General features: G+C 34.7%; 1 long non-coding RNA gene and 1 pseudogene across 1 annotated transcript; one reads left to right on the top strand and one right to left on the bottom strand.

Annotated features, from left to right (window-relative positions):
* The first annotated feature begins 16,777 nt into the window (after positions 1–16,777).
* On the top strand, positions 16,778–34,397 carry LOC149557573 (uncharacterized). Its single transcript, XR_016352404.1, has 3 exons — positions 16,778–16,880; positions 17,823–17,928; positions 34,294–34,397. It is a non-coding gene; the product is annotated as an uncharacterized LOC149557573 (long non-coding RNA).
* LOC149557574 (putative galacturonosyltransferase 10) lies at positions 29,973–31,895 on the bottom strand (annotated as a pseudogene).
* Positions 34,398–72,089: the final 37,692 nt, after the last annotated feature.

Raw genomic sequence — 72,089 nt, 5'->3', positions numbered from 1 at the left:
GGAATTATGTATTTTTCTATCTCTTCCTTTCTTCTTGTTATCGTAGTTGGCTATGCATATTTCTATGTATTGCATTGTAGGTCAGAATAGATTGCATGTTGTGTATTAGTCCCCCTTTCAATTGCCTAAGTTGTTTAAAGTGTTGAGAAACTTGGTTTTTTCCTCTTCTTCTCTCTGGTTAAGAGCATACCCCCAAAAATTGAAAGAAAAAATTAATTTCATATCTTGTATTCATATAGGGGAGTTGTACATTTCAATTCATAGGTCCTTGATAGATTACTACATTGACCCATTCTATTTTTAACTTATTTGTCCTCCATAAGGCATTGGGAAAGTTGATAGCCAAGGTATAAACCAAAAAGATAAGGAGACAAACTATTAACCAACAAATTTATTGGTAGATTTAAGAATTTACATGCTCAAATTTCCTATCATGTTCTTGATATTTATATTCAATGTATGTTTATTTCAAATTTACAAATGGATATTAGAGATAAGATTATGCTCATTGAATTTACTTCTTTTCAACAACTTTGTGCAGTGCTTCATCATTATCAATTACAAGTGAGTCAATTTGAGAGAAACACTCCAATGGCTCGTGTTTCTATTGATAAAAGTGATGCTGCTCCCAATCCCAACAATTTTCAAAAATTTCACAACTATGTAAAGATAAACAAACAAGAAAATGCAATTGCTAATCAAGTTGTTGTTGCATCTTGCAATGCCACTTCTGCATCTACTGCTTTTTGATTAAATCGTACATTTACTCCTCTTTCTGAATATTTACATTCTATTATGAATAGGTTGTTAACTATTAATATGATTACTTTACCTCTTATTCGACCTCTTTTACCTGCTCTGATTGCATCTAAATCCTTTGATCCTAAGGCTTTTTATCAATATCATCATTAGAATGGTCATGATACTAAGATATGTTATTCTTTAAAACATAAGTTTCAAGACTTAATTGACTCTATTACCTTATCTATTGATAATTTTGAGGGTAGCGGGAAAAAATCTATTTCTCCTCCTAATCAAAATCTTCAAATCTATATGAATCCTTTACCTCAACATGATACTAATACCATTTCCCAGCCATCTTCTATGGATATTGTGTATGATTCAAAGATGGATGATCTTAATTACATTGTTAATAAAGTGGAGCATGTTGTTCAATCTGTATCTCCACCTCAATCTTAACCTCAGCTTCAATCTCAAGTTTCATCCCAACCTCAACCAAAACCTAAGCCTAAATTGAAGACTCAACCTAAATCTTTATAACAATCTATGAATAAAAGACCTCAGGAAATTTTGATTACCTTTGATGATTATGAGATTATTAAAGCTCTTGATGGTCCCCTTTATATTTATGCTAGGATTTCTCACATACCTACTCGTGGTTGTCTTATTGATCCTACATCTTAGTTAATGTTATTACTAAAGAAAATCTTTTATGAAAAGATTGCAACATGATTATTATGATATATCTGATTTAGGGATTCAAACTTGTAATGGTTTTCTTTATCCATCATTTGGTTCTATTAACTTACCTGTTGAACTTTGTGGAAAAATTGTGAACACTACTTTTGTGATTATTCCTACTTCTAATCAGTTTCAAGATAAGTTTGGTTTGCCATGGTTAAATTCCATGCATGTTATTGCTTCACCTATCCATAAATGTCTTAAATTTATTCATGATGAAGAAGTGAAGATGATTGATCATAGTTTATATCACCCTTCTAGGCCTAGAGATTGTGCTCCCCTTAACTTCTTGTGGCCTTCATTACCTAATTCATGTCCTTCTCGACATGATCATCTTTTCTACTCATATCAAGCCTATAAGCATCATAAGATTCTTGAGTTAAGCTTACCTCCTATGGATCTTAACCATGGTCTTTTGCCTACACCTTCTATACCTCCTTTATCTATGGCTTCTACATCTATTGATCAAGCTCCTCCTATTGCTTGTTCATCTATTGATAATCGTATTAATCCTCCTATAGAACTTGTGAAGGATTTGGTAATTGTTTCTCCTAGTTCTCAACACATTTCAAACAAGACAAAACATAATTGATTTGCTAATACATGTTGTAAGAAGCATTGTGCTCAAGCTAAAGCTCATAATTTATTGTTCAAAAATCTTTACCTTCTTTGGATACAGCTATGCATGATGTGTTAGAAGAACTTATTGCTAATAATGATGTTAAGATGTCTGATTATGATGATTCCATTCATATCTTAGATCCTATTGATTAATCTAGATGAAAAAGATACTCTTGATGATACTAATGATGTTAATGATGAATATGAAACTATTGACATTCACATTGATGTACCTACTACTCTTTCATCACAATTGACACTTACACCTAGTATCGAACATTGTGATTCTCAAGAGGATCCTTGTTTGGAATCAACTATTATTCCTACTATGTTGGATATAGTCTCTCTTGTGAGTTACCCACCTTCCCTAAATGATATAGAATGAGATAGGGAGAGTAGGTGGCATGCTTGATTGGCTTGTCCTTTATGGTATCTTTTGTGTGTGTTTGTCTGTTGTATTGTACTTTTCCCATGTTGTATTTACTAAATGTTGTTAGATTCCTTTATACAATCCTTGTTTCTCTATTGGTACAAGGTGATAAAAGAATCGAAATGGTTGTATTATTCCTCTATATGTATCTCTATTCTTCCATATGTTGTTTTATGTTATGTTGTACTTGTGCTATTGTTTGTAAATGTTTCCTTGTGTAATCTACTTCAATCTATGACTTGGTAGCACTGATTATTTTTGGTCTTCAAGTTATGGTCTGAAAAGATTCTTCTTTGTATCTCTTATGTGATCTTTCCTCCTTTGTGATTGTAGTTGTACTTTCTCTAGGGAATGATGTCAATTCATTTACAATAATATTATATATATTATCTTCTGATCATACTAGCCCAATGGTAGGTAGATTTCTTTTGTGCTCTTGATATGTTTGTGTGGTATTTCCCTTGATTTTTCTTCATTTGGGGGCATTTCATAGTGGAAACATAATCAATGGAGTTGTTTATGTTTTCATTAAAGCCATTACTCCTATTAAAGTGTTAGCAATGACTTTAACATGGGGGCATATGATTTGCTCACCTATTGCACACACACACACTTTTTGATATACACATATTATTTTTCAAGATGCCTTTTCTCCCTTTTTAGATTAGTGACTAATCCTAAAAGCATGGATCTATATTTTAGGATCTCTTGATCCCTCTAGTTTCAAAATTTTTAATCCCTTAAGGTTGAAGGTGTCCTTAAGATTGGATCTCTTTTGTTTTTGGTTTTACTCTTATGTAATAGAATATTCTTGAGGGTGAATCCTTGATGGGTTGAATAGTGAGTAGCCACATTCACTAGGTGATTCAATTCCATCTTTCTAGTTGTGCTATTTCCTTATGTGGTTCACAATAGGACATAAGTTCTCATTGAGTGAGATAACCAAACTCTTTCTCTCTTTTTATTTTTCTAGAGATGTCTCTCTTATTGTGATCTTGAAGTTGATGAAGACTTGAGTCCATAGGGGCTTTAGGATCTCTTTTTCCCTTTGATTTTAATAAGAATATCTTTTCATTATGATATCCTTTATAAAGAGTTTGCATCAAGTCCATACTCTTGCTAAAGTGGGGGCTTAATGTGTCCTCTTAAAATGGAAGTACTTCCATTAAGAGCATTTATCCCTTTGAGTAAGTGGATGGGATCATGTCAAGTGCCTTGTATAGGTCTTTGCATGGATCTGGTTGTTTCCCTCCTATTTTGGTTCTCTCCTCTTGTTTCCAACTGACAACTTTCTCTAAGAAACTGAAGACTTCGACTTTCTGCGTCAATGATGACCTGAAGGGTCAAGGTAAACCTCAAAACTAACCTAGGTCAACGATGAACTCAACCTTGGCCTAGGGGAGATTCAACCTTCACCTTAACCCCAAGTCCAAATTTCAAGTTCTGGAGGTTTTAGGATATCGGGCTTCAAAAAGTTTCATTTTCCCACTTCTGGGTCAGTTGTTTCGAGTTTTAGAATGTTAAACTCTTAAATTGCATTTAATCTAGGACCATTTGTAGGGGTTAAGGTTAATTGGGATTTAATTCTCTAATGTCGACCTCCCTAGAAGTTTGTGCCCTAGATCACTATATAAGGAAGCCTTCTTCTCTCATTTTGACATCTATCTATTATCTACTTTTCATGAGGAGACATTATGCTAGATGATCTATTATGAAGCATTCAATCATTCAAACATTCAAGATCCAATTCATCGAGGAGATCTATTATTAGCCATTGAAGGATTCAATCTTTATGGAGTCCTCTTGTTGAAGACTTCTCCTTCCACTTTCATTCAAGCCCCTACCTATGCTAAGATCCATTCAAGATTGGTGTTGAAGATCTATGCCATTGATTTGAGACATCCTACACACATTTCTACTTTCATTTGGAGAATCCATACCTGTGGATTTTTATCGATAAATTTTGGTGACAACTTTGAATTGGCTGTCATTAGGCTCTTTTTATGGATGCCTTTACATCTTTCTAAAATTAGCTTACAATCTTTGACTATACCAAAGAATGATAGAATTAAAACTAATCTTAACAACCTTGACTTATGTGGATGGCAGATCTGCTCTAAGTGTGACAAATAATCTAATTGTATGCAATTTTATAGGAAATGTGAGTGAGATGTGGAGTTAAGTGTAGTCAAACTACACATGTAGAATGAGTACTTCCAACATTCCCCCTTAATTTCTACCACTAAAGACTTTGTATGTAGGAGAAATTACAATTAGAAATTCTAAATCCTCCACAAGGATTTCAACATAAGCAAGGTGAATAGTTCCATCCACTTTGTTTATGCATATTCCAATTTCAATCACATTTCAAGGTTAATTCAAACTAGGGTTTGACCAAGGAAAACCCCCCATCCAAACAAAAAAAGCATTTTTCTTGTAGGTACAAGTACATGATGGTGAATTGAAGTTCAAATTTAGATACCCTTTTCGACGAACTTCAAAGATCTGTGAACATAATTTTCATTGGAGCAGTACAAGTCAAGATTGTCTTTTTGGGGTAAGATTGTGCCTCAAGGTAAGATTGTGCCTTGTTATTTGGGTCAAGGTCAACCTACCCTCATAAAGACAAAAGTTTTTTGGGTTTTTTTTGTCTCGACATTTCCAGTCTGGGGCAAGTTGTAGAATTCCCCAAAACTATGCACATACATCATAAATCAACATTTTCTAGATTTTCCCTACTCTGAGGTTAGTATTTGTCTTTTATTTGTTCAAGATTTCAAGTACATACTTTCTATAGCAGATTATAAGATTTCCTCCTTTCTCTATATTCTCTATTGTTTGATTCATTTGTGCATTGATCACTTCTTTGTGATTAATCAATTTGGATCATTCCTTTTGGAAATTTGGGTTAAGGATAGGTCCTATATTCCCCCTCTTATATCATACTCACATATATCACATATCATACTTCATCATCCATTTTCCTTCTATTCAGAAATATACCACCTCTTCCTCTTTGTCTCTAATCATGTTTCTTCTCCAACCAATCTTCAACCTTCAAGACATATTGATATGCTTCTTCCACCCTATCCATCTTAACATAGACAATCTCATCTTGAATTTATGTCCTCAAGCCATATAAGTATCTAGCCACCTTCTCAACTTTTTCATCTACATGTCTAGATTTTATGTCCAACTTATAGAATTCTTTTGTGTATTCTTTTATAGTCATGTTCTTTTGTCTTAAACTATGCATTTTTCTTAACATATTAACATGGTAATCTGCAGGAAGGAATTTCTTCTTCATCTTGCCAATCATCTTTTCCCAAGTCTTTATCTTTTCTTTTTCTCTTTTCTGCGTTTTAATCTGTAAATGATCCCACCAAAGTGAAGCATGACCCTTCAACTTGGTGATCCTCTCTATTGAAATTTATGATTACAAAGTGCTTGCAAACTATAGCATGTACATGCTATAATGCATGTGCTATGTAAACCTGAATTCAAAAAATGCTTTAAATAGCATGTGCGCGCTACGCGCTATGGCACACACACGCTATCTAAAGCTTTGGATTCTACCAAGCCTAAGGCTTAGATTTTCCTTGGGGATCCAACCCAAAGGTTTGGAGTCTCTAAATTGGCCTGAGATGTGTTTTGCAACAAGCATACAAAAAATGATTGATTTTTCTTGTGTTCTCTCCTTCAAGTTTCCTCATGGTTGAACATTGCTAAAATCAGGTTACATGATATTGTAGATCTCTATGTTAGCTATATAACCATATAATTTATTTTGAATTTGAACTATTTCAAGCCTTTCACCTATAATTTCTTTTGAATGTATGTCCATTTTCTCTCAAAAACCATCATTTACTAATTGGGGTGTAGATTTTAGCTCATTAATAATACAACAACTTAGTTTTTTAGAAACTAGACTCCATTCTACACACTTTGAAAAAAGGAAAATTTCATTTTAGATTAGTTTTCAATCACTTCTATGGGGAGCACACAAATATTTCACATTTTTGGGATGCGCCCAATTAAAAAATTCATAAAAAATACACATTATAAAATTACCCAAAAATCTGGGATAAACTACACAGTGTTCAGTAACTTTTGACTAGAACAATTAAAGAATTTCAAAAAAAAATTTAAAATTTTAGGGGGGCCACACTTTGCACTATGTTATGTTTTTTCTAAAAAAATAGTACCACTTTCTATGGTCCTTTTTTTTGAGGACCTATTAAAACTAAACCATTTTGGAAAAAAAATAGTTGTTTAGAAACTAGATTCAAAGGACTACTACTTTTTTTTTTTGTCATATCTTAAAATTTTGAGCGTAACTATCTTCAAATTCTTGTCAAAGTTAAAAAATTGTTGATTTTAGAAAAAAAGTGGCCACTTATACCCCACTTTTACTTGGTGCACTTACCCCAACATGAAACCCCTTTAAGGCACTTTATAATGTAGTGTAAGTACAACAAAATACAAAGATGTGCAAGATCCCAAAATGCAATAGAGTGACACTTTATCTCAGTGTGTTTGCAAAAATACTACAAAAGGAAGTTAACAAAGATCAAAAGAGACATAAGGTTGATACAATAGATAGCAAAACCCATGAAAAATTATCTAAAACAACAAAATCGATCCCTGGACCTGAAACAACAAAGATATCTACCATAATGCAAAAAAACAAAAAAATGAATGGGATGTACCTAGAGCAGAATTTGAAAAATAAAACCTTTGACTTTGACTACATAAATTGGAAACCAAACAACATCAAAAGTCCAAATAAACTGCACCATCACAATGGGCTTGGAATCAACTTTTTGACAATATCTCATTTGCAGAAAATGGTGTCTAGATGAGCAAGTTATGAGCAAAAAATTATAGGTAGGTCAAAAAATGCCAGAAGGGCAAAATAAAAAACCTTCACCTTGGGAAGTGTTCATGCCAAAACTTGGGAAGTGTGCTAGTTTGAACAAGAAATTGTCTTGGAAAGTGTTTTGATTTTTTTGTACCAAAATTACCTCAGGAAGTGTGTCAATTATGTACCAAAAACATCTTGATTTTCATGCCAAAAATTCTTTGTTCCAGTGCCAAAAATTCTTTATTTTTGTACAAAAAATCTCAATTTCCATTCCAAAAAATATTGATTTTTGATGTGAAAAATGTTGATTTCCATGCCAAAAATTCATAAAATTGCTGCATCAGGAAATGTACCGAATTAGGGAGCAATATTTTTTTGCCTTAGATTCCAAAATAGGGGTTTTTGGGAGCTTTGAGCTCAACGGTGAGGTCTATTTGGGCTTAAAGTGCACCAAAAAAGGTGACCCCCCATATCGAATACAAAAAAATTCTAGAAAATGAAACCCTCTGAAAGAAAAACACATAGATCTGATTCAAGCCAAGCCAAACTTCTCATAAGTAGAACAAGGACATGAAGATTTGGAACTCTAATACCATGTTGATGTTGATGAAAGATCAACCCCACAGCTCCCAAGAATCACCTACATGAAAACACCTATTACATAAGAGATAAGAAAAACATTATAATTGCTAGAATTCACAGATCTATAGATGAGACATTCTTGATGAATAGAAAGAAAATTATCTTTAATCAAAAGTGAATGAATGAATGAATTACAAAGAGATCAATCCTTATAAAAGGAGATCAAAACCCTAATAGGTAAAACCTAGGTCACATGATAATAATTAATTATTAGATGCCTAAAGTTCAACTTAAGTAAACTAGAGATAATAAGTGACTTAATAATTTAAATCAATATGATTTAATTAATAAGTAAATACTTTATTACTCTAACAGGAAGTACTAGTAAGACTTCTCCCTATATCGATCACTTGGTGATTGTTGTGCATTTCTTTATATTTTTTATGCAATGTAGTTATGATTATGCACTTATTCCATTTGATGATATATTTAATGAAAAAAAATTTATTGCACATTTGACCTCTCATTTTGAGGGTTTTTTTGGTAGGAAATTACATTAAACTTGAACATGTCTCCTTGATTAAAAACACCATTAATATTAACCAAAATCTTGGGGAAATAGAAAAGCATGAAACCCTAAATAATTTCTCCACTAGATAGAGATCATTGAAAACTTTGTCAAATACCATACCACAAGATATGCAAGGATTGTGCCTTAATTATATTTATGCCTCCTATTGTTCCAAGCATATAACATTATGATTAGTACACCAGACAATTGCTATGAATTTTTGAACTTGAAAATCTTCATTAGAACATATTAGTGGTTAAAATTTTACTTTTGGATTTCAATGCACTCTTAATGCCTTGTAGAATCTATCTAATTTGGTCATTGTGATTAGCTGGTTCAAACATGATGAAATTCTTCATTGATGTGCCACTCTTATATACCAATGGTATTATCTTACACTCAAAAGTACAAGATTTATTATTAATGGATTGAAGTAAACAGAGAAAACATAAAAGACTATAGGGTTTAGGGTTTTTTTTTTTTAAAGGATCTCCTCTCTTCCATTCCAACAAGCTTCTTTCAACTTCCTACAATAATTTCAAGGTCATGTTACATGGAAAAATATTGATTTCTGCACAAGTGCATTAGGGTGATTTAAAGGAAAACATTAGATGCTTTTATGTATTTGTATTCCTTTTTCAAAATTCTAATGTCATATCTTATTTTTAACAAAATATTGGTCATGGGATCATTGATTCATTAAATTTACTATAGAATCATTAAATAGTTTTTACTAAACCAAAGTACCTAAATGGTCATGCAAGAAAGATGCAATGTTTACAATGTTACTGAAAGATGCTCATTGAGCACTTTTGATTGATCAAAAGAAGAGGACGAAAGATACAATGAAAAAATTATTATTATTATTTAGCCACATAAATACTTAAAAATAGAAATACATTCTTCAACTAGAATGTCAATTTGAAATGAATAGTATTTTTTAATTTTTTTATAAAAAAGTGTCTACTATTCTTTGAAACATGACTGATGATGCAGACATGGCACACCTTACAAATTTAGATGAAATGCTTTTGACGTGTAGCCATAAACCAATTAGGTAAAAAATAAGGGGCTCAAATATGTAAGCATATTAGATCAACAAAGTCACAAACCTGTGGTCATAATGACCTAGCAAATGTTTGAAGTTGTATGGGGACAATACCAACACCACACCACTTAAACAACATATTGAGTGGTGAACCCGAGATGAATAGTAAATTCATTAAAGGGTAAGAGGTATTTTTTCTTTCTCAATAAATCTTTCTTAACTTGATGATAAATGTAATTTTTTAATAATATGTAAACTTCATAAATTAAATGTAGAGCTTGAACCTCATTTTTTTGGAAATAGAGTATAACTTACATCAATAGCATTGATTAATTATTCCAACAGTAAAAAAGTTATAGGAGTAAATGTTAATGATGTATCATAGCCATACTTAGAGAAGCCACAAACTTCTACTAAAATACTTTGCATCATAAGAAAATGTACACTGGAATGATACGAAACTTAACAATAATCCACATTTCAAAGTTGAAAATAGATGCTCCTTTTAAGAGAAACAAATCTCAATAGTGAAATCTGTTGAGATAATGGGTGTTGCACACATTGCATAATATTGTTATTTTATTATGTAATGTTGTACCTAGATGGACGTGCAACATGTAAAGATTCTCATGGAATATTTTTAATGAGTTGTATTGTAACATTGTGATAATATTTCATATAATTATTTAATATTGGGGGAAAAGAATTAAATGCCCAATATTAAATGTGGGGTTAGCGGGTTAGGTAGCACATGGTTTTAGCACATGGTTTATGTAATACCACTTGGTGGTTTTGTGGGACTTGCTACTATATAAGCAGCCACAAGGGTAGTTGTTGTGAGAGAGAGAGAGAGTGACAAGGAGAAGACATAAGGCAAGAGTCGAGCGGGACAAGGCTTGACAGGTTAGCCAAGGGAGCATTTGTGAAGGTTGAAAGCATGGCATGGGATGTGCGGATTCATGTTTGTTCACATAGTTTGCTCGGTTGTGGCTATGGCCATGAAGGCTTCCATGGTTGTATGGCAATGGTAATTTTTGCTGAATAATACATGATGATGGATTCTTTTGGAGGCTGGGTTTTTCCCTCAATGAGGGTTTCCCAGGGTATATCTTGTGTCACAATTTTGTGGGTACGTTGTCTATTCTCTTGCATGTGGATTTTAATTTCGTGTTTATTTCAGATCTATTATGGGTTATGTGGAAACGGTTATATTCTTTATTGCCAAGTTTCCTTACAAGTGGTATCAGAGCTATGGTTTTATTATTGTAACCCTAGATTGAATCCATGAGAATGCATGCGAGGATAAAAGAAAGGGCAAGATATATGAATGTTTTATTACAGATCTGAGGGTTTTGGATTTGCTGTTATGATGAGATGTTAAAATATTTGGGCATGGGAAATTGTTGGACAAAATATTTTTTCGGATGTTTCATTTAAATGAGGGTTTTGGGGGGTAGCTTACAGAAATGACCGCCTGGGTAAAAACAGACCTCACCATTGGATCCGGGTCGACATTTCCATAAATTTTGATATATAATGTGCCCTAGCTTGGCCATGTTCAGAGGAAATGAAAGAGTTTTTTGGTTTCAGCCCATGATGGCTGTCAAATTTAATCCCGTCGGAATTTTCGTCACTCAAAAAAATTTAAAATGAAAAATCGTACTGAAAATGGTAAAAAGACTGTCTTAGTAAAACGGTCATAATTTTCTCTCAGAATATCAGATTTCAGAGTTCTTACAGGCGTTGGAAAGCTAATTCAGAGCACTACAACATGGAATAGGTTTGGTTCTGTGATTTTAAAATTTTGTCAGGTTTTCAGAGCCCTAAAGTCAGATTTTTTTATTTTGAGCACGGATTAGGGCATAACTTGGGCATACAGAGTCGGATTTTGGACTTTGAGTAGTCAACGGAAAGCTCTTGGAGAGCTCTACACATTGATTCAGATTTGGTGCAGGTTTGGCATGATCTATTTGGTGATATATTGATCTGAACAATTTATAAGTATATTTTGACTATGGTAACATTGTGAGTTTATGGCATTGGAGATTTAAGTTTTGATGTCATTGTATACTCAGTTCATATTTCAGATTGGTCTCATGATGATATGGTTATCAGTGTTTGGATTTGGATATGCATGATGACTTGTTGGGTCTACAAGTTGTGTAGTGTTGTAAGCGGTCTATACTTACAGGTTGCATTTATAGCTTGGTTATGGGTTGTCTTTGCCCATTGATCTTTCATTATTGATGCATATTCAGATTGGTGGCTTGGATTTGGGTTGTCTATGCCCTAAGTCACATGATTTGCTGATTTTTATTCTTCATGTAGAAGGGATGAGATGTTGTTACCAGGTACAGTCATGGTGGAGGATTCTGGTTAACTATTTTATGCTAACAGGTTGGACACTTTGAGAGCCAGATGCTCGGTTCATGGATGTGATCATGGTGTCATGGATTTTGGCATGCCATGATTGGATATACAGGTACATCCTTGATGTTCATTAGCTTGGATTTCTGATTTAGTTATGGTGGTATATCTTCTTGGTTGAGGATCATGGTTATTTGGTTTCTTTTGAGGAGCTCATGATGTGCACTTTGAGTTCTTTGATGGTTTGATGCCTTGGTTGATTCTCATGGTTAGAAGATGATTTTTTTTTTCATCATTATGTCATGGATAGCTTGGATACACAGTTTAGTGGGAGCTTGTGACAGTGATGGGGTGACAGTGCAGGATTAGTTCCTGGTTTGGTTTGAATCTTCAAGTAGGAGATGGATTTTATGATGTCATAGGTGACTTGGTACCACGGTTGAGTGGGAGTTGTTGGCATTGATATACTTATTGAGTGTTTGCAGATGTTGGAAGTTTGTCTTAGATCCTGTTGCTGCAGAAGCGTCTTTGACATTTGCATGGTGCACTTGTTATCTTCATGGTGTTTGAAGATGGTTAGATCTTGAGGACTCATGGAGTTCTTGGTTATCTTCATGGTGTATGGAGATGGTTCTTCCTGGTATGTGGAGATGGTTTTCTTCATGGTGTGTGGAGATGGTTGCATCTTGAGGACTCAGGGTTCTTGGCAAAGGTGTGGTTTATGCTTTTATTTGGCATGTTATCCTTGGTATGAGGATGGTTTCATTATTATGTCATGGTATACTCTTGATACGCGTTTAGAGTTGTGACATGTTATGGTATGTTCATATGGAGCATGTTATCTCTTTAGTTGAGATGGTAAGATCATGTTGTCATGTTTATGTTCCTAAGGCCATGGTTGGAACTTTGACATTGATCTTGGTTTAGTTTCTTGGTATTGAGTACACTGATCATAAGCTGGATACTTCATGATATTGCTATATTGCATTTGGAGTTGGCATGGATTGATTGGTTACAGGTGCTCATGGATACTTAGAGACGGTGGTGACACTGATTTCTCTTGGATTAGAGAAGTATTTTTTGGGACGGTTGATGGTTTCAGCAGGAAGTCCGAGGGGCAGTCACCTGATATGGACTTGAGAGGAGATTGTTCTTAGATGAGTCTTGGTTGGAGACTTGGGTATCTTGATGAGCATTCTCATTCCCCACTCTTGGTCTACTCGGCAGTTTGCTACTTGAGAGGTATAGCCCATTGTTTCTCTCAGTTGCATTATATTTATGCTTGTCTTTCATGGATATGGATCTTGAGCTATGGTACATGAGTTAGTTCTGGAGGGTTCATTTGAGAGATGGTTTAGCATTGGTTATCTCCATTTGCATATGTTGTTATGCTGGTTGAGTTTGGGAGATGGTTTTATATTGGGCATATTCCTTGGATTAGGAATGGTTATTCCTTGGTTTAGGAATGGTTTTATTGAGTTTGATCTTCTTGTGAGAGGCTTACATCCATGATTAGTTATATGGTATTGTTTGGGTGTTGTTGAGGCTTCTTGTTGGAGTTTTATGGAGGAGACCATACTTGCACAGTATACATCTAGAGGTGTGTGTAGAAGGACATGATACAGGTAATGATTTGCATGGTTTCTCTGATCTTGGTTATCTTCCTAGATGTTCAGTTTTGCCTACATTGGATTTGAGATTGGCTAGAGATTGTGATCACTGGTTTGTGTTCATGTGAGAGATGACATGGTTATTCCTTTATCTCTTTCCTCTATTGGTTGTGGAGAATTTGGGAGACTATTGGAGACTTGTTATGAGAGTTGTTCTTGTAGGATATTAGTTTATGTATTGTGGATGTCCTTGATGCTACATGGATTCACTTCTTTGAGATGTTGTGAGTGGATTGGTTATAGATTTGACATTATCTTTTGCAGTGGGAGCTTCTTGGTATATATTTGGCAGGTATTGCTCTTGAGGCTTGTGATTGCAAGTTACAGATTGGATATGTCAGTGATATGAGATTCACTTGTTATACCTTTGAGGTATGGATAGTTGGATGGGTTTGGCACTTGCTGTGGGTGCTATTTCAGCTATGGATATTTTGACAACTATGGATACATGTGATTACCTTTGGATCAGGTTTTTGTGCTTGTAATTACAGTTGGTACAGGATTTTATGATCTTCTAATGTGACAGGTTGGGTGGTTTTCTCTTTGGATGGCTTCTATGTATGTCCAGTGGGAGTGGCATAATAGGAGGTGAGATCATTCATGTTCGAGATGCTGGATACTTTGATTTTGTCGCGGGTACCAGGATGGAGCACTTGGTGTATTTTGATCCATGATGGTGGATGTGCTGGGAGAGATTGTTCCCTTGTTCATTTATGTGGCTACAGATTGACCCTATGTAATGTATACAAAAAGTGGGAGATTGTTGAGATAATGGGTGTTGCACACATTGCATAATATTGTTATTTTATTATTTTATTTTATTATGTAATGTTGTACCTAGATGGACGTGCAACATGTAAAGATTCTCATGAAATATTTTTAATGAGTTGTATTGTAACATTGTGATAATATTTCATGTAATTATTTTATATTGGGGGAAAAGAATTAAATGCCCAATATTAAATGTGGGGTCAGCGGGTTAGGTAGCACATGGTTTTAGCACATGGTTTATGTAATACCACTTGGTGGTTTTGTGGGACTTGCTACTATATAAGTAGCCACAAGGGTAGTTGTTGTGAGAGAGAGAGAGAGTGACAAGGAGAAGACATAAGGCAAGAGTCGAGCGGGACAAGGCTTGACAGGTTAGCTAAGGGAGCATTTGTGAAGGTTGAAAGCATGGCATGGGATGTGTGGATTCATGCTTGTTCACATAGTTTGCTCGGTTGTGGCTATGGCCATGAAGGCTTCCATGGTTGTATGGCAATGGTAATTTTTGTTGAATAATACATGATGATGGATTCTTTTGGAGGCTGGGTTTTTCCCTCAATGAGGGTTTCCAAGGGTATATCTTGTGTCACAATTTTGTGGGTACGTTGTCTATTCTCTTGCATGTGGATTTTAATTTCGTGTTTATTTCAGATCTATTATGAGTTATGTGGAAACAGTTATATTCTTTATTGCCAAGTTTCCTTACAAAATCAAAGCAATAACTTATATTTTTTAGGCAATACATTTTAAATGATAATGGCGAGATGAGAATTTTCATCAAATAGTTAGATTAGAAACTAATATATTTTTCAAAACTCATATGACGGTTCAAAAATGACATTTAAATCCAACCAAATAGAAGCATATCCTCTGAAAACTGCATTCATGAATGCATTATCAAATCCACGCAATTCACCAACCAAATCTTTTTCCATGATGCATTAGTCAACCAGGATGAGTACTCTAAATATAATTGACTATTCAAGACACACTATGATCACCACTTGTACCTATCCAAGTTAGCATTCAATGATCTCGTAAGTGATTTTAAATTTCTTGAGAATTCTTTAAAGTTGCACAAATTGCCACATACAAAAGGTGCAAAAGAACTCATATGCATTGTACATGTTTCTTGATTTGTATGTGTCTATCAAGGAAGTAATAGCTAAAACACTTAACAAAATCCTTCTTTCTTTTATGCAGCGATGTCATCTTGAACCTACTTTATCTTTAAAATTTATAACTATGCATAAAAGCTACTCATGTAAGAGAAATATTTGAAAGCATGTATGAAGAAGTAGGAATGCCACACTCCTTATTTACAATTTCATTTTTGGGGTTGTTTGTCCAAGTATGTGAATCCAATGCTACTATACTTCAAGATGTGAGAAAAGAGTAACCATAACATTGAAAAAGTTGATAAGTAGCTTAACAAATTTTGAAGTGTGACAAGAACTTCACAAGATCTCAAAAGAAACAACTATGTCAAATCTACTTAAGAGTGCACATAGAAGTTGTTTATTAGAATAGAACAAATGAGTAAGGAGTGAATTTTGAAACATGACAATAGATTTATAAAACATTTGGATGCAATTTTTCTTTCCTTGTATAATTGACAAACCCTATAAAAAGTAATTGTTACGGAAGTATAAGCTATTTGAATATAGTCACAAAAAGAAGCCTAAATGACATATGATCATTACTTTTATCTCATTTGAATTTAACCCTAACTAAACTCTTCTATGTAATAGCCACTCATATTGAACAAGTGAATATCAATTAAAAATCTATAATTCCTTTTAATGAAATTCAAGCGAACTTACTATATGGTTTGAATAAATAATTGTTTAAAAGTTATGAAAAGATTAACAAAATATATTACTTTCTTTCTTCATATATTACAAGCAAACTAATATATCAAAAAGTACACGAGTGTAATATATTTAAAATGTGCTTTTCATCATTTTAAAAAGTTTAGAAGAAAATTTAAAAGACGATTTCATGAGATTCTGTACCATTCATTTAAAACATCTCTTTCATTTGTTTTAAAAAAAAAAAGTTGGGTACTTAATGTTTTTCAGGAACACAACGGCACGGAGCTTACAAGCGCGTGATAAGATGACCGTTAGTTTTGCCGTTTTCAAATAAAAGCATGGTTGATCTCATAGTTATATATGTGAATGGTGCCTCTGATCTTTTGATCAGTCTTGATTTCACTCTCTATATTTGTATATTTTCTTGTAGTTTTTCTCCTTGTTATGACGATTTCTTGTGCATGTATTTGTAATCTGTGTTTAATGTGTATCGTATGTCTGTTCTTTGTTTGTATTATGTGTATTGCGTGTTTGTTCTGTGTTTTATGTGTATTGCATGTTTGTTCTATGTTTTATGTGCATTGTTTTTTCTGCCCGATTGGAAAGGTTGTGGCGAGCAGGGGAAGGACAATTGATTAGAGGATATCATCAATCTTGCTTTTGGTTAGTACCTTGAACCCTTTTTCTATGCAAATTTGATTCATAGAATTCAAATGTGTATGTAAAACATTTCTCCAGAGTGTGGGTTTTTTCCTATGATATTAGGGAAGCTTTCTATTCACATTTCCCTTCGTGGTTACTGTTGAGGATTTTCTTGGTCTCTTCATCTTCTTCTTTGTGATCTTCATGAGCGCAGCTGTTTATTTTTATAATGTAAAACAAATTTGCCCATACATTGTTAGGAAAGAGGTAATTTAGTCTTTTCCAAAACTTGGTACTGTGATTTCAAATGAATATACTATCATTTCAATTAAATTTGATTTAGGTTGGAGAAGGAACCAGTTGCTAACAATGCCATGAACGATGTTTAATTTTTGTTTGAGATTCCCAATCATACGCAGATTTTAGTTTTTCTCGAGATTGCCCACTAAAAGGTAAAAGTAATTAAGAGATTTACATATGCTGTTGCATCTAATTTCAAAGATTTCTAATTTTTTCTTGGGTAAAGACCGAAGAATCATTTACTTGCCATAAGAATGTGTCCTCCACCTGAAAAGCATAGAGGACCACTAATTCTTTCAAAAACAGAGGATACGAGATCATGAGTTATTCATCGTGAAGCTAATAACTGATTATATGAATGCAAGAATGTTTTCGGTCTAATTTATCTCACGGTGTTTACATGTGTATCCAATACATTTCTATATATTGTAGTGCTTTTCTGTTAGAGGAATTCTATAGGCCTTGTCCTGTCTGTGATGATATTCTAAAGATTTTCAATGGTTGCCAGCTAGATTAACCACTGGGAGAGTATTAGCTTAAAAAATACTTCAATTAAACAGTTTTTATGCTTTCTTTGAAATTTGATCACGTATAGTTCTTGTAGGGTTTTTCTTTTTCACATTTTTACATCACCTCACTTTTGTTGGTTATTTTGGTTTACAGTTTCAGCTCAAGATGCAAACTTTTTTTCAGAGTTTAGCTATTGTATATGGCCTGTTATTAGAGGAGTGGTTAAGGGCGTGGCAGTGAGCTAGCTTTAATCAATCAGGTATGCCTCATGAGCCTAAACTACTTTCAGAATTTAGTTCTTGCTTATAGCCAATTATTATTAAGTTGAAATTGTTTTTTCTGGTTATATTCTTACTGCTCAGTTAAATAAGCCTCCCAAAATAGGGTCATATTCTACTAAATGTCCTACTATGATATGAAATCTTATTATATTATACAAACGATGTAAAGAATTTGAGATTTTACATAGTTAAATTGCTATTACATTTTTGTTTTATCTGGGTTGTCTCTTATCTTTTTAGCCTTGTAATTAGTTTCTCCTTTTCTACCATATCAATGATTCCAATTGTACTTGGTGATGGTGATTATCTACGCTATTGTCTTTCTATTTTAGACTTTGTTTAAAGAAAAAAAGCTATGATTTCAACATAATCTACAATAATGAAGATCTAGGTGAGTCTCTTAGACTAGTGCTCATTATCTTTTATTTGACATCCATCTCTTTTCTTAAATGAGTTCTTTTAAGTATGGGTTTTTTAACAAGATTTGAGAAAGATTGTGTATAATAGCATTGCTTGTGAAGACAAATGAATTCATCTTTCAAAACAAGAGCCGCTGTTATACTATTTGAAAACATACATATTTAAATGGACAGGTTACAACAATGATTGTGGGTTGAAGTCTTCTATTATGTTATCTAGTTCGTCCCTCCTTTTCTTGTAATCTTTGTATGATTTCTTATTATAGTTGTAATAGTCTATTTAAGATCATTTTTTTAGTCATAAACATGTGTCTGCAGTGCTTGGCATAGTGTTGCTTCAGTTCTGGCAACATAGTTGTGGTTGCTCTTGCAGCCAAGTCAAACTGATTTCTTCTAAACATTTTGTGGAATAACCTTTAAATTGTAGTTCTTGTTGCAGTTTCGGAAACTTCATTAACTCTATGCTGTTATTTTTCTTAGTAAATGTTTAGGTATAACTACAACTATTATTTGTAAATGTTATCCAGCATATGCTACTTGAACAGAATCATAAGGATCAACGCCTAGGTTTTCTTTTTCATCCTCCAACTTATCACCTATCACACCATCCTTTGCTTCTTTGAGATGCCTATAATCCATTACTTTTTAAAAAATTGCCATACTCTGAGGAATTTCACGTTTCAAGAGATAAATAAGCCTCCTCAACTTTCAAATATCGGAAGGGATAATCTCTGCAAACAAACTCTCACTGCGATTAAACAAAATAACTCGAATTTGCCCTCAAATACCACCAAAAGACAAGTTAAACAAAGTAACTCGAGCCTACTCAACTCTCCAATGTCAAAACCTCATGATAATCATCCAATGTTGCCATTAAACTAGCAATCTTGTCATTATCTAAGCTGTCCACCATTCCTTAATTCCCATCTACTCTTTATTCTATAATTCTTGCATTTCTTCTTTTGAAACAAAAGCTTCAACTTTTCCTCTGTTGGGAGCAGCCATTCCTCATCTCTCAAACTTTTATCTACTTTAAAAAATCCATAGGTGAAAAGTTACAATTCTTGACTAGCAGATTATGCTTTTATTTTTTTGGACATTGAAATTAGATATTTCATGACAAATAGTATAAGTAGGCACGACTTGAAACAAACTCTCAGCAATGAACAAGACCAAACATTGTCATATAGGATTGATTGATCTTCCACCGGTAAGAAGCATTTTTCTATATCATATAATTTTGGAAAGCATGCACATTGTGCATTATGTAAGAATTTTTGGCCTTATCCAAAACATGAAAACTTACTCATAGGCATGTGATGCACGTTTTCTTTTGCTTCCGCTAGAAACTTTGTGATGGTTTATATGGAATTTCTATTAGTAAGGAAGCTTCTAAATTCTTGAAATCCCTGCCTTCATGGACAAGACATAACTGTTGTCATAGCTGGATGTGAATAATTTACACACTTATTCTTCTTGATAGGTTTGTACTCTTCATTTCCAATTTCAATCATGGTTTCATATTCCCATTGTAATGCAGAATTCTACCATCTATCAGCTGCATATTAATGTCTGAAAAATAGGCTAATCTTAGTAGATGTTGCTGTGGATCAAGTGGTTTGGTTAGACCATAGAATGTAAGCTAGTGCTTAGGAAAATTGTCTAATCTCCAAAGAATTCGATCAACTTTCTGCTGCTTTCAATAATACAATAAACTTTCTTCCATATCCCAAAGGCCCACCAAAAACATTTGGCTTGAAGCAAGAATAATTTTGGTGCCAAGGAAATTGAGATGTTTAAATTTTATGGTACCAATGAAATGTCTCATGGCAAGTTTCAACTGCACCATTTCCACTTCCATGCGAGTCAAAAAAAAGGCATGTGCTGTCTTTTTGACTCATGAGATCATCATGTAAGAAGACTACTTTTACAAGAGCAGGTTATACTTGAGGAATATAGAAACTTAAATGGTTCAACATTGAAACATACTTTGGGTTGTAAAACTTAACATCACTCTTCATATAATGAGAACCTTTAAATAATAACTGTGTTTGCACATCTTGCAATTGGTTAAGCATAGGAGAGCATATGATGCATTGAGCTAGGTAAATTCATCTACATTCTACACTTTTGTTGTTTCTCCCTTGTAGCTGTTCATAGTACACCAAGCCTTCATGGCACCATAATTGACTTCATAGGTAACTGTATGGAAGACAAGCTACTGCTGATATTCAACATTCTCAATTGTTGAATTCATTGCCATATATATTTCGGGCACATTATCTAATAACACATAGAAATGATATAAAATATTACCCATTAGTTTAGGATTGTTTTTTTGCCTCTACATGCACTTCTGGTGTTTATAATATTTGGACCAGTGTAACATGACTCGCTATGAGTCGGGTGAGTCTCCCGAGTCGGCGAGTCACCAATGGCCTGCCGGGTCAAAATGACCTATGACCTAGGCTTGGTGGGTCAGGTGATGTAACTCGCCTGACTCATGGGTCACAAGCCACTTGACCCGGCTGTGGCAACAGGCTTCCGATTGAGTTAAAATAACATAAAAACAATGTTTTTTTCATTTTTTTTTTGTTCTTTGTTATTCTTGTAACCCTAAAAGGGCTTTCATAACACTCTATTGTGAGAAGAAGGAGAGAAGAAGGAGAGAGAGAGAGAGAGAGAGAGAGAGAGAGAGAAGAGAAATAGAGTGTCATTGTTTTGCAACCAGCTGAAAGGAAGAGGAGAAAAGCTTGCATTTGTGACATTGGAGTTTGCATTTAGATCATCAAGGAGTTTATAGGAGCTCTTCTCAACACTTCCCAAAGCATTTCAAAGAGGTAAGAGTTGATTTTTTAGATTTCGATGATTTTTTTCTCTATGCTTATGGATTTTTTTGATGAATTTTTTTGGTATGTTTATGAGTTTTTTTTACTTTAGATTTTCATAAAATACAATGCTTAAATGGTAATATTTGGTCTAAAATGTCTTATTGCAGAAAAATTTACATTTTTCCTTACTCATAATGGCTTTTGGAGGTAAAAAAACCCAAGCTCTCTAAAGGGAATAAAAAAGATGAGTGTTGGAAGTACATCATAGACTTTCTAGGTAGAGGTAGAACTAACACGAAATGCCTATTTTGTAAGGTTGTTAATAGTGGGGGGATAAATTAATTGAAATACCATATTGTTGGCATACGTGGTCATGATGCTGAGCCTTGTAAAGCTGCAACTGTTGAGGCTCAACGTTTTTGTTATATGGCCTTAGAAAAATATGAATAAGAAAATTAATTAAAACAAAAACAATTAGCAGAGTTAGCTCAGATTGGTTCCAATTCTCTTCCACGCTAATCTGGAAATGTTTTTGTGTCTAGTTTTACACCTGAGCTAGGTTCAATAGGTTGTGTTGGAGAATGTTCTTCTCTTCCCCCCTATCGTCTTAGTGCTTCTACTAGTTGTACTTCTTCTACATCTATTCCTTGCACTACTAGTGGTGTTGCGGCTGTTGCCCCTTCTAGTAGTACTGGCTTTACCTTTCGTTCTAGAGTTAGAAACTCTAGGTTGGACAATTTTTTTGTACCGCATTCCACTCCTAGTTCACAACCTTCACTTGAGAGCTTGAGCTAGAATAGGGAGATCCATGCAACTAGAATAAGAGCAATTTGCAAGTTTTGGTTTTTTTGCAACATTCCATTCATAGCAACTAGGTACTTCAACTTCATTTATATTTGATTGTTTTATGTTTTTAACTTTTAAGTTTTAAAATTTAAATTCAATTTTATAATTTTAACTTAATGTTGAAAATTTGAAATATGCTAATTAAAATATTTTTATAAATGTAACAGGACTCCTTATTGGCAGGGGATGATTGATGCAATTTTCATCTGTTTTGCGGGGTTTAAAGCCCCCACTGAAGATGAGTTGAGTGCCCTCCTCTTACTAGAAATGGTTGAGGAGATGAAACTTGAGTTGGAGGACCATAAAAAGATTTGGAGCCAAAAGGGGTGTACCATTATGACGGATAGATCGACAGATAGGAGAAACAAGACCCTCCTAAATTTCTTGTTTCTAGCGAAGGTAATTCATCATCCTCTACTTCTCAAAGTCTATAATTTAATGTATTATTGAATAACTAAAATTTTGTTTTACTGACTATTGATTCTTGAATGATAATTATTTTGTTTAATTTTCACTTTCAGGATCCACCATGTTTTTGAAGTCTATAGATGCTTTCTCACATGTCAAAAATGCAAAATTCTTATGTGAGGCTATTGAGGAGGTGATAAGGGAGGTGGGGGAAGAGAATGTTGTCCAAATGGTGACTGATAATGCAACTAATAATGTTGTTGCAGGTAAAATTTTAACTTCTAAGTTCTAAAAAAATTATTTTAGTTTTTCATTAAATTTTGAAAATTAAAAGTTTTTTAATACATCAAAATTTTTCATTGTTTACTAGCTAATTTAAAATTATTGTAAGAAAACTTTTGATGGAGAGACACCCAAGAATCTTTTAGACTCCATGTGCGGCCCATTGCCTCGACCTCATGTTAGAGGATATTGGCAAGCTTGAATGGGTGAAATCATGTGTTGCTAAAGCCAAAAATCTTTGTAAGTTCATCTATAACCATGCCTTGGTCCTCAACATTATGAAAGAATACACGAAGAGAAAGGAGTTGGCTCATCCTGGTATCACAAGATTTGCCTCTAATTTTATCACACTAAGATCCTTGCTGAGCTCAAGGTTAGCTTTGAGGTGCATGTTTGTTGGTCCATAATGGAGTTCCTCCTCCTTTGCCACCACCCCTGCAGGGATAGGTGCAACAAAATGCATTTATGATGAAGAAAGTTTTTGGGAGCCATGTTCGAAGATTGTGGAGGTAATTTAAATTTTAAAATCTTAAGTCTTAAAATTTTAAAAATTAATTTATCTCATACATATTTTTGTTTTATTTTCATCGTGCAACTTTGCAAAGTTTCATCATTCACTAATTTTTTTTTTTGTTTAATTGTTTTGTACATCACTGAGCCCCTTGTAGCCCTCTATGGGCTATATATATGAGGGCATAGATTATACTGAGCCTGAGGTTGAGGTTGGAGATGAGGATGACGATGACGATGAGGACTAGGAGCCATAGCTATAGTCTTGTTTTAACTTTTTGTTTAACTTAATATATGATCGGAATTCAGAACATTTAACAATGACTATTGATGTGTTGGATTTCATATACATCTTGATGGGTTGCATAGACTTATTATTTTACATATCTATGTTTTACTTTTATAATATTTCCTTCAGCTACTGTTTAGTATTTAGCAATTTACCTTTGTAGTATTGTACTTATGTAATCGATGTATGTTTAAGTATGTGCATTATGATCAAATTATCTTCTATTTAATGATGTTATTGTGTCTTTAAGCTTTATTCAATAATGGGTGCATGGAATGTTCTTTAAATCCTAAAAAATCTCAAAATTTTGAGATTTTTTCACTTCGCCGAGTCATTGCCGGGTCACAAGTCAAGTTACCCTTGCCAAGTCCAAGTCGGGTCTGAGTCATGTTACTTTGATTTGGACCATTCCTTTCTCAATCTTGTCCCAAAATGGTAAAAGATCCCTAGGCATTGCCTTCACTACCAGTTTTTCTTGTATCTATACCAAAGTAATGTGACTCGAACCCGGCTCAGACTCAACAAGGGTAACTTGACTCGTGACCCGACTCGGACTCAGCAAAGTGAAAAAATCTCAAAATTTTGAGATTTTTTAGGATTTAAAGAACATTCCATGCACCCATTATTGAATAAAGCTTAAAGACACAATAACATTATTAAATAGAAGATAATTTGATCATAATTTACATACATAAAATTTTTTAACCATACATCGATTACATAAGTACAATACTACAAAGGTAAATTGCTAAATACTAAATAGTAGCTAAAGCAAATATTATAAAAGTAAAACATAGATATATAAAATGATAAATCCATGTAACCCATCAAAATGTATATGAAATCCAACACATCAATAGTCATCATCAAATGTTCCAAATTTTAATCATATGTTAAGTTAAACAAAAAGTTAAAACAAGACTATAGCTCTGGCTCTTAGTCTTCATTGTCATCCTCATCCTCATCCCCAACCTCAACCTCAGGCTGAGTGTAATATATAAAATGCCTCTTAGTAAGGTGTCTAAGGTAGGTCCTGGATTAGTCATAGCATCAGCCTGTGAGGTGCCTCTAGGATCAACTATAGTCTCTGGCTCTGCCAGTGCATGCGAGGTGCCACTAGGAACAACTGGAGCTCTCTGGTCCTCTACTGCCATAGCCACGGTCTCAGCCTCTAGGTCTGCCTCGTCAACCCACTCTAGGTCCTCATCATCAAAGACAGGATTAGTAGCCTAAGTGATCCACTTAGACTCTGGATCAACCTTCTCTAGAGTAATCAGAGAGGTATCACTATCCAAAATCTCCCTGGTCCTAATGCGCAGGTTGTAATGCACAAAGACTAGCCTATTCATTTTCTCCATAGACAATCTATTACACCTCTTTGAGTGGATGTGCTCGAACATGCTCTAGTTGCGCTCACATCCAGAAGCGTTACTTGGCTGACTCATTATGCGGATGGCAATTTGTTGAAGGTTTTTGGTTGAAGGCCCAAACATTTGCCACCATATATCTGAATTTTGAAAAAAGGAAAAGAAAAAAATATTAGTCTCATTTCAAAATTTGAACTTCAAAGCTAGAAATTTACAAACTAGATTGTATAAGGCTTAAGCTGCAATTTTTACCTGGCTGCAATTTTGTACGACCTTCTTTGCAAATTTGACTTGAAAAAATGGGCCCTGATACATTATTATAGGCATCCATCTCAAGCAATATATCTGTGGCATTAGTGGCCATCTTCGATATCATAGTGTATAGGCTATTAAGAACCTTTTCATCTGCCTTGAAATCTCCACGGAAACAGTATGCAGGATTGAGGTAATAGGCTGCTGTGTGGATGGGCTTATGAAGCTGATTTTGCCATCTCCTATCAATTATGTCCCAAATAGGACCATACTTTTCCTCAACTCCTACATAATTGGCCTTAACAACCTCCTTGGCCCTATCCATGCCCTCATATATGTAGCCCATAGAGGGCTTCTCCCCATCAGCAACTCGTAAGAGAGCTACAAGGGGTTCAATGATCTACAAAACAATTAAACAAAAAAACAATTTAGTAAATGATGAAACTATGCAACGTTGCATAATGAAAATAAAATAAAAATATGTTTGGATAAATTAATTTATAAAATTTTAAGACTTATGCTTTTAAAATTTAAATTACCTCCACAATCTTCAAACATGGCTCCCAAAAACCTTCTTCATCATAAATACATTTTGTTGCATCTATCCCTGCAAGGGTGGTGGCAAAGGAGGAGGAACTCCATAGTGGACCAACAAACCTGCACTTTAAAGCTAACCTTGAACTCAACAAGGATCTTAGTGTGATAAAATTAGAGGCAAATCTTGTGATAGTGGGATGAGCCAACTCCTTTCCCTTCATGTATTCTCTCATAATGTTGAGGACTGAGGCACGATTATAGATGAACTTACAAAGATTTTTGGCCTTAGCAACACATGATTTCACCCATTCAAGCTTGCCAATATCCTCTAACATGAGGTTGAGTCAATGTGCCGCACATGGAGTCCAAAAGATTCTTGGGTGTCTCTCCATCAAAAGTTTTCTTGCAGCAATTTTAAATTAGTTAGTAAACAATGAAATTTTTTGATGTATTAAAAAACTTTTAATTTTCAAAATTTAATGAAAAGTTAGAATAAATTTTTTAGAACTTAGAAGTTAAAATTTTACCTACAGCAACATAATTAGCTGCATTATCAGTCACCACTTGGACAACATTCTCTTCCCCCACCTCCCTTATGACCTCCTCAATAGCCTCACATAAGAATTTTTCATTTTTGATATGTGAGGAAGCATCTATAGACTTCAAAAATATGGTGGATCCTGAAAGTGAAAATTAAACAAAATAATTATCATTCAAGAATCAATAGTGAATAAAACAAAATTTTAGTAATTCAATAATACATTAAATTATAGACTCCGAGAAACAGAGGATGATAAATTACCTCTGCTCGAAACAAGAAAATTTAGAAGGGTCCTATTCCTCCTATCTGTCCATCCATCTGTTATAATGGTACACCCCTTTTGGCTCCAAATCCTTCTATTGTCCTCCAACTCAAGTTTCATCTCCTCAACTATTTCTAGTAAGAGGGGACCACTCAACTCATCTTCAGTGGGGGCTTTAAACCCACCATAGATGGAAATCACATCAATCATCCCCTGCCAATAAGGAGTCCTATTACATTTATAAAAACATTTTAATTAACATATTTCAAATTTTCAACATCAAGTTAAAATTATAAAATTGAATTTAAATTTTAAAACTTAAAACTTAAAAATGTAAAACAATCAAATATAAATGAAGTTGAAGTACCTGGCTGCTATAAATGGAATGTTGCAGAAAAATCAAAACTTGCAAATCGCTCATATTCCGGCTACATAGATCTCCCTATTCCAACCCAAGCTCTCAAGTGAGGGTTGTGCACCAGGAGTGTAACGTGGTACAAAACAATTGTCCAACCTAGATTTTCTGACTCTAGGACGAAAGGTAAAGCCAGTACTACTAAAAGGGGCAGTAGCCGCAACACCATTAACAGTGCAAAGAATAGATGTAGAAGAAGTACAACTAGCAGAAGCACTAGGACGATAGAGGGGAAGGGAAGAACCTTCTCCAACACAACCTATTGAACCTAGCCTGGGTGTTAAACTAGACACAAAAACATTTCTAGATGAGCGCGGATGTGAATTGGAACCAATCTGGACTAACTCTGCTAATTGTTTTTGATTTAATTCCTTTTCTTGTTCATATTTTTCTAAGGCAATATAACAAAAATGTTGAGCCTCAACAGTTGCAGCTTTACAAGGCTCAACATCATGACCATGTATGCCAGCAATATGGTATTTCAATCTATTTATCCCCTCACTATTAATGACCTTACAAAATAGGCATTTTGTTTGAGTTCTACCTCTACCCGGAAAGTCTATGGTGTACTTCCAACACTTTTTTTTTTTATTGCCTTAGAGAGCTTGGGTTTTTTAACCTCCAGAAGCCATTATGAGTAAGGAAAAATGTAAAGATTGCTGGAATAAGACATTTTAGACCAAATATTAACATTTAAGCATTGTATTTTATGAACATCTAAAGTTAAAAAAAAACCCATAAACATACAAAAAAAATTCATCTAGAAAACCCATAAGCATAGAGAAAAAAATCATGAAAATCTAAAAAATCAACTCTTTACCTCTTTGAAATCTAAAAAATCAACTCTTACCTCTTTGAAATGCTCCTACAAACTCCTTGATGAGCTTTCCTCCTCTTCCTTTCAGCTGGTTGCAAAACAATGACACTCTATTTCTCTTCTTCTTCTCTCTCTCTCTTTCTTCTTCTCACAATAGAGTGTTACGAAAGCCCTTTTAGGGTTATAAGAATAACAAAGAACAAAAAAAAATATTAAAAAGACATTGTTTTTATGTTATTTTAACTCAACCGAAAGCATGCTACTGTGGCCGAGTCAAGTGGCTCATGATCTGCGAGTCAGGCGAGTCACGCCACCTGACCCGCTGAGCCCGGGCCATGAGTCATTTTGACCTGGCAAGTCATTGGTGACTCGCTGACTCGGGAGACTCGCCCAACTCACGACGAGTCACGTTACACTAATCTATACATAACAAAGCCATAAATGCATCCCGTCAGTGTCCATCTATAGTAACTAACTACTGTTTCAAGGGGCATCATTCCTGTTGCCTCAATTAGCAGTGGCATATTAATCAATTTGGTCCATTTCTTTTCTGGGTGTGCTTTATGAACCAACCATACCACAAATGGAGCAACTGCATCACCTGAGAAAAAACATCTAATGGACCCATGTTTACCAAGGTACTAGCAATCCCCATTTTATAGAGGCATCAAAGAAAACTCGGTCCAATCCCAAGCACAAATATAGTAGTACTCCCATGAATGCCAATCCCACATCCCACCCAGCTGAAAGCATATAATTATGCCTTTGCTACCAATCTTTGTTGCATGTATATGTAACAAAGCTAAGATGAATCCCGTTAGTATCCCATTGGTGCAATTAATTGCTTTTGTAGGGCGAATCATTTCTGTTTACCAGTATGTAGCATATTAATCAGTCTGATCCACTTTTTGTTCAGGCATGCTTTATTACCCAGCCATACCGCAGTGAAGCAAATTCACCACCTAGAAAAATTAGATAATGGACTCATATTTATGGAGGCTTTCAAAAATGTTCCTAGGTGTTATCAATTCCCAAATCACAGAGGCTTCTGAAAATCTGTTTGAGCCCTTTTGAAATAGATGACGGAACCTGAGAGTTGTGAAATTTCTGCCACATTTTTCATAGAAATTATTTGAATAAGTGGATTGATAACAATCAGGATACCTGATCAGGATTGATAACAGCCATTATTTGCAAATGTTATCCAGCTTATATCCATATGCTACTTGAACAGAATCATAAGGATCAATGACTACTTTTTCTTTTTCATCTTCCAACTTTTTGAAAAATTTGCCAAAGTTTGAGGAATTTCAATGACCATGCTTTGTTTCTTTCAGATGCCTATATAATCATTCACTTTTTGAAAAATTTGCCAAAGTTTGAGGAATTTCACTTTTCGAGTTATGTTCAGATAAATAAGCCTCCTCAACTTTCAGATATTGGGAGGGATATAATCTCAGCAAACAAACCTCCACTGTGATTAAACAAACTAACTAGAATTTGATCTCAAAAACCACCAAAAGACAAGTTATAAAAAGCAAGTTGAGCCTACTCAACTCTTCAATATCTTAGTCCCATGATAATCTCAGCAAACAAACCTCCACTGTGATTAAACAAAGTAACTAGAATTTGATCTCAAAAACCACCAAAAGACAAGTTATAAAAAGTAAGTTGAGCCTACTCAACTCTCCAATATCTTAGTCCCATGATAATCATTCAATGTTACCGCTAAACTAACAATCTTGTCATAATCTAAGCTGTCCTCCATTCCTTGATTCACATCTATTTTTTATTTTACAATTCTTGCATTTCTTCTCTTGAAACACAAGCTTCAACTTTTCCTCTGTTGGGAGCAGCCATTCCTCATCTCTCAGACACTTTTCCACTTTAAATACCGCTTATGTGAAAAATTACAAGTCTTGACTAATAGATTATGTTTTTATTTATTTGGACATTGAAATTAGATCTTTCATGACAAAGAGTATAATTAGGTATGCCTGGAAACAAACTCCTAGCAATGAATGAGACCAAACATTGTCATGTAGGATTGATTAGTCTTCCACCACCAAGAAGCATTTTGCTATATTATATAATTTTGGAAAGCACACATAATGAATTATGTAAGAATTTTTGGCTTTCATAAGAATATGATGCATGCTTGCTTCTGCTTCCACTAGAAACTTTGTAATGATTTATATGAAATTTCTATTAGCGAGGAAGCTTTTGAGTTTTTGAAATCCCTGCCTTCACGGATAAGACAGAACTGTTGTCATAGCTGGATGTGAATAATTTACATACTTCTTCTCCTAGACAGGTTTGTACTGTTTATTTCTAATTTCAACTGTGGTTTCATATTCCTATTCTAATGTACAATTCTACCATCTATCAGCTACATATCAGTGTTTCAATAATAGGCTAATCTTAGTAGGTGTTGCTGTGGATCAAGTGGTTCAGTTAGACTGTAGAATGTAAGCTAGTGCGAAGGAAAACTGCCTAATCTCCAAAGAATTCGATCAACTTTCTGCTGCTTTCAATAATCATATTATATTGTAACATAAACTCTCTTCCATATCCCAGAGGCCCACCCAGAAACATCTGGATTGAAGTGAGAATAATTTTGGTGCCAAGGAAATTGAGATATCTATGGGAACCAGTGATGTTGTCTCATTGCAAGTTTCAACTGCATCATTGCCACTTCCCACTTCCCACTTCCATGCAAGTCAAAAAAGTCATCTGGTGTCTTTTTGACTCATGTCATGTAAGAAGACTACTTTTCCAAGAATATAGTTCAGGAATATAGAAACTTAGATGGTTCAACATTGAAACGTACTTTGGGTTCTAAAACTCTTCATATAATGAGAACTTTTAAAGTCGCAGCTATGTGTTTGTACATTTTGTAGTTGCTTAAGCATATAATGTATTGGGCCAAGTAAATTCATCTACATTCTACACTTTTGTTGTTTCTCCCATTTTGTTTATAGCAAACCAAGTCTTCATGGCCCCATGATTGACTTCATAGGTAACTATATAGAAGGTAAGCTGCTGCTGATATTCAGCATTCTCAATTGTTGAATTCACTGCCATAGATATCGGGCACAAATCTGATGACACATAGAAATGGTTTAATCTATTATCCATGAGTTTAGGATTGTTATTTTTCCTATCCATGTACTTCTGGAGTTTATCATATTTGGACCATTTCAAACAGTAATGACCCTTAGGCATTGCCTTTGCAGCTAACTATCCAAATGCTGTACTCTATAAAGCGGCTACTTTTATGTGTTCTACCAAAGATTTGATGCCTCTGGTAGCTGCTACAATTTCCATTACCTGCTATATCACAACCACTTAAATCTCGAATATGTTGCAGGACTAAATGCATCCTCTTTTGAGAATATTTAGCCTCATCCTTCTCATCTATCTTAGACTGGAAAGCTTTAAAAAAAATCCCACTAGATGAAATGGATTTCCATTTGTTTCTAATTCCCTCTTTCGTTCTTTCTGGGCTCTTTAAGTTGACTTGCTTTCACAATCCTCCAAAGATGCTGCTACAGAGATAACCATCTTCATGAATGTGTCTTCAAGTTTCTCATGCAGCTTCAAAATCCCTTCATCATTAACTTGCATGTTATAACTATAAATCATCCAAGAGCCACACTGGAATTTGACACGAATTTTGATCCAAACATGGGCTACTGACAACATTTCTGGTACACCACCAATCCTTATGTTGAGTTGGAAGCCTTTTACCATTATTTCAACCAGGAACAACTTTGCTTCATACTTGAATATGTTGCAGGACTAAAATGCATCCTCTTTAGAGAATACTTAGCCTCATCCTTCCCATCTATCTTAAACTGGTAAGCTTTAAAAAAAATGGATTTCCATTTGTTTCTAATTCCCTCTTTCGTTCTTTCTGGGCTCTTTAAGTTTGTCTTGCTTTCACAATCCTCCAAAGATGCTGCTACAGAGATAACCATCTTCATGAATGTGTCTTCAAATTTCTCATGCAGCTTCAAAATCACTACATCATTAACTTGCATGTTATAACTATAAATCATCCAAGAGCCACACTGGAATTTGGCACGAATTTTGATCCAAACATGGGCTACTGACAACATTTCTGGTACACCACCAATCCTTATGTTGAGTTGGAAGCCTTTTACCATTATTTCAACCAGGAACAACTTTGCTTCATACTTGAATATGTTGCAGGACTAAAATGCATCCTCTTTAGAGAATACTTAGCCTCATCCTTCCCATCTATCTTAAACTGGAAAGCTTTAAAAAAAATCCCCCTAGATGAAATGGATTTCCATTTGTTTCTAATTCACTCTTTCGTTCTTTCTGGGCTCTTTAAGTTTGTCTTGCTTTCACAATCCTCCAAAGATGCTGCTACAGAGATAACCATCTTCATGAATGTGTCTTCAAATTTCTCATGCAGCTTCAAAATCACTACATCATTAACTTGCATGTTGTAACTATAAATCATCCAAGAGCCACACTGGAATTTGGCACGAATTTTGATCCAAACATGGGCTACTGACAACATTTCTGGTACACCACCAATCCTTATGTTGAGTTGGAAGCCTTTTACCATTATTTCAACCAGGCACGACTTTGCTTCATACTATCCCCCTGGCTTGCGAAATTCTTGGATAAGCACATTTAAGTAAACATATCAAGAGATATCTTATTGTGCAACATCTTGTTATGACGCTTCCAGGCACTATCCATAGCCATACAACCTCCTCTTGCAGTAAAACATAATAACAGTAGTACTGCATGTGAAGTAAATCAATTGAAATGCTTTGTCTACTTTTTAGTTGAAGGGGTCATTTGCTTCTAATTGTTTCCCTTTCTCATTCAGCTTATAATTTATGAATAAGTAACAATCCTATTTGGTAGCTTGCAAACATGAGCTGCGTATATACCCCCAATAAAATGATCATTGATAACAAAGAAACAAACAAATCCTTGAAAGATTCTCTACAGTGATGTGCTCTCTCATCATTTAGAATATGAATATGAGTATTGATGCCAATGGTATTGGAAACGAAAACACTTCCAGAGCTTGTGGCCTCTTGTGTCTGGTGTACATTATTAGTCATAAATTACATATAGTTTTCAAAATTCATGTGATGGTTTAAAAGTGACATTTAAATCCAGCAAATTAAAAGCATATCCATTGAAAACTGCATTCATGCATGCATTATCAAATCCACTTGATTCACCAACCATTTTTGCCTATAACGTGATATTCAATCAAGATAATAGCTCTAAATATAATTGACTATTCAACTACTCCGTGATCATCACACGTGCCTATCAAAATTAGCATTCAATGCCCTCGTAAACAATTTTGAATTTCTTGAGAACATTTCGAAGTTGCACAAACTTCCACATTTGAAAGATGCAAAACAACTCATATCCATTGTATACGTTTCTCAATTTTGTATGTGTGTGTCTATCAGGGAAGTGACAACTAAAACACTTAAAAGAATTTTTGTTCCTTGTATTCTGTGTTTTATGTGTATTACATGTTTGTTCTGTGTTTTATGTGCATTGTGTTTTCTGCCCGATTGGAAAGTTTGTGGCGAGCAGGGGAAGGATAATTGATTAGAGAGTATCATCAATCGTGAACCCCTCTCCTGTGCAATTTTAATTCGTAGTATTCAAAGGTGTACGCAAAACATTTCTCCATATTGTGGTTTTTTCCCTAAGGATCTTGCCCTGTTGGTAATGATATTAAAGAAATTTTCTGAAGTGTTGGGTTGGATTCACATTTCCCTTCATCAGAAGTTTTCTGAAGTGTTGGGTTGGATTCACATTTCTCTTCATCGTTACTGTTGAGGGTTTTCCTGACATTTCATCTTCCTTTTTGTGAACCTCATGAGCCTGTTAGGAAAGAGGTAATTTAGTCTTTTCCAAAACACTGTTAGGAAAGAGGTAATTTAGTCTTTTCCAAAACTTGGTACTGTGATTTCAAATGAATATAAATAACATTTCAATTTAATTTAATTTAGGTTAGAGAAAGAACCAGTTGCTAACAATGCCATGAACGATGTATAATTTTTGGTCGAGATACCTAATCATTCTCAGATTTAACTTTTTCGTAGAGACTGCCCAATCATACAGGAAAAAGTGATTAAGATATTTACATATGCGAGTGCATCTAATTTCAAAGCAAATAATACATTGTTGAGTTTTTTCTTGGAATAAGACCGGAGAATCATTTACTTGCCAAAAGAATGTGTCCTGCACCTGAAAAGCATAGAGGACCACTACTTCTTTAAAAAACAGAGGATACGAGATAATGAGTTATTCATCGTGAACCTAATAATTGATTATATGAATGCAAGAATGTTTTCGGTCCAATTTATCTCATGGTGTTTACATGTGTTTCCAATACATTTCTATATAGTGTAGTGCTTTTCCTGTCTGTGATGATATTCTAGAGACTAACCACTGCGAGAGCATTAGCTTAAAAATTACTTCAATTAAACAGTTTTTGTGCTTTCTTCGAAATTTGATCACCTGACTTTTGCTGGTTATTTTGATTTACAGTTCCATCTCAAGATGCAAACCTTTTTCCAGAGTTTAGCTATTGTATATGGCCTGTTACTAGAGGAGTGATCAAAGGCCGTGGCGGTGAGCTAGCTTTCAATCAGGTATTCCTCATGAGCCCAAACTCCTTTCAGAATTTAGCTCTTGCTTATAGCCTTGTACTATTATTATTAAGTACTTTATAAGCTGAAGTTTTTTCTATAATAAATAAGCTAGCACTTAGTTTACTTTTATATTTTTGCTATGAGATAAATAAGTCTGTCAAAATAGGGTCGCTATATTCCACTAAATGCCCTATTATGATATAAAATCTTATTACATTATACATATGGTATAAAGTATTTTTGTTTTAAGTGTGTTGTATCTTATCTTGTAGTCTTATAAGTGGTTTCTCCTTTTCTACCATATCAACCATTCCAATTGTACTTGGTGATGGTGATTACTTATGCTTTTCTTTGTTCTATTTTGGACTTCTTTTAAAGAAAAAAGCTATTATTTGAATATAATCTTGAAACCCCTTCCTCCATGGACAAGATAGAACTGTTGTCATTGCTAGATGTGAATAATTTACATACTTCTCCTAGATAGGTTTGTACTACTCATTGTTCATTTCAACTATGGTTTCATATTCCCATTTTAATGCACAATTCTACCATCGATCAGCTGCATATTAATGTTTCAATAACAGGTGAGCATATGATGCATTGAGCAAGTAAATTCATCCACATTCTACACTTTTGTTGTTTCTCCCTTGTAGTTGCTCATAGCAAATCAGGTCTTCATGGCACCATGACTGACTTGAGAATTCTCAATTGTTGAATACACTACCATATATATTTATCCATGAGTTCAGGATTGTTATTTTGCCTATCCATGTACTTCTCGAGTTTATCATGTTTGGGTCATTCCTTACTCAGTCTTAGCCCCAAATGGTAAAAACCCTAAGGCATTGCCTTCACAGTTAACTATCCAAATGTTGTACTATATAAAGTGACTACTTTTATGTCTTCTACCTAAGATTTTGATGCCTGTAGTAGTTGCTATATCTAGAAATCTTGAGTTGCAAGTGTGAGAATGGGGAAAAAGTAAAAAATTTCCATGTTCAAATTAGTAAACAACAACTACTTTTAATGGGGAAAAAGTTAAAAATTTCTAGGTTCAAATTAATGCTTATCCATTATGCTAGAGTCACCTCCATCTTTATAAAGCACGTTTTTAGTTTGGTTCTCTTAATGTAACACACAGACAATTTTCATTACCTACTATATCACACCCCTTAAATCTTGAATATGTTGTAGGACTAAAATGCATCCACTTTGGGAAATATTTAGCCAAATCCTTCTCAATTATCTTAGACTAGAAAGCTTTAAACTCCCCACAGATGAAATAGATTTTCATTTGTTTCTAATACCTTTTTTATTTTCCTTTTTGTGCACTTAAAGTTTGTCTTGCTTTCACAATCCTCCAAAGATGTTGTGGAGATAATCATCTTCATGAATGTGATTCTTCACATTTTTCATGCAGCTTCAAAATTCCTTCATCATTAACTTGCATTTTATAACTGTAAACCATTTGACATTTGACATTAACTCTAATCCAAACATGGGCTACTGACAACATTTTTGGTTTGTCAGAAGAGACACCACCAATTCTTATGTTGAGTTGGAACATATCAAGAGATATTTTATTGTGCAACATCTTGTTACGATGCATCTAGGTACTATCCTTAGCCATAGGACCTCCCTTGCAGTAAAAATAGTAATAGTACAACATGTTATTGTAATTTAATTGAAATGCTTTCTCTATATTTTAGCTCAAGGGAAATTTGCTTCTTATCGTTTCCCTTACTCATTCGACTTATAATTTTTTGAATAAATATTATACAATTAAAAATCTTGTTTTTTAAACATAATTGCATATATACCTCCGATAAATGCTCATTGGTAACAAAGAAACAAACAAGTGCACGTGCACACACAAACAATTCTTAAAGGTTCAAGGCACTCCTTGAAAGATGCTCTACAATGGTGTGTTCTTTCTCATCACTTGGAATTTGAGTATGGTATTAATGTCAATAGACTTGGAAAATAAATAAATGCCAGAGCTTTTGGTCTCTTGTGTCTATTGTACAAAATGTTCTACTTACACATTATTGGTCATAAATCTCAATATGTTGTTTGACACTCCTTGAATAGGTCAAGAGGGTCTTGGTAAGGACAATGGAATTCCGCTCACACTTGTCACTTGCATTTATTCAAAATCATGAAGATTTTTTCAATAAAAAAAAATCATTTAAATATAGCAAGGACTATGTCTCACTTGGCCACACCTTGACCACATGTTTTAAAATAAATTATGCAGAGATGTGGAGTCATGCATCTGGATGCGCTTTCCTACTGAATTATGGAAAACATCCATGTCAAAGAAAAATTGACTTTCTCCCATACAAAGACTAAAAAGGCCATCTAAAATTTACATTAAATTTTGAGCAAGCAACATAAAATCAGTACCCTTTACTATCATTTTTATATTCAATTTGACAATTATATTGCAACTTGTAAGGTTGGAAGCAAAAATTATCCATCCATCACTTCTCAATTCATCTTTCATGTTTAGGTTGATTCTCTATTTTTTCAAACCGATTGCATTCCCTTTACTCATTGCACCTTGAAGGGCTCATCTTTTTGGATTTTTGAAGTTAGTAGAATCCTCATATCCCCCACAACATAAACAAGTTCTCTTCACATTTCTAATTGCTAATGATTTTGTATATCTTTGTCTTGATCTGCCTATTCCACAACATCCTCCTTATTTTTTTTGGATTAATACTTTTCATGAGATAACAATTTCAACTTGTTATTGCGTAAACCATAATTCAAACTAGACTCCCACATTTTTTCCTTACAAGAAGTAGTTACTATTGGTTTTGTATCATGGCCTATGTAATGAAGATTCTAATTTGCTAATATTTGGAAGCCCTTTTTTGTGTTGCTGATATTAGGATCATGTCTTCAATTTTAGTGGCAAAATCAATATTGTGAGTTCCTACTATCCATATTTAAGATCAGTAAGCTACACTTTTTTTTAATACAAAGTTGTCCTCAACTGGTCTATTATATACGTAAGTAAGATCTACACACAAAAACTACTTATCCTTTGTAATGACCCCATCTTTTAGCCTTCACGTTCTCCAAAGTCTAAGTGGAGCATAAGAGGAAATTAAATTAATTTCTTATAAAGTCATTAAATAAATTAAAATTAAAAATTAAAAGATGACTTTATATTTAATTAATTTAATTAATTATTGTATTACAAGGGAGAAGCTTCTAGAGTGTGTATTAATTATTGGAGAGGTGGAAGCCTCTAGTAATTTAATTTTCTAGAAGCACAATTAATTATTGTATTGGAAGGGAGGAGTTTCCAGAGAGTGCATTAATTATTGGCAGGGAGAAGCTTCTAACACTTGCAATTAATTAATGTTTTAGTTCCTTCTAGAAGGGTAAAGGTAAAGGATAAATAGGGATGAGAGTCTCATTGTTGAGCATCGAATTTTTGTGAATGACATTTGATAAGAGCTTGGATGTGTGAATCACATATCTTTATTGGCAATAGAGGACGTTCATCCTCTCTTGTAACATTCTAGATGTCAATCCCTTGGGGTTTGGCCTTTGGAATACATTACTTTGTACTTGATTTCATCATTCTGAGAATTAATATAATTTCAGCATCGGTTCCATCCTTAGTTTGCATTAAAAATCTATTTTGGCAATTGGTTCAATTTTTGGGCATTCTAGGGTGCCCATTATAGTGGTATCAGAGCTATAAGTCCTGCCATCCTATGGAAATCTTAAGCATTTATGTTTGAGCATGCGACAAGGGTTTTATAATTTTTGCAATACCAGAGCAAGACAAAGTAGGAGTTCAGACTTGCAGAATGAATAGGGTAGTTCATCCGTGTAGAGGGACATACAATCCAGTCATACAGACATAGAGGAGATATTATTTGAACAAGATAGCAATATGGGTGACCGAGATGATAGGAATACTGGTCTAGATCAAGAAAATGTAATGTTCAAGTTATTGGATACATTAGAGGAGGGGCAATGGATGCAATAGGAGCAAAATAGGTGAATGGATATGATGTTGCAACTGATGGCTAGACAGATGGGCATCAATATTAATCTAGGTGATGCCAACAATGGAAACAACAATAATAGGGGCAATGATAATGGAGGTTGAGACAACATTAATGGTAATAATGGACATGACAACAGTGGAAATGAGGCTGATAATTTTAGACATCTTGCATGCTCAGCTCGAACAACCAGCTCGAGACCTCTTCTACACACCTTCCTACCCAAAAATCCAGTTCAATTGATTAATGAACCATAGATTGTAGAGTTAGAAGATGCTAGTGGACCGGAGTTTCAGGCAGGCATTTCTCTTAGAGATTACTTGGACTTGAGGATGAGACACATGCCCAAATCAGGAGGATGAAGTCAAAACCTTGAGTTGAGAAAGAAAGTTGGGAAACTTTCTTTACCTTATTATGATGCTTCAGGGAAGATGACCACACGAGCTTGGGTGCAGAAGATGGATACATACTTGCAGATGAATCCTATGCCTAAAGAGGAGGCTATAAAGTATGCGGCTATTCACTTGGATGGATCGACACATGAGTGGTGGCACCATGGCATGGTAAGCTTGGGACATAATCAAATCACATCTTACAAGGAGTTCATTGAGAAGCTCATAGAGAGATTTGATACCAGGGATCCCAAATTACAGTTTAAGGAGTTGGCACAACTCAAGCAGTGGGGATTAGTTAAGACGTATATCAGTGAGTTTTAGAGGTTAGTTGTGTTAGTCACTGATATTTCAGAGAGGAGGTTAGTAGTGTTGTTTATGGATGGACTCTCATAGCCCTTGCGAGGTTGGGTCAAGGAGCATGACCCAACTATGTTGCAGGAGGTCATTAAGAAGGCTTGTGACTTAGCACCTTCTTCATTTAGGAGCAGATTTCAGCACAAGGATTCTTATATGAAAAAGGACAAGGACAAAAAACCTTTTCACAAGGATGCTCAACCCAAAAGAGATCAGTTGGATAATGACACATTGAATGATTTAAGAAAGAAGAAGTTATGTTTTATTGCAGAGGGCCTTGGGATTTATCTCATAAGTGTCCTCTCAAGGCTAAGGCAAATCAAATGGAATATTTCTCAGCAGAAGAGACAGTCAAAGAGGGAGGATCAACACTTTGATTTAGATGAGGATAGCACTATAGACGAGAGCAGCATTCTTAAGGATGAGAAGTCATTAGGATGATTAATGGGGGCTCAGAAGGAAATCACATTTAAGGTCAGAGGTACTATCCAAGGGTAGAAAGTGATCTCACTCATTGACACTGGGGCTACACATAATTTTATAGATGTACAATTGGTAGCCAAGAGAGGTCTACAAACTGAGGAGAACGCTAGATTTAGAGTTATGGTAGCTAATGGAGACAAAGTATTATGCACTTAGAAGATATCTAATCTTCACATCAGGTTTGGAGATGGCTATGAGTTGGAAGATGAGTTCTATGTGGTAGACATGGGGGACTATGATGTCATCCTCGGCATGGTATGGATGGCTTCGCTGGTAGAGTTCACACTTAACCTAGCAAAATTGGAGATGAAGTTTCAACATGAGGGAAGAACTATTGTACTTAGAGGACTTTCAGATGGGAGTTGCAGAGTAGGTTCCCTGAGGAAAATGCAGAGACTTTTTCGGCATAATAACATAGAGTGGGCAACAGAATGTTTCACTATGCCAAATTCACAAGAGCCATAGGTGAAGAGTCATCCACCAAATATCCAAGAGATACTTGAATGGCACACTAAGGTATTTGGCGAGATTCTGCATGGGGTTCCTCCTGACAGTGGGATAGACCATGTTATTGAGCTCGAGGAGGGAGCCAAATCAGTCATGATTACTCCCTATCATCATCCTAAGAAACATAAGGATGAGATAGAGAAGGCAATTAAGGAGTTGTTGGAAATAGGGCATATCAGGCCTAGTAAGAGCCCCTTTGCTTCAGCAGTAGTGTTGGTAAAGAAGAAGGATGGGACGATGTGCATGTGCATCGATTATAGGGCATTAAACAAGAAGACCATTAAGAATAGATATCCCATCCCATGAATAGATGAGTTGATTGATGAGTTACATAGTGCATGCTTTTTTACAATGATTGATCTATGGTCAGGGTTTTATCAAATCAGGATGAGGGAGGAGGACATTGAGAAGATAGCTTTTCGGTGTCACTATGGCCACTTTGAGTTTTTGGTTATGCCATTTGGGCTAACCAATGCCCCTGCTACATTCCAAAGTTGCATGAATCAGGTATTCAGGGAATAGCTTAGGAGATTTGTCTTGATTTTCTTTGATGACATTTTAGTCTTTAGTAAGACTTGGGAGGAGCATTTACAACATCTTGAGATGGTGTTGTCCACTTTGGAGAACGAGCCACTGTATGCCAAGGAATCTATGTGCGAGTTTGGGATGAATAAGCTACTAACCTTGGGCATATCATTAGCATAGATGGAGTTCGGGTAGATGTTGAGAAGATTAGGGCTATTGTTGATTGGCCTACTCCTACGAATCTTACACAGCTTAAGGAATTCCTTGGTCTCTGTGGATTTTACAAGAGATTTGTTAAAATATTTTCATAGATCGTTGCAGCCTTGACAGACCTTACCAGAAAAGGGGCCTTCACATGGACAGAGGCAGCTCAGAGAAGTTTCAATCATTTCAAGAAGGTGATGTCATCATGTCCAGTACTAGCTCTACCAGATTTCACAAAGCCATTTGAGCTTCATTATGATTTGTCAGGAGATGGGATTGGGGCAGTCTTGATGCAGGACAAGCATCCCATTATTTTTGAGAGCAGGAAGCTCCGTGGAGTGGAGAGAAGCTATTCCATCTATGATTGAGAGATGTTGGCATAATGCATGCATTGGCTAAGTTTTGGTCCTACCTAGTTGGGGGAAAGCTTGTTGTCAAAATTGATCACAACATCATCAAATACTTCATGAGCCAACGTGATTTGAATTATATACAACAGAAGTGGATTACGAATCTACAGGCCTATGACTTTGACATTGAGTTTGTCAAAGATAAGAAGAATGTGGTGGTAGATGCTTTATCTAGGAGACCTCATATTTGTGCTCTAGTTGAGATTACAGGAGATTGGAGAAATAAGATCATAGAAGAGTATGCGAAGGACACTTGAGCTTCTAGAGTAATTGCAGGCACGATACATGATGATTGTTATGTGGTGATGGATGGATTGATAAAGTGTCAGGATAGGATATATTTGATTCCTTCATCACAGTTTAGGGAGGTAATATTGAAAGCATTTCATGATGCATCTACAGCTAGACATCTAGGGGTCTTTAAGACCTATAGGTAGATCCATGAGTGGTTTACATGGAAAGGGCTCAAAGATGATGTTTAGAAGCATGTCAAGGAGTGTGCAATTTGCCAACAAAATAAGGGAGAGCACACATATCCTGTAGTGTTGTTACAACCTTTGCCCATTTTGGATAGGAAATGGGAAAGTATTTCTATGGACTTCATCACTAGGTTACCACGAGTACAAGGGAAAGATTGCATCTATGTGATAGTTGACCAACTGACAAAGTTTGCTCACTTCTTTGCTATTCCATCCACTTACACAACAACACAAGTGGTCGATCTTTTCTTCAGAGAGATATTCAGGTTACATGGGCTACCTAGTTTCATTTTCAGTGATCGGGACAATAAATTCATGAGTACTTTTTGACAGGAACTATATAGGTTGTGTGGTATAGATCTTACACCTAGCACTAGTTATCTTCCATAGGCAGATGGGCAGGTATAGATTGTGAATAAATGGGTGGAAGGATATCTAAGGAACTATGTGACTGCACAATAGAGGACTTGGGTCAAATGGCTACATATGGGAGAGTACTATTATAACACCACTTATCATATGTCCATCAAGATGACTCCATTCATGGCACTGTAAAATTATGAAGCACCTAGTTTCATGGATCTGGTTTTGGGGGATAGTAGAGTGCCCAAAGAAAAACACTTCTTGCAAGATAGTCAAGATATTTTGAGGGTGCTCAAGGAGAATATACAACAAGCCCAAAATTAGCAAAAATTGTATACGGACCAGTACCGAATAGAGCACAATTTTGAGGTTGGGGATATGGTTTACCTGTGGCTACAACCATACAGACAATCATCACTTAAGAAAAGAGGAGAAGAGAAGTTGAAGCCTAGGTTTTATGGTCTCTATAGAGTGATTTGCAAGGTGGGCAAGGTTTCTTATGAGATTGAGCTTCCAAAGGGTAGTCAGGTATATAATGTGTTTCATGTGTCAAGGCTTAAGAAAGCCATCCATTAGAGAGTTGTGCCTTCAGCAAAATTACCACCATTAGATGAGGAGGGAAAGCTTGTATTAATTCCTAAGGCTATTCTGGATACTAGGGAAAGGACTCTGCAAAGCAAGTTGATTAAAGAATATTTAGTCAAATGGAGATATCTGCCAGAGGAAGATGCTACTTGGGAGAGTGAGCATGTGCTATAACAAACACGACTGAGATTGCTTGAGGACAAGCAATTTCAAGGAGGGTGGACTATAATGATCCCATATTTTAGCCTTCACATTCTCCAAAGTCTAAGTGGAGCATAAGAGGAAATTAAATTAATTTCTTATAAAGTCATTACATAAATTAAAATTAAAAATTAAAAGGTGACTTTATATTTAATTAATTTAATTAATTATTGTATTACAAGGGAGAAGCTTCTAGAGTGTGTATTAATTATTGGAAAGGTGGAAGCCTCTAGTAATGTAATTATTGTATTGCAAGGGAGGAGTTTCCAGAGAGTGCATTAATTATTAGAAGGGGGAAGCTTCTAGCACTTGCAATTAATTAATGTTTTAGTTCCTTCTAGAATAGGGGTGAGAGTCTCATTGTTGAGCATCAATTTTTTGTGAATGACATTTGATAAGAGCTTGGATGTGTGAATCACATTATTTCTTGGCAATAGAGGACATTCATCCTCTCTTGTAACATTCTAGACGTCATTCCCTTGGCGTTTGGCCTTTGGAATACATTGCTTTGTACTTGATTTCATCATTTTGAGAATTAATATAATTTCAACATTAGTTACATCCTCAGTTTGCATTAAAAATCTATTTCGATAATTGGTTTAGTTTTTGGGCATTCCAGGGTGCCCATTACATCCTTTTATGAGTACTATCAAAATATCTTGTTTGAGTAAAAAAATTGATCAATGTTAAACAAGTTATATGGAAGCTCCTCTAGAAGAAGAACGATGGATCACTTAGGTTGTGTATTCCACTCTGCCCATCTATGCACACTTTGAATATGCCCTTTCTCCAAGAGGTCATCTAACTGAATCTTGAGCTTAGTGAGCTCGTGCATAGTCATCATGTATGGTGCTATAGATATTGGTTTGACTCCTGGCACAAGATCTATGTGAATATCAACTCCTCTAAGTGGTGGCATACCAGGAAGCTCTAAGGGGAATACATCTAAAAAATCTTGCAAGATGGGAAAGTCATCAAGGGATGGCTCTATATCTTTGTCACTAATAGTGATAGCAAAATATTTGCAGCTCATTCACATGCACCACTTAAGCTACATAGAAAAAATTATAAGAAGAGATGGGTCTCTGCATCTCTGATATCATCATAGGAGTACCATGCTCATCCACACACTCAACTCTCTTATGTCGACAATCCATCTTGGCACTATGGGTAAAAATCCAATCCATGCCAAGGACAACATCATATGAACTTAAAGGGCTAATGCGTAGATCAAACATCATGGACATGTCTCCAATTAGAACCTGGCAATTCTAGACCATAGAACTAACTAATTCCCGAGGCTAACTCTACCTCCCACTTGACATCTTGTCTAGAACTACCACTAGCTCACAACACTCCACTATAAATGGAGATATAAAGGAGTCAATACCTCCTGAATCAAACAAAATGGTAACCATACTATGTCATATCATATTTGTGGCCTCAATAATCATAGCCTGATGCTCAGCTTGTCGTTTATCAATTGTGTAAAACCTCTATGGGACCTACCCATATCTCCTACTATTAGTTAGGAAGTAGCCCCTCTCTAACTACCAACTGATGGGCCCTATGTGCACTCCCTCACTATGTGACCCATGCCACCACATGTATAACATGACCCATAGATATGAATCTACAACCCCTCTGATCTGGATTGTTGTATCCTACTAGATCCACTATATCCAACCCTAGAGGACTACCGAGCCCTAGCTAGCTATGAATATGGAGTCTATGTCCTTTGATGTTGTCTAAGACTTTGAGGCTGCCACTACTTGGGATTAGAGCCTTGATAACCTTGAGAAAACCTCTGTCTAGAATCCTACTAGATCCACTATACCCACCCGTAGAGGACTATTGAGTCCTAACTAGCTATGAATATGGAGTCTATGTCCTCTGATCTTGTCTAAGACTCTGAGACTACCAATACTTCGGAATTTTTTAGTGGAAAATCCTTGCCATTTAGTAATTATGTCTCATTAGCCGATTGTCATTTGGTGAATAGAGCTTATAAAGTTGGTCAATCGTATTGGCCAAAAACTACAAAATTTGGTTCGAAAGCTCGTGCTAGTTGCCCACTAGTTTTCACATAATTGGTAAAAAATCTAGTCCAATCACCAATGTAATATACCTTTAGAATACAATTATTTAATTTTTTTCCCATCCTTTACCTATTATTTTCTTATTGTACAATATTATTTTGCCATTAGTAGATAAAATTTGGGTTAGGCATCGCCTACCATTTTACTGATGCATGTCACCTACCAACCCTATTTAGCCAACTATTTTATATTTTGGGCTTACATAGGAAGCATTGTTTTGCCCACTTTTGACATTCCCACTTATTAATTCCATGCAATTCACCAACCTAGTTTGGTATATATACATTCATAAGATACTCTTGTTCTACACAATTCACTCTTTTCTGGTCTGTCATATCTTATTATTGCCAAAGTGTCAAAGTGCTGAGTGCATTGCCCATTGAGCACTCGTGACTTATGGTTTTCCTAAAAGGTAAGTGATTTTTAATTTGGTTATTTTTTACCATCCACTAGGAGTGGGTAGTAGATACCCTTTGGACATCTCACATACTTAGATAGGTTTGTGAATTTTATTGGGTAGTAGATACCCTTTGAACATCTCACATACTCATATAGGTTTGTGAATTTTATTGGGTAGTACCGTAGCCTCTGGTACCTATACCCTTTTTATGTGACGAATCATATTATAGTTATTATATGTTGTCTAAGTAGTCTAATGTGATAGTCTTTTGTTCAACAAGATGATATTTTTTTGTAGCCTTTATTTGTTTGCAATGTCAAACAAGAGGGGTTCTAGTAGGATCCTTGAAAGCCAAGAGAAGCCACCAAAATGCAGAACCTTATCAACACCCCAAGAGAAGCCACCAAAATGCAGAACCTTATCAACATACTTTGGTGGTGGAAATGATGGAAACCTATAAGACTTACAACCTACATCTCTAGTGCATATTGAAAAAGGAGATTCATCACAAGTTGGAGACCATTTTGAAAATGTTCAACTTGGTGAATCTAATATCCTAATCGAGGACAAACTTGAAGATGATTTTGAGGTAGTTCCCTTGAGTAGGGAGTCAAAAAATGATATTATAGGCTTGGGTGAGAAAATCAAAAGTGATGCCATAAATGATGTTTATGCACAAAAGGGGAAAAAAATTGGAATAAAAAAAATTGTTCTCGATGAGATCTGTCCAACAAGAATTTTCAATTAGAATGAGTGGAAAAGTTGTAGTCATTGAACTAGTGTCCAATCCAATTGATGGTGAGCCTCCTATAGAATAAAGATGTAAGATTTACATAGAGATATCAAAAGAGGAAAAGAGGCTTAAACTTAAACTTGATAACATAGAAAAGCATGTCTATAAAGTTTACAAAAAGGAAACTATAGATGGGGTTAAAAAATCCGTGCTAACTTGGAAAACAAAGGACAACTTTCTACATATCAAGAATGCCAAATTATACAAGTTACACAAGCAATTACAGGAGAAGCATTCTACAATAAAAGGTTCTATTGAAGATTTCCTTGGGAAATAGAAGTGGAAAATATGGAAAAAAATTTTCAGTTATGTGTCACCTTTTATTTTTTGAGTAGAGGGCGTCCTATGACAAACTACCCTTCAGTTACTAGTTCATTACAATTTTTGAAAGTTCAAAACTATTTGAATAGTCATTGGTCAGTAAACAATAGATGAGAATGAGCTAGTTGTCTTGCACAAGTTGAAAAAGAAGATATGAAGGAAAAAATAAAATAGTCACATTTCATTGCATTGTCCCTAGATGAAGTTACAACAAAAGGGGAAAAAAATGGAATAAGAAAAATATCATTCTTGTTGGGATCTGTCCAACAAGAATGAGTGGAAAAGTTCTAGTCATTGAACCAATGTCCAATCCAATTGATGATGAGCCTCCTATAGGATAGAGATGTAAGATTTACACAAAGATATCAAAGAAGGGAAAGAGGTTGCAACTTAAACTTGTGTTATTTAATAGATTGTCTTTTCAATTATTTAATATAATCACTCTATGCCCAAGGTATTTGAAAACACAAAAATATTCACAACAATTGAGAAAACTTCATATTATTTGGTTTTCTCTCTGCATTTTAAAGTTACAACTTCCTTATAGAATTTTCAATGAAATCAAAGATTATCTTTGCACTTTTACCAGAAAGCACATAAGGTTCTCTCACATACTCCTAGGTAGTGAGGTAAGAATTCATTCAAACAATAAAGAGGAAATTTATCAAACTCTGCTTCTGCAAAATATCTATTCAAAGAAATGAATAATACCACAATTGATATTAATCACTCAAGAATCTTAATTAAAATGAACTTACAGTAGGAACAACAATAGATATCTTGAATCAATAAATCAGAGCTCGCAAAGTAACAATGATTCAAACACTTTGAACGCCAAGTTTCCAAGCCAAATCTAAGATGATATATATAACAATCATTCAAAAAGCAAAAAACATATATATGCTATCTTTTGATCATTGTTTAAAGTATCTATTTATCAGAATTTCTAGCTATCTCTTTTCTAACCCTTAATTAGTTCAATGCCCCAGCATTTATAGTTTCATTACAGATCTGGAAGGTCTCCATCAAAACCCAGCCATTTTGGTTTAAACAAGAAACAATTATGAACAAGAAAACAGTTATAATTTTTTTTGTCAAAATGCAACTAAAAAAGACTATCTTGTTTAAGCCTTGTCCCTGGTTTTCTCTTCTTCACCCATAGTCTATCGCATCAACTTCCAGCTTCCAAAGGTGTTCATGAACTCTTGCATTGCATGGGAATGCAGATTCATCAGACTTAGCAACTTAGCCCTACACACATCCTTTTGCCATTTGAATTCCTTGATTTTCAGGCTCTGACATGACATGAGATTTTTGTTAAGGCATAGAATGGATTCAATATTCGCTAGCATAGTGAAATCATTAGCAGTAGGCGATTCATTATCCTTGATCTTCTCAACGACTTCATTGAAGCTTTTAGTCAATGTTTCAAAATCCATGTTCCCATCATCAAACTGTAGAATCCCTGTAGGGTTTACTATATTCATGTCTTTAAGGAGTTCCTCATGCATCCTAATAATTTTTCTCTCGTTGGCTTGCATTTCTTTGATTGCTTCCTTATAAACTGATTCTCTCCAACTCATGTTATTTTTCATGATGAATAGCATGCAGGGATCTACATTCTTCATTGAATTTTCATTCAGAAACTTAAGTACTCCAAATTTGTCAACTTCAGTTACTTGGAATACAACCGCTTGGCACCAACTCGGTTTAATTTCCCATCCTGGTATCAAAGTTTGAATTTCTCCCAACAACGTTTCTCCTTCAGCATATACAATGGTGAATTCTAGAATAAACTTATCACCCTCCTTGATGATAGCATCCACCCAATCTTTCATAGCATCTGATAGCAGCCTCCCCCTTTGCATTTGTTTTACCAGTTGTTGGCTATCTACAAAGTTCGGGTTGAAGGATTGAGGGGCTTGAACAATCGATAGAGCTCCAAGATTCATCAAAGAGTCAATATAGGCTACCATAGTCATCACCATACCCTTAAGTTCCTTTTTCTCCCTACTATCTTTTTCAAATTGAGTTAACATATGATCGGCAGAAAACTTGAAAAATTGATTGCATGTGCTCCTATTTATGGTTCCTAGTTCAACTGAAGTGACTTTGAAACCTTCATTGTAAAATCTCTTTTCGGATTTTTTTTTTTGCTTATAGGTGGCTACTTCAGCCGTTATCTTTCCAGTCACTGGATCCTTAGTTAGATGGACATTAGTTTTCAGTTTCTTAACTTTTGAACCTCGAGCAACATACTTGGTTACAATGTCCTTTTTCAAGTGTTGAAACTAGCTATAGATTTCTTTTCTAACTGATTGTATTAGATAACTAGGATGGGACAATAGGGCTTATAGATATTGCCTGAGCATCTCTGGTGGGAGTCATGAACCTTGGTTGATCCACTTTAGAGGCTTCGATGAACTGCACATCACCATCGACACCATCCAAGAAGTTGAGACCATCATTTGAATCATGTCCCTGAATTGATATCCTTTCTTTTTGAACCTTGTGCTACTTAAGGGCCTCAGATTTAGCTTTAGACCTAGTTCTAGGAGTTATATTTTGTATATGAATTTGCGTCCTCTTCTGCTTACCTTGAGCCAACACACTATCTGCAACAAGAGATGAAAGTTGGGTGTCAGATGTCGATGGTTCATTGACAACTTTCTTGCTTTGTTTCTTTAGCCAATCACCTCTGTAAGTGAGTATAAATCTAGCCCTTAGATTTATATCCTCTTCCTCATCCTGATTCCAGTCTACTTCGAGTGACTTCAATTCATTAGATTCTTTCTAGCTTAGTTCAATCATGTCTGAGCCATCCTCAATTATTCCTTCCGTTGGAAATTTCAATTTCAGGGAATTGATTTGTTGCAATGTCAATCTTGAATGGTCTCTTCTCAATACTTCTTCCTCATCTTTACAGTCTTGCCATAAATCTTCTAATTGTGGAGTTATTGATGGGTGACCTTTAAGACCAAGAGTTTGAACTGCAAAGCCTTTGCTATCAAAATTTCTTCTGCTATGGTAAGAACCAAAGCTAAACCCAAGTAGATTACTTCCTATAACAGAAGCATTAATCATACTATTACAAACCAAAGAACCAATTTTAATAGGGAACACCATCTCCCAATTCTCCTGTAGTAAGTTATCTTTTATAATAGAGAATAACTGCCTGCAAATTTTACCTTAAAAAGGGAAATCCAATGCATATTACGGAAGTTTTATTGATTCATCTTCGAACCTACCTATTCTCAAATAAGTGAACTTGGGAAATTGTATGAAATAATTTCCGTATTGTTGAATCAATTTCTGAGCTTCAGAAGACAATCTTGGCATGGGTGCTTTCTTCAAAGATACATGCACGTTTTCTATCAATACATCATGAACCTTCCTAAGATTCTCTAGCACTTTGTCTTTTTGCAACAGAGAGCAATATTGGCAAACCATTATTTCTTCATTCCAGACTTCATGAGGGAGAGGAGTAAGATCAATAACACAGGCAATGCAGTATGTCAAGTATGAGGACATGTAGAAACTCTCCCTAGATTCTTTAGCATGTTTTAGTTGTGTCCTCAATGAATTAGCAATAATTTCAGCCCAGTCTATCCATTGTTCTCCTTTCAAAATGATTTCTATATAACGATACATCTAGTCCTCAAAGAGGTAAACACTAGTTGAACCCTTGACTCGATGTAACAACACTACAAGGTCATGAATATGAGGCTTAACATGATCCTTAGTGACTATCTTAGGCAACCTAGAACCTCCACCATAGTTAGTTTCAGTCCATTTCCTAGCTAGAATATTGCGGAATTGGCTTGGAGTTTCTTGGTATTTAGCCAGGGATTGGATGGGAGAGAATGCGACAAATGTATTTTTTGGTAGATGTAGGACAGAGGCAATGGTTTCCCTTGAAATTGATAACACTGGTTCCCCATCCTTATTTATGATACTTTTGCTCCTTACATCATAATGATCAATGCAAATTTGAAGCAATTTGAGACTCAGAAAGGCTAGGGGAAAAGTTGCGGCTTCAACTAGACCACTGGTCAGAATTTCCATACACCCATTTGATTCATCTGCATACTCAAGGAAATTTGTTTGCAATTTCTCCAATTTTACACCCTCTAGGTTGGTATCACATATGATAGGCCTTTTGCATTCCAAACTTGAAATGTTGCCAAAGAAATGTAACACAAATTTTATCCTTAATCAAATACAACAAGACTTCGAACTGATTATCTTTGAAAACACACAAATTGCAGAACAAAAACAAGAATTCCTATGTTTCTCACCTATAATCTGCCAAAAAACAATGGTTTTCCTTTGTTTCCTCCTTAATAGCTTCTCCTTCAAATTCTTAATTCTTCACACGACAAACAAAAAGGGAAAGCCAAGCTCATTTTAAGAATGAAAGAGTACTTACATGTGAAAGTAAAACCTCATTATAAGGCATTTATGACACATCACTTCTCGTTAAGGCTCACACGTTCGAAGGCCTTCTGACATAACCATCTCATTTAATAATTCCCCTTGTGGCTGTACAAATAATGATTAGCCTTATTATGACATCCAATCCCCTTTTTGGCTAAAGATTTTCCACTTTAGTCATAATGATGATCTTTCACATTGGGAATTAAAACATCCTTTTAATTATTACTCTTTGACACAGCAACCAATGCCTTGTGAAATGATGACCCATTTGTACAACATGATGCATTTTCACCAAGAAGCCTTTATTGTTGAACTACTTTGAATTGAGGTTCAAAGTGATTCAAAGTGATTCAAAAGAACACCTCACTATTTTGGCATGTGTTTCTTGAAAAAAATTGTTAGTGCAAAAATCCTTTGATTGAACTACTTTGAACTACTTGGAACCAGAGTTCAAAGTGGTTCAAATGAAGAGACAATAACGGAAAGTGTTCGAAAACTTTGTACAACACTTCACATGATTGTAAATACATGGAGCAACGAAGGAAGGACTTCGGCAGCTGAATGGGCAAAAATTTAAGGAAAGATTTTTAAATATGGCAACTCATTGGATAACTAACAACTTGATACCATAGAAAAGCATGTCAGCAAAGTTTACAAAAAGTAAACTATAGATGGGATTGAAAAATCCATGCTAACTTGGACAACAAAGAACAACTTTCTGCATATCAGGAATGCTAAATAATACAAGTCACACAAGCAATTATGGGAGAAGTGTTCTATAATAAAAGGTTCTATTAAAGATTTCCTTGGGAAAGTAATAGAAGTAGAAAATATGGGGAAAATTGTTCAGTTAAGTGTCACCTTTTATATTTTGAGTAGAGGGCATTCTATGGCAGACTAACCTTCAATTACTAGTTTGGTGCAGTTTTTGAAAGTTCAAAACTATCTAAATAGTCATTGGTCAGTAAACAATGGATGAGAATGAGCTAGTTGTCTTGCACAAGTTGAAAAATAAGATATGAAGGCAAAAATAAAATAGTGACATTTCATTGTATTGTCTCTAGAGGAAGTTACAACAATTGATTATACTTTTTGGGTGTTCATGCATGTTTATATTGTAAACAATCTTTGTGGTCAACCCTTTCTACTATTTGTTGCTAAATTGAATTGTAGTGCAACAAGGAAATTTTTATATGTTTTATTAAATGGTACTCTAATTGATTATGGAGGTATGGATACCATGGAGATTGCCAAAAAGTTGGTGTGTGTTGGAGCAAATGAAGCTTCAGTTATGCAAGGTTATAAAGGTGATCTTTGCAAAAAGATCCAAAATGATTTGACACCCTATGTTATCCCCATTCATTGCATGACCCATTGAATGAATCTAGCTTTTGGAATTGTTAGCAATTTTGGTTGTGTTCATAAAGTGGAATCTTTAATCAAAGAGATTCACCAATACTTTTGTCAAAGTCAAAAATGAGTTCAAGAATTTTAACACTTTTTTCAAGGACTTATTGATGGGAAGAAGCTTCTTAAAGACAATTATACCAGTTGGATCTCTTTGGATGGACTAGCACATCAAGTATTCTTTGAATATTTGTCATTGCTTGGACTAATCCACTCTGTGCAAGACAGTTCCCTTGGCTCTATTCGAATCAAACTAATGTTAAGATACTCTTAACTTTAGTAGCCATTCTACCCATGCTACATGACATGAGAAATATTATTGAAAAGGTTCAGCAAAGAGTTATGTACATTGTAGAATATAATAAGCTGCATAAAATGATATGTAATGGCTTGGATACTCTGTATTGATTACAACCATTAGATGAATCAAAGTTTACAAAATGGATAGAAATCATACATTTGAACAATCCTAGAAACTTTTTACATATTGGTGGAAATGATGATGTATGTGCCAGTGTATGTGGAGTTGACATACCAATGCAATACTATGCCCACGTTGACCTTGAGTTTGACCCCAATGAATTAGGATGCGAAGTAGAATTTGAACCAAAGAAGGTACTTTCATTTGTTAAAATTGAAGACTTCAAGAAGAACGTTGACTCTATCAAATGAGTTTGCTACAATCTTTCATCAAAAATTAGATATAGATTCCCTCTAAATGAACTGCTCGAGACAATATTATTTTTGCTCAATATTGGTCTCTAAATTGTCTAAGTGATTTTTGAAGAAGGATGACGACTTTGATTAAGCATTTTTACAAACTAAAGTAATTAATGAAGTAACTATAAATGAAATTTTAGATGAATCTTGAATGTGAGTTCAATCATATTATATTGCAAACATAATGAGGGAACAATATGATCTTATGAAGAATCCAAATGAAGAGGGAGCAGTAACAAAGCTTTCAAATTTTTTTTGTCAAAGTAATTAGTTGAGAGAGTCAATACTGAAATATTTCAAGCTTACCAATTTATGTTTGACAATGATATTGGGTTCAATGGAGGATGAGAGAGTTTTCAGTACTTTGGGCTTCCTAAAGTCAAAGGTTAGAAACAAATTAGACATAAATTTGGATAATTGTTTGAAGCTCTATAATTCTAAGTACGAGGTAGATAGTTTCCCTTATGATAGGGCTCTCAACATTTGGAGAAACAAATGTTAAAGAAGACCAATGGCCAACATTTGAAACCTAAGTGGCAGTGGTAGTGATTCATGTCTTGATATTATAAGCAATGATAGTGAAGTTGACTTTGACATGCATATTGATAGTGAATATGAAAAAAACACAATGAACAATCAAATGTTATATGAAATAAATGATGAGGCTTTTGATGATAGTGAGGTTCAGTTAGTCCAGTCAGAGTGACAACTATAGTAGCTTCTCTGCGAATCAAGTACTAGGCTAGTAGCTCTAGTCTTACCAATTTAAATTCAAATTAATTTATTTGCTCTGGTCTTACCAATGTCTAAGACTCTATCTACTAATTAATTATGTTTGCAAAAGTCAATTTATACCCTTAACTATGCATTATAGATGCTTAATTTTTTTAAAACATTTTACATGTTGACATTTTCATTGAAACTAGTTTTTAGAGTCTAGGGATGTTGATATTTTCACTGATTCTAGTTTTATACATTTTGAGATTTTCATTGATTGTATGTTTTAAACACGTTGAGATTTTCATTGCTTCTAGTTCTTATACATGTCGAGATTTTCATTGATTCTAATTTTTAGACATGTTGAGATTTTCATTGATTCTAGGTTTTAGATATGTTGAGATTTTCATTGATTCTAGTTATTTAACAACTTGTAACATAATGCATTTTACATAATAAACTTTCTTTAAATAAAATGTATTATAATTTATAAATTTAAAAATCAACATGTAGCATAATACATAATACATTTAACAATTAAAAACAATTTAGATCCTAGAGAAGTAGAATATTAAAACCCTTTGCAAATGACCTTGAATTCCCTTTTACAAATATAAGGGAGCAACAATAGCTACAGGCTACTTTGCAATTATTCATATAATATGATTACAACTACATTATGTGTGTACAAATACATTGCCAATTACCCTTTGCAAATGAGCCTAAATTTATAGATACAAGGGAGTTGTTGGTGTTTTGAAACAACACGATTTCAAATTACCCCGATGAGAACAAGATAGATCTAGGGATAGCTAACTCCCATCTTCAACATACCATTTCAGACACTGGGCCAACTATAAGGCTAGACCCTGCTTCTACTTCAGGCTCTGTAAAATCTAGGCGAGTGGACCTTAGATTCAATTTATATGATACCACTGCTAAACATATCCTTGAATCTATTAATCAAAAGATTTAACCCTTATTTCTCCTAATGACTCATGTAATAACATAGATCTGCAATAGCTAAATGCAAGAAAATGCCATTCATAAGCTAAGTGAGGGCATCCTATTTTAGCTCTTCAAACATATAATATAAAGATGTTTTGAATTTGATTTGATTTTATGTGGGTGGGAAAATTGGATGAAAACCAAGTATGGACAATGAACTAATGATCCTGTAGCTAATCAATGCCTCATCCATTGGGAAATTAACAAATCTCTCTCATGAATTTTGGATATCTAAGACACATATCTTATAGCAAGATTCTCGATCTATCCATTTACCTTGTAAATTGGATATCAATGTTCAATCTAAATCTTGTTCTTACCTTATATCCTCCTCAATAAACCTACAACCCTGTTGTTTTCTATGAAGCATTTACATAACTCATTGAATTATAATCAACAATGAAACAACATACAACATTAAGGGACTACAACTATGATCTAAACTCTTTGTTCAAAGATCATAAAATATTGCAAATCACTGATAAAGGAGACAAAATCTAAAATGAAACTCAACACCTACTGTTCTTTATATTGATTTCTTTGAAATTATACATGAAAATACATGAAATTGACTCACAAAATACCTAATAAACCACACTATACAATAAAAATATGCTGTCATACAAGAGAAGAAATGGTGGGAACGAGAAACTGATGGGATGGGAAGGGGGTATCACAGCCAAAGCATATCTTCATGGCTTGGAACTAACACATCCCAGATCTTTCCACTTAGACTTCATCAATTCCAAAACCATTTCTGCTTCAATTTCCAAATCCTAACTTTTCCCTAACTTTTTTTCCAACTTTTTCAATTTTAACAAACTCTTTTCTAATGACATTGTAGAATAATTGTACTTTGACCAAGTTCTTCATTGGTTATTGCCTATAGTACATGCCCTTTTTCATTTACAACACTATTCATTCTTTGGCATAATAGTTCATCTAATTCTTGTCTCCATTCATCCCTTTCCTTTAATTTGTCAACTCTTTTCAATACACTAGGGAAAAGATCAAACTTTTCTACCATATATCAAGACAAACAAATTGCTATCCTCTTCTGAATACAAATTCTTTTTTCACTAAACTCTGTCAGATTATTAACCATGTCAAAAGTTCTCTCAATCTGGTCACAAGATAACTAAATGATAGAGATACATATAGAAGTGACATCATTATCTCTCACTCTACTTCTGGACAATGGGTTTTAATGTGTGTTCATCTCTCTTCATCTCATCCCACATGTCTAGAATTCCTACCAACTAATTATAAAATGTTGGCCACTCAATTTTATCTATCAGGTACAAGATTGTTTTCCTGAGTTTTTCCTCATACTAGTTATTCAATTCAATCTGCAATTCATATAACTTGGTTTTTTCTTCCTCAAACTCTTCGATAGTGTAGAACTCAAGTCTTTGTGAGGTATCCAATAACTCAACAATGAGGGTGCATTTAAATGGCTCAACTGGGGGGTGAGGATATGTAATTCTTGGCATGCTAGGTTCTCCTATATTCATCTTTCCTAATTGTTTATCCATTTGGGATATTTGGCTTTCAAGTAGCTATATTTTGTTTACTATTTCCTCATATGCCTTAAGTGTTTCTTCAAACTTGGCATTGAGTTCTAAAAATTTACTTTTCTCTTTTCCAACTACCACATCCCCAAAATCCAATATCTCTTTAGCCATTCTTGTGACCTGTTGACTATCTACTTCATCAACTCTATAAACTATAAGAGTACCAGTATGTTTAGCAGTTGAAATTTCTTGCATTCTGGTCATATTTATTTTTTCAATTGACCATATGACCAGGGCTTGATGATCATTACTAAATTTTATCCCCCTATGTGCTTGTAATATCTCTTCTTCTATTTTATACTACACATCTTTTTTCTTTTTAGATGGAATAAAAAATAATGGCATTAGCTATGTCCCATTCAGGAAAAACTAAGACTCTTGACTCCCTAACCAACTGTCTTCTAGCCTTAGGTGTTAGTTGAGAAAAATCCTCCAAAAATTTGGCCTTCACCTCTTCCTCAATGTCAGAGTCTAATTTATTTGATTGCTCTACCTTTATCTTTTTACATTTTTTCTCAAAAATTCTTATATTTATCCTCCACAAAAATTGTGTAAAGGCCCTAGATCTAACAAATTTTTTATCATCTATGAATTTTTGAGAGGCTTGAGTAATAATAGGATCTATCTCCTTACCTTTGTAATCAATAACGGTGAGGTCAAAGGAGGACATAGGAGGCTCCTCAAGCACTCCTCTTTCTATATCAGAAGTGGTAACCACTATATCTTCTTTCCCAACCATTTCTCTTAATTGTTCTCTTAAAGATGCTTCATCTTCTATTCGGAGTGGGGTTTGAGTTGGTGAATACTCTTCCATATGAGAAGAGGATCCTTGTTCTACTTTCTATCTCTTGGGTGCACTGGTGGTAGGTGGACTCTCTGATCTTGGCCTTCTATAATGGGGAGCATGTTGTATATTCTAAGCCACAATATAGCTTGCCCTTCTCTGTAATGTATATTGGCCTGGAGCAACTATCATCCTTCTATTTATTCTTCTCTCCACTTCTGTTGCTTTATCAGGATATGCTTTAGCAAAGGTAGCCTTCTTTTCATTAATAGTTTGCATTATTACAACAAAATTATTCATTAATATATTTATTTTGGCCCCCCAATACTTCTTATCTTTTAAGGGATTATAATCAAGGTCAAAAGCATTACTGAATTTTAAGACTTTACTAAAGACTATCCATTTTTCTTTTCTAACTTCTTGTTCCTGTAATGAAAAAATATTTCTAATAACATCTTCAGGGAAGTATACATGTATAATAGCCTTAGCTTTTGTCCTCTCCCTTAGGAGGTCATAGAATCCTACTGAATCAATGTATCTTGCATGTGATTCTACCATGTGATATCTATTAAAAAAAAGAACTGAGATTCCTCAATCCTTTCCTAACAAAAACAAAATCATGAGCTACAGTGACAACAGGGAAAAAAGTGCCTTTACTTTCTCCTAATATATCTCTTTCTTCAACATTTACAATTTGCCATAGTAATTCAGCAATTCCTATCTTTAGAGGCACATGAGGTTTTCCCAAGAAACCATAAACCCTAATCACAGTAGGAACATTATATGGAATTATGTCTCCCCAATTATGACTAACCAATAGGTTCTTGGCATGGTCCTTGGGTTTGATTAGTTCAAGTACTAGAGGCTATGGGATCCTTTGATTATCCCCTCTTAAGAGCAATTTGAGCCTTGATGTAAAGTATCTATCAAATCTAATATAGCTAGCATCCCTGGCTTCTCAAGTCATGTTAGCACTCCATAATTGAACTGGCAGCTTCTCTTCATCCCTTTCTAGTTCTAGCTTCATTTCTTTAGAGAAAAAGGTGACCCTCTTATAAAGACATATATGCATCAAGAAGGAATACCAGCAAAAGGGCCTATTCACCTTACCTTGAGATATTCCAATTAAATCATTGTGAATTTTTTCTAATAGAAAAGTAGCAAAATAAAAAATTGTGCTCATTCCAAACTACAATGTTTGAGCCATAATAAGAACAATAGAACCCTGGATGTATTCCTCCTCATCCATCCCAAATATCTTGCAAAGAGTAAAGTATAAGGCTTGGGCTCTAGACTTAAAGTATTTTCTCATCAATGGCTCTGGGGTGCTTGGTGTAACCAAAGGTAGCAATCCAATCTTAGCAATATGTTGTCGTAATGACCTTACTCTCAAATATACCCTCTGTGCATCATATATTGCCTGAAGATCATCCATATCAATAGGCTCATTAACTGCATGGTTAGGGTTGAGCTTAAAAACCTCACTGATCAGAGTAGGTGAAACCCTAAAAAGATTGTCTCCAACATGATTCTTTACAATTTTAGTGATATGGTCATATTTTTTGGCCATATTAGACAATAGATTATTATCAAAGAAAACCCTAGGAACCACCAATTTACTGATATCAAATTCTCAAACATTACTCAGAGGGGTGTCTAGGTTGCGTTCGGAAAACTATTTTTAAAATAATTCTAAGCCTCCTATAGAAACCTGAGCATCTCTCACCCAATTGGCTCTATCATAAAAATGCTCACCCATAGCCAACCTAGGGCTTTTTGGGATAAGCTCTCTACCTAGTGTTATCTCATGTACAGATAAAAGAAAATTTTCAAGGAAATCATTATGGACATATCTTTTTAGATAATCAGTGTGATAGAAGAATTCCTTTCATGGAGGCATTTTTTGAAAAATTCAACTTCACACAATTCTAATTCCTTGGTTTTTAACAGTTACAGACCACTTACCCGCTGAATTATGCTTCCTTTTCTTTGTAAATTGTGCTATAATTTGTTGAAGACTTTGTAGAATTTTGTGCCCTAGCTCTAAAAACCCTTCTTCTCTAAGAATTCTTTCTAATTGTGTGGTTCAATAATGGCGAATTTACAAATTACACTGAGTCATTAAGATCACACGAAGGAGTTTTGAGCAATATTAATTTCCTCTATCTATACATGAGATAATAATAGGTAGAGAGCTTATCCAAAAAAGCCCTAGGTTGGTTATAGGTCAGATTTTTATGATAGAGCCAATTGGGTGAGAGATGCTCAGGTTTCTGCAAGAGGCTTAGGGATAAAAGCACAGATCTGTGTCACCGTTTGTGATATCAAAACCTGTTTTGGTCAAATTTTATTTCTCTATCAAAACTCAATTTTATTCAAAAACTAAAAATACCCTTTTATAGATCTTAGATTCAATATCATCATTATATAATTTTTTGAGTGTTTTGATTAGTTATAATATGTTAGAATTTCAAAATATTATAAGTCAATATTTCAACATTTCATAAGATGCCCACTTAAAAAAGGGAAAAAAATTATAAACCATACCAAAAAAAACAAAAAAATTATATTTATCTCTAGGGGACAGAGTCCTTTTCATGAATATGTAATTTTTTCTCAAGAAAGTGTAGATTTGATTGGAAAATTTTGATGGGAGGGAAAAACTATTGGCTTCTGAGAAGGTCGAGCTTGAGTACTTATAACAAAGAAAATATAGATAAAAAATAATTATTTCTTTTTTTGTTCACTAGATATACATGTCACCTATAAGATATTTTAATATCAAAACCAAAAAAAGATGATTTGCATTTTTTTTTTATGGGAACTACACCCTATATTTTTTATAATTAAAAAAGAGACTTCAAAATAAAAGAAATGAACAAATTCTTACTCAAAAAAAATTTAAAAAATGATAGGCATAAAGTTCATCCAATTCTACACATTTCATCAGTTTACATCATTTTCAAATTCTAAACACAAATACCATTTTTTTTGTTATTAATGTTGAACTGTCGCATTCTGATACTACGTTTCTTCATAAAAGGTGACACAGGTTTGTGCTTTTACCCTTAGAATTATTTTTAAAATAGTTTATTGAATGCAACCTAGACACCCCTCTGAGTAATCTTTGGAAAGTTGATATCAGTAAATTGGTGGTTCCTTGAGTTTTCTTTGATAGTGATCTATTATCTTATATGGCCAAAAAATATGACCAAATCACTAGAATTATAAAGAATCATGTTGGGGACAATCTTTTTAGGGTTTCACCTACACTGGTCAGTAAGGTTTTTAAGCTCAACCCTAACCATGTAGTTTATGAGCCTATTGATATGGATGATCTTCATGCAAGATATGACACACAGAGGGTATATTTGAGAGTAGGGTCATTACGACAACATATTGCTAAGATTGGGTCGCTAACTTTGGTTACACCGAGCACTCCAGAGCCATTGATGAAGAAATACTTTGATTCTAGAGCCCAAACCTTATACTTTACTCTTTGCAAGATATTTGGGATGGATGAGGAGAAATACATCCAGGGTTCTATTATTTTTATTATGGCTCAAATATTATAGTTTGGAATGAGCATCATTCTTGATTTTGCTACTTTCCTATCAGAAGAAATTTACAATGGTTTAATTGGAATTTCTCAAGGTAAGGTGAACATGACCTTTTGTTGGTATTCCTTGTTGATGCATATATGTCTTTATAAGGAGGTCACATTTTTCTCCAAAGAAATGAAGCTAGAACTAGAAAGGGATGGAGAGAAGCTGCCAGTTCAATTATGGAGTGCTGACATGACTTGGGAAGCTAGGGATGCCAGCTATGCTAGATTTGATAGATACTTTGCATCAAGGCTCATATTGCTCTTAAGAGGGGATAGTCCAAGGATCCCACAATCTTTACTAAAACTAATCAAACCCAAGTACCATGCCAAGAACCTATTGGTTAGTCATAATTGGAGAGACATAATTCCATATAATATTTCCACTGTGATTAGAGTTTATAGTTTCTTGGAGAAACCTCATGCACCCCTAAAGATAGGAATTGCATAATTACTATGAAAAATTGGAACCATTGAAGAAAGAGATATGTTAGGAAAAAGTAAAGGCACTTTTTTCTTATTGTCACTATAGCTCATGATTTTATTTTTGTTACCAAAGGATGGAAGAATCTTAGTTTATTTTTGAATAGATATCACATGGTAGAATCCCATGCAAGATACATTGATCTAGAAGGATTTTGTCATGCCCAAAATTGAACAAGGCAAAAACACAACTAATTTTTTTTTTTAAATGTAGAACTGAAGGCAAGAAATATAATCTATCCTTAAACTTGGAGGTGATGAAGTTGGAAGATGGTATGAAGTTTTCTCTATTCAGGATCTAGATTTCAAGTACACTATGAGGAGATCACCTGGTTACTAGCTACTAAAAGAAAAACTACGTTAAGATGTTATGGTTGTGAACCCTTAATCTTCTGCACCCAAAATGAGACTCTTGATGTGCAAGTGAGATTCAAATTTGTGTTAATGTAGTGGTAGAAGTTCTAAAGATTTGCAATAAGAAGGTGTTTTATCAATTAATCATTTTATTTTTATTAATATTGAGTTTACCTTTATTTTAATATTTTCATTATTATTGATATTCAATTATTATTATTGTTATTAATTTGAATCCACCTATACCTACTATTCTTAATATGCATTCTTTATTTTAATAGTTAAAATTATTGTTACATAATATTAAACTAAAATTACTACATTTGCAAATAATTTTTGATTAATCATCAAGTAAAACTATCATCTAATCCTCTACTACCTATGCTACCCTTAGCAATTAATCTAAGAATAATATATACAACTATTACACTTCCAAAATATCTAAAATTAGAATATATTATAATTAAAATATCTTATATCTATTTCCCTTTAAATTGTCAATTAATCTATATTCTAGTCAAAATAAACTAAAATCTAAATATACAATCTCTATAATCCAATTATATTCAAAATAAATTATAAACAAATTATACAATTCCATAACCATGCTATCATACTCCCATAAAATATTCTAAAAATAATAATAAACTAATTATTCCACCCTACCCCAACTAACCCACTATCTACTTGGTTCTAAACCCTATGCACCCTCTAATTACTTTACCAACTAATAAATCCCCCTCCCTCCACTCTTAACTACTGCCCCCTTTTTCTGTCTTCCTGTGTGGGGAGGAGGAGAGGTGGGTGGCCTGCAGTACATGGTGTCCCCACTTGCTTAAGCACACCTCCCACTATATAATAAATGCCATCCCAAATGGTAAGCTACTAGGAAAGAGGGGTGAACAATTAGTCCTTTCTTCCCCTCAAATTTGAATTAAATGTTTTTTTTTAATTTGATAGGCCCTTCGACATATTTAATGGCCTATCATCTCAAGGGGTGGGGGTTGATATGATATATATATATTTTTAAAAATAAAATTGACATGACTCCTTGCTAGGTCGTCCATCTGCCATAAAAGGATGGGATGTATATATATATTTTATAACTATTATATTATTATTTTATCTACTTTTCATGTAGGGCTATTATGACATGATGGAGTAATTAGGTGCTTATAGAATAGTGTCTCTAAGTCTGACTACATTAAATGCATGTAAATAATTTATCAATATTATATTAGCTATATTCAAGGTTAATGTTATTTTATTCAAGGCCTATTTTTTTATTTGACTATAATAGCAAGGGATTTATTGGATTTTACTCATACATTTTTCAGAAAGAATATGCATCTATAGGTCTTTTTGGAGCTTAACGTATTGTCTAGTTCTTTTCATGTATTCTCTAAAATTGTATAGATTGGAGTTGATAATATTTTAACATTGCATCATGCATTATAATTTCTATTCCAATAAGAAAATCTATCATAAAACAACTATTGCATTACTAATAAAATCTACTTGCAAGATACACTAACATGGAACTTAAATGAAATTCTTTGATTGTAATTTTCATGAACATCAAATATTCAATATACATCATTGACATCCAATTTCATAATTTAAAGTTTATACAAATCCATTAACTATCAATTATATATTCTACAACTAATTCAAAAGAAATATTGAACACCAATGCAACTAAAGTATTCTTATGAAATTTGAGGAGATAAGAATATCAAAATGATAATGTCCTATTCATTCTTCCAAGGTATATCATAATACAAATTCTTTTCGTCAACACATTTTGATTCATAATAAATTCACATAATAAGATGAAATTGTCCTCCATTTGAATATAAAAAAAATGGTATTCTCTTCTTCTATGCAAAGGTAAGACTTCACAATTTCTAAATGTCCAAGGCCTCAAGTAAAAAAAATATGCAAATAAGAGACAAATGTAGAACTATGGAGGCTCACCTCCCAACCTAGGCCTCAAGGAGGCCACCCACCAAGCTTGGGGAAGAAAGACACAAATTGTTGCATACTACACATTCACATATCATGCATGATCACAACAATACAACAAACACTACACAATGCACTATAAGACAACCCAACCCAAGGCTTGCACAAAGATTCAACAATTGAATCAAGCTATAGGATGAAGGTGGGCTCTCTCAATGAGGAGGATTTCCAACTATGATTTGCAAATATGCACATATTTTCATTATCAACATGCCCTCTCAAAGCTTACAATAACTTCCCTCTTCACACACCTCCTTATACCTCCCAAAATGCAAGTAAACAAGAAGTTTCATATTCCATTGAACACATAAAAGTCATCTCCACACATGGGAGAGTTCCTCAACTACATGAGTGAGCCCAACTAACGCCTTCACCCAAGCATCTCTTCCCTCCCAAGGGTGAGTGATGCTTCACACCTATTACACAACATACAACACACAACTTACAACAAACAAGATGTTGGTCTTAGATTGGTTTTGACAATTGAGTGTTAACACACTTAAGCAACTTTCATATAGAAGCCACGGTATGTGTTGAGCTAGAATTCCAATAGGTGTCGTGTTACTTCAGGTGCTGAGTGAACCATATGAGCCAAGTGATATCTAGGTGCCGAGTCATAATTGATGCCGAGCAAGCCATAATAGTACATGTGCTGAGTGAGCCAGAATGCTATATGTGTCGAGCAAGCTAGAATGCTACATGTGCCAAGCAAACTAGAATCATAAATGTGTCGAGCACTAGTAATCCAATATGTGGCAAGTAACACAATATCAACATATGAGTTTGTGCCTTCACAAACTCAGATGCAAACCATTTTTGATGAATCTTGAAGGATTTTAGAGATAAGTTCAAATCTTTTCTTTTACCTATGCAATCAACATGCAACCAATAAGAAAAGTGGAGATTGCATGCAACCAATAGGATAAATCCAAGGATTTGAGTGGGAGAAATTAGTTCATGGATTCATTTCAAACCCTAAGTCTTTAAAGCCTTTATAAGAAGGCATAGACCCCAGGATAAGTTGTTGGTTGAGCGGATGAAAAGTTGAAAAGAGTGAATTACAGAATAGGGCAAGTAGCAAGGGTGTCAAAGACTTAGTAATTGGATCAACATTGCATATTTAGTTGATCAAAACAAAGCAAGGGTTACGAACAGATATTATATCAAGCAAGGATTAGATTAGAATGAGCAGATCAAGTGTCAGAATTCAACAATTATAGATTGCAAGCTATCAAGTTCATTTAAGCTATCAGAAACCTAGTTTTACCTTCTCATTTTGGAGGGTTTTTGGGTTACCAAATTTGGTGTTATGTGTTTTGATGCATGTGTTTACTTTATGCTTATTTGATATGTTAACATGCATGCAATTTAATTTTAGTTTAAAAAAAAATTTAAGGTTAAAGTGTGATACTTCTGATTTACCCCCCATCTTAGAAGTATTCTTCCCATTTGATTATTCCAACAATTGGTATCAGAGTTGAGTTCTCACAAGAATGAGGCTAATAGCTTAGAGAAAAGATCTGAAGATGGAAGTCTTCAAACTTGGGAAGATTATAGAGAATCAGGTGATTGATGTGCACCTCACTTTATATAACTTGGAGGAAGCTAGAGAAGAATTGATAAAATCCTTGAAAAGAAGGAAGGATATAGCCATAACTAAGAATGACACACAATACAAGGAGATTGGTAACACAAAAGTGTTCACAAATGGAGATTCCAAAGAGTTTGATGCAACAATAGCAGAGCTGATGGAGAAAAATAGAACTCAAGCAAAAGAAATCAGAATACTCAAGCTTGAACAAGAATCACAATCCATGATGCTTTGTAAAGTAACTGAATAGAAGAAAAGAGCCATTAAAGAAAAAACCATGATAGAAGATGACAAGAGAAATCTTACCAATAGATTGGAGGAAAAGACAACTGAGTTTGAAAGAATCTCAAACATGTAGCTAAACACCCTAAGCCAGATGATGAGTGCACATCATGAGCTGAATATGAAAGACATTGAAATCTCTACACTAAAGATGTAGAATGAACAACTGCAAAATGCTCTGAAAAGAGAGAAGGAAGTTCCAAAAAGCTTCAACAAACCTAATGAGGCAATCAAGTACTTTAAGCAGATACTAAAATCACCAAGGGCCAGTAATGATACTTCAGGACTTGGTTACACCAGCACTAAACAAGGAGAATCATCCAAGACTATAGAAGAAAGGAGCAACAAAGGTAAGAACACTAAACCTACTTGTCTTTTCTGTGGTAAAAAGAGACATACTTCTAATGTATGTAGGAGCAAGAATGCTCATTAGTAGGACAAACCCAAGAACAAGGGTCACTGTCACAAATACAAAAAGCAAGGACATCAAGGACACAACTACAAGACTAGGACTATCAAAACACCTAAATTTGAAGGTCACTACTACAATTGCAAGAAGTATGAACATAGATCATTTGAGTGCAGATCAAATCCTATGTGGACATTAAACCAAGCAACAAGAGAACGTAACCTTGGTCATCACTACGATTGATACTATAACACCAGGTATAACTGTCACTACTGTCAGGAATATAGACACATTCCTGAAAATTGCATAAGGACACATTTCAGAGGAAACTACAGCAGATGGTTGAACAAAACCACATGTTTCAGTTGCTTGAAGACTGGTCATATTAGTAGGAATTGTCCAACAAGGTCCAATGCACCAAGTTTTGAGTTCAACAAGGGGAAAGCAAAGGTTGATGTGGAACACATCAGAGGAGAAATGAATAGAACATGGTAAAAAAAAGATGGAGCTAGCACATCCAATGGAGGGATCACTTCACCTAAGAGGTCAACTAGTCACAACTCATCCAACTAAGCATTGATAAGTGTATTAAACTAATATACAGAGCTACATCATACATCAGTCCCAAGACAAACAAGCACTGCAAAGAAGAAAACAACATGAGAAAAGATGCAAAGTTAAGAGTTGAAGTTTCTGCAAATATTGTTGAGTTGTCCTCAGATGTTGAGTAAATGTCAGTGTATGTTGAGGTGCTAGTAGGAGCCGAGTGATTGGTCACAACCGAGTAAGGAACGGAAGTTGAGTAAAAAGGAAATCTAGTTGAAGCTGAGTGATGGAAAACCAATGGATGCCGAGTTATGTTGAAATCTTCAAGAGCCAAGTGTATAGCTATATATGCACTAAGCATTTAATGCTATGTTTTGAAGCATATAAGGTCAATTTTTTATCATTTCTTGTCATTCAAACGTAGAGCAAGAATGAGAAGAGCGCATAAGTGATTGAAGAGAATCATTGAAGCCTTTTGCATAGATTTCAACACAGATCAAGCACATATTTCATCAATCTAAGGTATTCTTCAAGTGTTGAGTTGCGTAGTCATAAAGTTTTATATCTTTCAAAAACCTAGATTCACAAAATGGCATCTAGTTCTAAAAACCCTAAGGAAAAGGAAGGTCACGAGGTCCAATTGGTTAGCAATGAGGTTAAACAACCCAATTTTAGGCCAATTCTAGAGGTAGCTTATAAAAATGACCTTGTCGGTGCATTCTCCATTATTCTGCCCAAAGTTGTGATGGTGCAGGATGTAAGGAAGTATTACAATTATAAGATAGGAGCAATAAGAGACCTAGAGATTTTTCAAGTATATGATAAACTATGTGAAAATAGAGTGTTGAAGAAAGAATTTCAAATAGTTGAGAAAAAAGGGCTTAATCCATGCCCTAGTTTTTCCCACAGTTTTCAAAACTAAGTGGATTAGAATTGTTCTCAACCAAATTCATGATGGTTGTTTGTGGTTAGAAGGAGGACCTGTGAAGATAACAAAGAGAATAGTGCATAGGGTTATAGGCTTTCCAACCCTAGATTGGCACAAGACCTTGCATAGTGATTCTAAAGAAGCCATTGAAAAGAACATTGGGGGCTAAATGAAACAAAAGGGGCATGACCATTGATACAATCACAGATCCCCTTCTAGATTTTTTAGTAAGAGTGATTTCAAACAAGTTCTATCAATCAAGCAGATTGAATAGTGTACTGTGTATTGTTGTGGATGTGGCTTATAAACTTGTCAAGAAGGATCATATATGTGATCTGGCAAAATTGTTGTTACAACAGATCATGGAGAATTAGGGACCAATCATAAGATCTAAAGGTGCTCAATGTAAGTTTGGATCAATTCTGGTCTACATATTCTTCTATGTTTTGGAAGAATTTCCCTCATTTGGAAAAGTAAATTGGAAATCAAACAAGTCAGCTATTACTCAAATCAATGAGTACATTGAGCAAATGGTGATAACTTTGAAGCCCAAATGACAAGTTATTTTGAGGATTTCAAGAAATCCATAAAACAAAGACTAAGGATACCAGTTTCCCTGGTGGAACAACACATCAATGATATTTGTTTTTTAGTTGATATTGATCACACTTATATCCAAGTAGTAGTTCCAAGGGTTAGATGGCCAAGACCATTGGGATATGAGCTAGACATTGATGAAGCATCAGCAGCAATCATAACATTGCTTGCAAAAGAAATTGATAAGACTGCCAAACCTTTTGGAACATCTGATGTTGTGAAATCCAAAGTTGAAATGGAGTTGAAGACAACCTCTATGATTAAGAGGAAAGATAAACTGGTGAAGAAGATAAAGAAGAAATTTGGAGAAGAAATTGAGGGGGCAGTAGAAGAAGAAGAAGATGCCGAGGATGATGATGAAGAAGAAGATGAATAGGGGCAAGGCCCATTGGAGATAACTCAAGGCTTAGGTGAGGATAAAGACAAGGAAGAAGGTGTTGAGGAAGAAGAAGCCAAGGAAGCACCAACTCAAGCCGAGCTAAAGAAGAGAAAAGCTAAAACTCAGCCTACAGCCCAGCCTAAAGTTAAAAAGGTTGCCAAGCCAACCCAAGCTAAGCTAAAGACACCAGTGACGAGCTACCACAAGGGCCTCAACTCAAAAGGCCAAGGAGCAAGTGAAAGAGAAGAAGAAGGCTACTGAGTAGACTGGTCAAGTGCAAAAGAAACCAACAAGAAAATATGTTGCACAACCAAAATCTGATGATGAGGAAAAGATAGAATCAGAGGACATTAGCCAGTTTAAAGTGGTAAGCCATCCTCCCAAGTTAGTTATTGATAAAATTTGTAATAATGTTAAGAATGCAAATTTTTTTGATTTGAAAAGTATTGATTTCAATAAATTAAGTAGAGAATATCAAAATAAGGTGGAAGAATCTGTATATGCCATGATGGTAGAATTCAAGAATACACCTCTTGAATTAGACAATACTATGCCCAAGGAACTATACAAAATTATTGAAAATAAGTGGCATTACTATTTGAAAATAGAAAAGGAGATAAGAGAATCCACTTTGGCACAAGTGATGCCAGAATTAATTAGAGGTCAAATTGCTCAGGCAAATAAGAAACATGGAGGTAAGTTTGCACCAAAGTATAGAGCATTTAGCATATTGCAAAACAAGATTGAAGAAGTTGTCAATAAGTCCACAAAATTGTGGAAGTCAATATATAACTTGACTACTAACAAGGATGGAGAAGAAGAGGGACAAAACACTGAAGAAGATGATAATGCAGATAAGGCAGAGGCTAGTGAGAAAAAGAAGGTAGAAAAATAAAATGAGGAAAAGGAAATAGAAAAAGGAGAAGAAGAGAAGAAAGAGGAAGAATAAAAGGAAAAAGGAAAAGAGGAGGAGACACCAAAAGGAGATGAAATGGCAATAACTGATCAATAGCAGCAGCAAGAAGACCGTAGTGTGCAAGACACATAATTGCCACCTCCTAGCCCTCCACATGTCATCACCATATCTGCAGACACAATAACTATGAAGGATGTTTTTTTACAAATCTTGTTACAACATCAATCCACTGACTACAGAGGATCTCAAAAAGATCCTTCATCAATCCACACAACAAGCAAAATTATGTACAAATCCTATATTAATTAGTGTGGATGAGTTACAAAAGGCAGTAGCTGACTCAATTAGAGATAAGGTGAATCCACAAGAACCACCTTCCATCATCTCTACAGCTACTGGTGGTCAACTTCTAATGCTTCCATCATCAATTCAAACAGTTGATACATCTGGAATAGTTGACACCATGCTACATAGGCCGACTGCTGAAGAAGGAAAAGATACATCACCAGAGCAAATAGGATAGATTGCTACATCTAATCCTATAGTACAAACAAAAAGTACACACCAACTAATTGTAATTGATTAGGGGAGATCAGATGAGGACAAGAAAACACCAAAGGAGGAGGAGTAGGCCGCAATACAAACATTAGTAGAACTACCAACTATTGGCAATCCTACACAAGTCCTTTAGAATTCGAGCATTGATGCAATGCCATGCAAATTTCTGCACTAGGCTCAAGCTCAACAAAGGTAACAAGGGTACTTTGTTATGGAGAACTTGAGTTAGATGAGGAGATAGTCATACCTAGTTATGATTAAAAAAAAAAGCATTGAGAAAATCATTGAAATGTAGGATGCACTAAACAGGAGAAAGAGGTAACAAATACTCAGGAAGGAGTATATATTAGAGTATTTTTTCATTTATACTTATTAATTAAATCATATTGATTTAATTATATAAGTTTTTATTACTTTAGTTACTTAAGCTTCATTTAGGTGCATTATTAATTAATTAATAATTAATAATGTGCAACCTAGTTTTTTAGTTTCGGGTTTCTATCTCACCTTTATAAGGTTGAGCCTTGTACTTTTTTCATTATCTCTTATGCATTTTCACATTTGAGAGCATCCCTTCTTCTATCTCCATTATTCTTCTCTTGTGACAGGTTATTGGCTAACAGGTTCTTCTTGGGTTGTGTAGAATTGATATTAATCAATTCTTTCATGGTATCAGAGCTCAGATCTGTGGCTGCTTGTTCTTGATTTGAAGAATTTTTTGGAGCTTCAAGGATTTGATCTTTCAGAAGTTTTTTGGGTTGGATCTGGGGATACACTTTTTTTTTAGGCCTCTTGAGCCAAAATAGACCTCACCAATGGATTCAGAGGATCGATCCAGAGAATTTTGATATAAAATTCGACCTATTTTGGTTACTGGAGCAATCTGAAAAAAATTGACCATTGACACATTTTTCGAGGTTTAGGAAAAGTCAAAATATAAATTTTATTGCATGTTGGAAAAGTTTTTATCAACTTTTGAAAAAAGTTGATTTGACATTGGAGGTATGCCTGTACAGGCCCTATATGCAAGTATGCAGGGTACTCCTGTACTCCTGCACATGTCAGCAAGGTACGCCTGTACACCTGCACGCATCATTTTAGTTTGCCTTTTGTGGCATTTTTTTAATCAAAACTTTTTAAATGCATCTGCCATTTTTTGCGTGATTTTATGAGTTTTGTTATTTTTACTGTGATTTTTGGAGATCTGCCGAATTTGGCAAAATTTTTGGTTTTTGGCACATGAAAATTTTTTTTTTGCATTTTTTGGCATGCATTTTGAGGTGCCACATTAGCGCAAAGTCAGTAGTGACATCAGCATCCAGTCAACCTCCACATCAGCGACTAGTTAGCTAATGACATCAGCACCTAGTCAACTACCACATCAATGCACTATGAGTGATGACATCATCAAAATGTCGTATGATAGCCATACAGCCGTCAAATTTTTCCCATTGTCTGTAATTTTTTAGAGCTTTTTTTTTGGACCTATAGTTGGTTTTTTGGCCATAACTTGGGCAATCGAAGGTCTTTTTCTGATTCGAAAGAAGCGTCGGAAAGTTGGTTCAGAGATGAAGACAATGGTGCTAGTTTTGTTTAATTTTGAGTTCATTTGAGCTTCCAAATTTAGCATTGAAATAGAGACTCTATTTCTCTCTTCTCTTCATCCAAAATCCAAGTTCTTTTCTCAGTTTTTATGCTTTCTATAGTTGTTTTCTTTGGTATTTGAGGGATATCATTATCTATTGTGGGGGGGAGCACTTTCTTTTTTGTACTTTAATTCAAAATAAGACCTTTCTAATTTCATCTTATTCTCTCAATGGCAGACTCTTATGTCGCCTACCTTACACCGCACAACTACCATACTTGGAAAGGACAGATGACTAGATTGCTTATGGAAAAGGGGTTATGGTCATGTCTCAATGTGGCTCAACCAGTTCTATAGAGGCCTTATGAGCTTTTTATGCAGTGCAATAAAATGGATGAGGTAATGGGCCTCATTGCAATGAATATTTCAAATGGGTTACTGTTTCACCTGGATGGTTTGAATACACCCAGGGCTATGTGGGACAAGTTTTCAACCTTATTTGGCACAATGAATCAATTCAAGATTTTACAAATAGATGCGGAGTTTACCTCCTTGATTCTTGAATCATTTACTAGAATTGAGGATTTCTTGATGAAATTCAAGTCTCTTTGATCTATGTTACAAGTTGCTAGAAAGAC

Source organism: Cupressus sempervirens, chromosome 5 (genome assembly GCF_028749045.1).
Source record: "Cupressus sempervirens isolate cs-2001-9-10 chromosome 5, ASM2874904v1, whole genome shotgun sequence".
In the NCBI taxonomy this organism is placed as follows: domain Eukaryota; kingdom Viridiplantae; phylum Streptophyta; class Pinopsida; order Cupressales; family Cupressaceae; genus Cupressus; species Cupressus sempervirens.
This window is presented reverse-complemented; position numbering and strand designations above follow the sequence as displayed.